The sequence below is a fragment of the Genypterus blacodes genome, unplaced genomic scaffold (genome assembly GCF_046128005.1).
Source record: "Genypterus blacodes isolate CSIRO-AG114 ecotype Tasmania unplaced genomic scaffold, CSIRO-AGI_Gbla_v1 ptg000199l_1, whole genome shotgun sequence".
In the NCBI taxonomy this organism is placed as follows: Eukaryota; Metazoa; Chordata; class Actinopteri; order Ophidiiformes; family Ophidiidae; genus Genypterus; species Genypterus blacodes.
The window spans coordinates 247784-319872 of NW_027466998.1; the positions used below are offsets into that span (position 1 = coordinate 247784).

At 40.0% G+C, this 72089-nt stretch overlaps 7 non-coding genes and 1 pseudogene across 7 annotated transcripts; all 8 read right to left on the bottom strand.

Moving 5' to 3' along the window:
• Positions 1-6493: 6493 nt before the first annotated feature.
• On the bottom strand, positions 6494-6612 carry LOC143015400 (5S ribosomal RNA). The gene has a single exon (XR_012965423.1). It is a non-coding gene; the product is annotated as a 5S ribosomal RNA (ribosomal RNA).
• A 245-nt stretch (positions 6613-6857) lies between these two features.
• LOC143015393 (5S ribosomal RNA) lies at positions 6858-6976 on the bottom strand. The gene has a single exon (XR_012965417.1). It is a non-coding gene; the product is annotated as a 5S ribosomal RNA (ribosomal RNA).
• A 6417-nt stretch (positions 6977-13393) lies between these two features.
• Positions 13394-13512, bottom strand: LOC143015394 (5S ribosomal RNA). Its single transcript, XR_012965418.1, has one exon. It is a non-coding gene; the product is annotated as a 5S ribosomal RNA (ribosomal RNA).
• A 463-nt stretch (positions 13513-13975) lies between these two features.
• Positions 13976-14094, bottom strand: LOC143015399 (5S ribosomal RNA). The gene has a single exon (XR_012965422.1). It is a non-coding gene; the product is annotated as a 5S ribosomal RNA (ribosomal RNA).
• A 243-nt stretch (positions 14095-14337) lies between these two features.
• On the bottom strand, positions 14338-14456 carry LOC143015397 (5S ribosomal RNA). Its single transcript, XR_012965420.1, has one exon. It is a non-coding gene; the product is annotated as a 5S ribosomal RNA (ribosomal RNA).
• Positions 14457-14699: 243 nt separating this feature from the next.
• LOC143015398 (5S ribosomal RNA) lies at positions 14700-14818 on the bottom strand. The gene has a single exon (XR_012965421.1). It is a non-coding gene; the product is annotated as a 5S ribosomal RNA (ribosomal RNA).
• A 445-nt stretch (positions 14819-15263) lies between these two features.
• LOC143015396 (5S ribosomal RNA) lies at positions 15264-15382 on the bottom strand (annotated as a pseudogene).
• A 245-nt stretch (positions 15383-15627) lies between these two features.
• LOC143015395 (5S ribosomal RNA) lies at positions 15628-15746 on the bottom strand. The gene has a single exon (XR_012965419.1). It is a non-coding gene; the product is annotated as a 5S ribosomal RNA (ribosomal RNA).
• Positions 15747-72089: the final 56343 nt, after the last annotated feature.

Below are 72089 nucleotides of genomic sequence, written 5' to 3' on the forward strand. Positions count from 1 at the left end.
TTTCTCCAGTTTCAAAAATCGATTACCCGGGGGTCAACTTTTTTCCAAAATTATCAATATTCCCCAATTTGCCCCAAATTTACACACATTGATGGCATTTCTGCCTGGATGCTGCGTCTGAAATTGTAGCTCTCTATCTCCTTCCTTGTCACAGATATAGGCTTTTAAAGTTTTCTCCAGTTTCAAAAGTCGATGACCCGGGGGTCATCTTTTTTCCAAAATTTTCAATATTCCCCAATTTGCCCCAAATTTACACACATTGATGGCATTTCTGCCTGGATGCTGCGTCTGAAATTTGAGCTCTCTATCTCCTTCCTTGTTACAGATATGGGCTTTTCAAGTTTTCTCCAGTTTCAAAAATTTATGACCCGGGTCAACATTTTTAGAAAATTTTCAATATTCCCCAATTTGTCCCAAATTTACACACATTGATGGCATTTCTGCCTGGATGCTGCGTCTGAAATTTAAGCTCTCTATCTCCTTCCTTGTCACAGATATGGGCTTTTCAAGTTTTCTCTAGTTTCAAAAATCGATCACCGGGGGTCAACTTTTTTCCAAAATTTTCAATATTCCCCAATTTGCCCCAAATTTACACACATTGATGGCATTTCTGCCTGGATGCTGCGTCTGAAAATTAAGCTCTCTATCTCCTTCCTTGTCACAGATATGGGCTTTTAAAGTTTTCTCTAGTTTCAAAAATCGATCAGCGGGGGTCAACTTTTTTCCAAAATTTTCAATATTCCCCAATTTGTCCCAAATTTACACAGATTGATGGCATTTCTGCCTGGATGCTGCGTCTGAAATTGTAGCTCTCTATCTCCTTCCTTGTCACAGATATTGGCTTTTAAAGTTTTCTCCAGTTTCAAAAATTGATGACCCGGGTCAACATTTTTAGAAAATTTTCAATATTCCCCAATTTGTCCCAAATTTACACACATTGATGGCATTTCTGTTTGGATGCTGCGTCTGAAATTTTAGCTCTCTATCTCCTTCCTTGTCACAGATATGGGCTTTTCAAGTTTTCTCCAGTTTCAAAAATTGATGACCCGGGTCAACATTTTTACAAAATTTTCAATATTCCCCAATTTGCCCCAAATTTACACAGATTGATGGCATTTCTGCCTGGATGCTGCACCTGAAATTTTAGCTCTCTATCTCCTTCCTTGTCACAGATAGAAAATTTTCAATATTCCCCAATTTGCCCAAATTTACACACATTGATGGCATTTCTGCCTGGATGCTGCGTCTGAAATTGTAGCTCTCTATCTCCTTCCTTGTCACAGATATGGGCTTTTCACGTTTTCTCCAGTTTCAAAAATCGATGACCCGGGGGTCAACTTTTTTAGAAAATTTTCAATATTCCCCAATTTACCCCAAATTCACACACATTGATGGCATTTCTGTTTGGATGCTGCGTCTGAAATTTTAGCTCTCTATCTCCTTCCTTGTCACAGATATGGGCTTTTCAAGTTTTCTCTAGTTTCAAGAATCGATGACCCGCGGGTCAACATTTTTAGAAAATTTTCAATATTCCCCAATTTGTCCCAAATTTACACAGATTGATGGCATTTCTGCCTGGATGCTGCACCTGAAATTTTAGCTCTCTATCTCCTTCCTTGTCACAGATAGAAAATTTTCAATATTCCCCAATTTGCCCAAATTTACACACATTGATGGCATTTCTGTTTGGATGCTGCGTCTGAAATTTTAGCTCTCTATCTCCTTCCTTGTCACAGATATGGGCTTTTCAAGTTTTCCCAAGTTTCAAAAATTGATGAGCCGGGTCAACATTTTTAGAAAATTTTCAATATTCCCCAATTTGCCCCAAATTTACACACATTGATGGCATTTCTGCATGGATGCTGCGTCTGAAATTGTAGCTCTCTATCTCCTTCCTTGTCACAGATATGGGCTTTTCAAGTTTTCTCCAGTTTCAAAAATCGATTACCCGGGGGTCAACTTTTTTCCAAAATTTTCAATATTCCCCAATTTGCCCCAAATTTACACACATTGATGGCATTTCTGCCTGGATGCTGCGTCTGAAATTTTAGCTCTCTATCTCCTTCCTTGTCACAGATATGGGCTTTTCAAGTTTTCTCTAGTTTCAAGAATCGATGAATTGCGGGTCAACATTTTTAGAAAATTTTCAATATTCCCCAATTTGTCCCAAATTTACACAAATTGATGGCATTTCTGCCTGGATGCTGCGTCTGAAATTTTAGCTCTCTATCTCCTTCCTTGTCACAGATATGGGCTTTTCAAGTTTTCTCCAGTTTCAAAAATCGATCAGCGGGGGTCAACTCTTTTCCAAAATTTTCAATATTACCCAATTTGCCCCAAATTTACACACATTGATGGCATTTCTGCCTGGATGCTGCGTCTGAAATTTTAGCTCTCTATCTCCTTCCTTGTCACAGATATGGGCTTTTCAAGTTTTCTCCATTTTCAAAAATTGATGACCCGGGTCAACATTTTTACAAAATTTTCAATATTCCCCAATTTGCCCCAAATTTACACAGATTGATGGCATTTCTGCCTGGATGCTGCACCTGAAATTTTAGCTCTCTATCTCCTTCCTTGTCACAGATAGAACATTTTCAATATTCCCCAATTTGCCCAAATTTACACACATTGATGGCATTTCTGCCTGGATGCTGCGTCTGAAATTGTAGCTCTCTATCTCCTTCCTTGTCACAGATATGGGCTTTTAAAGTTTTCTCCAGTTTCAAAAATCGATGACCCGGAGGTCAACTTCTTTAGAAAATTTTCAATATTCCCCAATTTACCCCAAATTCACACACATTGATGGCATTTCTGTTTGGATGCTGCGTCTGAAATTTTAGCTCTCTATCTCCTTCCTTGTCACAGATATGGGCTTTTCAAGTTTTCTCTAGTTTCAAGAATCGATGACCCGCGGGTCAACATTTTTGAAAATTTTCAATATTCCCCAATTTGTCCCAAATTTACACACATTGATGGCATTTCTGCCTGGATGCTGCATCTGAAATAGTAGCTCTCTATCTCCTTCCTTGTCACAGATATGGGCTTTTAAAGTTTTCTCCAGTTTCAAGAGTCGATGACCCGCGGGTCAACATTTTTAGAAAATTTTCAATATTCCCCAATTTGTCCCAAATTTACAAAAATTGATGGCATTTCTGTCTGGATGCTGCGTCTGAAATTTTAGCTCTCTATCTCCTTCCTTGTCACAGATATGGGCTTTTCAAGTTTTCTCCAGTTTCAAAAATTGATGACCCGGGTCAACATTTTTAGAAAATGTTCATTATTCCCCAATTTGCCCCAAATTTACACACATTGATGGCCTTTCTGCCTGGATGCTGCGTCTGAAATTGTAGCTCTCTATCTCCTTCCTTGTCACAGATATTGGCTTTTAAAGTTTTCTCCAGTTTCAAATATTGATGACCCGGGTCAACATTTTTAGAAAATTTTCAATATTCCCCAATTTGCCCCAAATTTACACACATTGATGGCATTTCTGCCTGGATGCTGCGTCTGAAATTGTAGCTCTCTATCTCCTTCCTTGTCACAGATATGGGCTTTTAAAGTTTTCTCCAGTTTCAAAAATCGATGACCCGGGGGTCATCTTTTTTCCAAAATTTTCAATATTCCCCAATTTGCCCCAAATTTACACACATTGATGGCATTTCTGCCTGGATGCTGTGTCTGAAATTGTAGCTCTCTATCTCCTTCCTTGTCACAGATATGGGCTTTTCAAGTTTTCTCCAGTTTCAAAAATTGATGACCCTGGTCAACATTTTTAGAAAATTTTCAATATTCCCCAATTTGCCCCAAATTTACACACATTGATGGCATTTCTGTCTGGATGCTGCGTCTGAAATTTGAGCTCTCTATCTCCTTCCTTGTTACAGATATGGGCTTTTCAAGTTTTCTCCAGTTTCAAAAATTGATGACCCGGGTCAACATTTTTCGAAAATTTTCAATATTCCCCAATTTGTCCCAAATTTACACACATTGATGGCATTTCTGCCTGGATGCTGCGTCTGAAATTTGAGCTCTCTATCTCCTTCCTTGTTACAGATATGGGCTTTTCACGTTTTCTCCAGTTTCAAAAATTGATGACCCGGGTCAACTTTTTTCCAAAATTTTCAATATTCCCCAATTTGCCCCAAATTCACACACATTGATGGCATTTCTGCCTGGATGCTGCGTCTGAAATTTAAGCTCTCTATCTCCTTCCTTGTCACAGATATGGGCTTTTAAAGTTTTCTCCAGTTTTGAAAAACGATGACCCGGGGGTCAACCTTTTTACAAAATTTTCAATATTCCCCAATTTGCCCCAAATTTACACACATTGATGGCATTTCTGCCTGGATGCTGCGTCTGAAATTGTAGCTCTCTATCTCCTTCCTTGTCACAGTTATGGGCTTTTAAAGTTTTCTCCCGTTTCAAAAATTGATGACCCGGGTCAACATTTTTAGAAAATTTTCAATATTCCCCAATTTGTCCCAAATTTATACACATTGATGGCATTTCTGCCTGGATGCTGCGTCTGAAATTGTAGCTCTTTATCTCCTTCCTTGTCACAGATATGGGCTTTTCAAGTTTTCTCTAGTTTCAAGAATCGATGACCCGCGGGTCAACATTTTTAGAAAATTTTCAATATTCCCCAATTTGTCCCAAATTTACACAAATTGATGGCATTTCTGCCTGGATGCTGCGTCTGAAATTGTAGCTCTCTATCTCCTTCCTTGTCACAGATATGGGCTTTTCAAGTTTTCTCCAGTTTCAAAATCGATGACCCGGGGCTCAACTTTTTTCCAAAATTTTCAACATTCCCCAATTTGCCCCAAATTTACACACATTGATGGCATTTCTGCCTGGATGCTGCGTCTGAAATTGAAGCTCTCTATCTCCTTCCTTGTCACAGATATGGGCTTTGAAAGTTTTCTCCAGTTTTAAAAAAGATGACCCGGGGGTCAACCTTTTTACAAAATTTTCAATATTCCCCAATTTGCCCCAAATTTACACACATTGATGGCATTTCTGCCTGGATGCTGCGTCTGAAATTTTAGCTCTCTATCTCCTTCCTTGTCACAGATATGGGCTTTTCAAGTTTTCTCTAGTTTCAAGAATCGATAACCCGCGGGTCAACATTTTTAGAAAATTTTCAATATTCCCCAATTTGTCCCAAATTTACACAAATTGATGGCATTTCTGTCTGGATGCTGCGTCTGAAATTTTAGCTCTCTATCTCCTTCCTTGTCACAGATATGGGCTTTTCAAGTTTTTTCCAGTTTCAGAAATCGATGACCCGCGGGTCAACATTTTTAGAAAATCTTCAATATTCCCCAATTTGCCCCAAATTTACACACATTGATGGCATTTCTGCCTGGATGCTGCGTCTAAAATTGTAGCTCTCTATCCCCTTCCTTGTCACAGATATTGGCTTTTAAAGTTTTCTCCAGTTTCAAAAATTGATGACCCGGGTCAACATTTTTAGAAAATTTTCAATATTCCCCAATTTGCCCCAAATTTACACACATTGATGGCATTTCTGCCTGGATGCTGCGTCTGAAATTTTAGCTCTCTATCTCATTCCTTGTCACAGATATGGGCTTTTCAAGTTTTCTCCAGTTTCAAAAATTGATGACCCGGGTCAACATTTTTAGAAAATTTTCAATATTCCCCAATTTGCCCCAAGTTTACACACATTGATGGCATTTCTGCCTGGATGCTGCGCACTTTCATCATCATCATCATCATCATCATCATCATCGTCACACAGTGGCTCGTGTACTTCACTTCTCATGTGCATTCAATCTTCTCATATTATGTCCATGTGCAATACTCATTTTCTGAATGTATGCTTTCATATAAGATAAGATAAGATGCAACTTTATTCTCCTGAGGGAAATTGGGTGTTGACAGAGGAAGTGAAACATGAGGGAGGAGGACCAGGTGAGGCCTTCTGCTCAGAGTCTCCCATCCAAGTACTAACCTGGCCCGACGCTGCTTAGCTTCCGAGATCAGACGAGATCAGGCGTGTTCAGAGTGGTATGGCCGTAAACGAGGAGAGCAGCCACACAGAGACACTTTATAGGTGAGACAGACCAGGTTCAAGTCACCTTGTACACATGACTACACTCACGTTCATGTATATCACAATTTACATGATGCCTTCATCAGAAACACACATTTCTGGATAATGAAGTCTTACCTTAATGAAACTGATAATCATCACATAGAACATACAGAGGGACCACTTACATCTCTGACGCTCACTTTCATCCTCATCATCATCATTGTCACACAGTGGCTCGTGTACTTCACTCCTCATGTGCATTCAATCTTCTCATATTATGCCCATGTGCAATACTCATTTTCTGAATGTATGCTTTCATATAAGATAAGATAAGATACAACTTTATTCCTCCAAGGGAACTTGCGTGTTCACAGAGGGAGTTAAACATGAGGGAGGAGGACCAGGTGAGGCCTGCTGCTCAGAGGGCCAAAATGCTTACGGCACCGGGTATTCCTAGGCGGTCTCCCATCCAAGTACTAACCTGGCCCGACGCTGCTTAGCTTCTGAGATCAGAAGAGATCGGGCGTGTTCAGAGTGGTATGGCCGTAAACGAGGAGAGCAGCCACACAGAGGCTCTTTATAGGTGAGACAGACCCAGTTCAAGTCACCGTGTACGCATGACTACACTCAAGTTCATGTATATCACAGTTTACATGATGCCTTCATCAGAAGAACACTAACATTTCAGATAAGATAAGATACAACTTTATTCTCCCTAGGGAAATTGCGTGTTGACAGAGGGAGTGAAACATGAGGGAGGAAGACCAGGTGAGGACTGCTGCTCAGAGGGCCAAAATGCTTACGGCACCGGGTATTCCCAGGAGGTCTCCCATCCAAGTACTAACCTGGCCCGACGCTGCTTAGCTTCCGAGATCAGACGAGATCGGGCGTGTTCAGAGTGGTATGGCCGTAAACGAGGACAGCAGCCACACAGAGGCTCTTCATAGGTGAGACAGACCCAGTTCAAGTCACCGTGTACACATGACTACACTCAAGTTCATGTATATCACAATTTACATGATGCCTTCATCAGAAACACACATTTCTGGATAATGAAGTCTTACCTAATGAAACTGATAATCATCACATAGAACATAAAGAGGGACCACTAACATCTCTGACGCTCACTTTCATCATCATCATCATCATCATCATCATCATCATCATCATCATCGTCACACAGTGGCTCGTGTACTTCACTTCTCATGTGCATTCAATCTTCTCATATTTTGCCCATGTGCAATACTCATTTTCTGAATGTATGCTTTCATATAAGATAAGATAAGATACAACTTTATTCTCCCGAGGGAACTTGCATGTTCACAGAGTGAGTGAAACATGAGGGAGGAGGACCAGGTGAGGCCTGCTGCTCACAGGGCCAAAATGCTTACGGCACCGGGTATTCCTAGGCGGTCTCCCATCCAAGTACTAACCGTGCCCGACGCTGCTTAGCTTCTGAGATCAGACGAGATAGGGCGTGTTTTTTTTTTTCTCTTTTATTATCAAAAAATAAATATTTTTACAAATACATTTTACACAAGTAAATACAAGTCATTTCAAATCAAATCAAATTATTTCCAACAATCCATAACACCATTCATCACATCTTTTTTTTTTCTTTTTTTTTTTTTTTCCTTCACCCATCACCCCTCACCCTTGACCTATTGACATTTGCACCCCACCCTGATTTCCACACACAAATAGACAGTTATCTTCCAGCACCTTTTGTTTGAAATTCTTGTCCCCACCATCCCAAAGCAGACTCACATTCCTTTTTATAAAGTTACAGAAAAATCTCCAGATGTTCACTTTTTTGTCCTCGAAATGTGAATAGTTTCTCCGAAGTCTGATGACATGTTTGGCATAACTCAGAATGTAATTGATAAGCCATTTGTTCACCCCTGCTTTCCTTTCCTTATACCCAAATAGAAAAAACCTCTCCCATTTTTCCTTTTCCGTGATTGTGACTCTACATTTTTGAAAGCATTGGTCCAGTTTCTCAAAAAACACTTTTAACTCCTTACATTCAAAAATAAAGTGCCTAAATGTCTCCACTTCCACCTCACATATATCACAAACCTTGCTGTTGAGTCTATTTATCTGGTTTAGCACCAAATTGACAAATATTCTATTGTGTCTGAGCCTGAAATTTGTATCAAAGCACTCTGATGAAATGAACTTCACATTTAGATCTGACCAAATGTGCTCCCTCTTAAGCCCATAGAACTGCCTTAGCCATACTTCCTCAGCTGCCGCTTTCTTCTTTTCCTTTCCCAAAAACACTCTATATAGTATCTTGGAGTTAACTGATCGTATATCATGCTCTTTCCCTCCTTGGATGAGGGAGAAACTGACCAACTCCAGAGCCTTCTCTGCCCTCCTCCCCTTCACCAGCGCCACCCAGCTACGAGGTAACCCCTCTAAAATTCTCTTGCATAGTCTTTTGATCTCTATTGGTCTCACTTTCCCTAATCTTCCCCTGACCTCCTGGATTACTTCCTCCTGCAGAAATCCACCACCTCTTTGGATAAAGTGCTTCACCTGATTTAAACCTAGTTCCTCCAAGTACCTCCCTGAAAATACCTTCCCCTGACACCTTATTGCCGGATTTCTGAAAACTGGTTGGTGTAACACCTGCTCCGCAGTCTCACATCTAAACTTTAAATCCCCCAGTAAAATATTCCACGCTTCAAGTATTTCCCCTGTAAATGCATTAACCTGTGCTCTTTCCCTTTGCTCCGTTTCCCTACATAGATTAAACACTCCTCTATTATCCCACCCCTGTAGGCAAGAGTCGAGGCACTTCTGCCACGCGTAAATCTTTGCGTTTCCCATAAATTTCCCTAACAGTCGAATCCGTGCACTAAGCTTTTTACTTTTCAGGTCCACCAATTTCAAATCGCCCTCCTTCTGCCCATTGATGAGCACCTTCCTGGCTATCAAATGCTGTTTTTTATTCCAGATGAAAGCACTCATCATGTCATTCAGCTTTCCTATTACCCTGTCCGGCATTTCACAGACTCTTAGCGCATACTGACACTTGGACAGGAGGAGGGCGTTAGTTACTATCACTTTACCCCTTAGATTCAATTTCCTCCCGGACCAGAAATCCAATCGCATTTTGATTTCTCCCTCTATTTCACCCCACGTTTGTTTTGTTGCTGCATCTCGATTCTTACCTACGTATACACCCAAAACCTTCACCATTTCATTTCTCTTTACAAAATTCCATTTATTTACACAATCGAAACCATCACCAAAGCCCATTAGCTCGGTTTTTTCCCCATTGATTTTGGCCCCAGATGCCCTCTCATAGCACTCTACATGCTGCAGCACCCTGTCTACACTCCTCTCATCCCTAACCGTAATACTTATGTCATCTGCGTACTGGTAGATTTTCGTGTCCGTTTTATCTTCCATTTCAATCCCCAAAATCCCTGGGTCCCTCCTAATGAGGGCAGACAAGGGTTCTGCCGCTATGGAGTATAACATAGCTGAAAGCGGGCATCCTTGCCTGATTGACCTCTCCAGAGCGAAGCTCTCAGTTAACCTCCCGTTTATTTTTACCCTACTGATGGCATTCCTATATATTAACCTAATCCATTTAGTGAAACCTTCCCCGAAACCCATCTTTTCCAGTGTTTAAAACAAAAAATCATGATCCACCCTATCAAAAGCCTTCTCTAAATCAACCCCTATGTACAGCCCTCCCTTCTGATTCATTTTGTCAAAGATGTCCTGGATCGATAAGATGATGTCACTAATGTCTCTCCCTACCACACCATAACACTGACAGGGATTCACCACTGTGCCTATCACCTCCTTCAATCTGTTTGCCAGGATTTTAGCCAGTATTTTATAATCTGTATTTAGCAGACTAATTGGCCTATAATTCCCCAAATCACCTTTGTCACCCTTATTCTTATACACCACTCGGATTAGCCCCGTGAAGAAGTCCCCAGATGCTTTCCCCTCCCGCTCCATGCATTGAAAGATTCTCAGGAGAATTGGCTTCATCACCTGTTTAAAGGTGATGTAAAATTCCCCCGATAACCCATCCAGCCCTGGACTTTTGTTCTTATTCAAACCATTTATTGCTCTTTCCAATTCTTCCTCTGTTATGTTTTTATCACAGTCTGCTCTGTCATCTTCCCCTAATTTTTTTTCTATCCCTTCAAAAACACTGTGGTCTGTAGAGTTTACCTCCATCTTTGAAAAAAGTGTTTTAAAATGTTTATGAGCCACCTCCAGCATTTCCTCTGTCTTCTCCATTGTCTTACCCTCTTCATTTTTCAGGTTTTGCAGATGAGCTTTCTTTTGCTGTCTTTTTTCAAGCCCTAAAAAGAAACTTGTATTCTTTTCCCCTTCTAAAATATCCTTCATCCTCGATCTGATAGCTGCCCCTCTGCTCCGTTTCTTCTCAAGCTCATCTAATTGTTTTCTCAGCATGAGATATTTAAGATTGTTGAAGTTTTCCTCTGCAATCGACCTTTCCAGCTCTTTATTAATCTGGTCTCTTAAACTATACTCAGTTCTTCTTTCCTTCTCCATTTTATTTTTACAATAGTTTATTGTCACTTTTTTGATGTGCAATTTCACCTCCTCCCACCACTCCCCCATATTTATACAACCCTCACCCTGCAGTTCTCTTTTTCTTTCTTTCAGTAGATTTTCAACTTTCTCCCTATATTTTCCATCCAGCAAAACACTGTTATTTAAACACCATAACCCTCCACCTTTGTGCTCTTTCTCCCCCAGCTCCACCCATAACCTTGCATGATCGCTAAACCCTGTGAACTCATACCAGCATTTTGAAATCTTTTTTTCCAGCCCAGATGCTAATAGACATAAGTCAATCCTGGACTGTTTAAGTTTCCCCAGAACCGTCTGTCGTCTGGAAAAGCCCCTTTCTCCCATATTGCGCACCCTCCACAGATCTACCAGGTTGAAATAGTCAAAAAGCTCATTTAGCGATTTTTACTTATATCACTTTTGTATGTATTGTTGCTTGATATATCCAATCTCGTAAGTGCACAGTTAAAATCCCCCACTACACAAATGTTCCCTCCCAAATGCGGTTTTAGTTGATCAAAGAAAATTCCACGCTTGTTGTCCTCATTCGGTGCATAAATATTCAAAAGTTTGTAAAGCACATTCCTGTAAATAAATTCAATACCGATCACCCTTCCCTCATCATCCTTCACTATTTCCTTAACATTTTTGATCTTATCTCCTTTAGCAAAAATAGCGACTCCGGCTCGTCCATTTACACCGTTGTTTGCCCACACTTTTCCAGCCCATGTATCCCTCAGATAGCTTCTCCACTCCCTTGTCCACTTAGTCTCTTGTACACAGAGGATGTCAAAAGTATCCACCCTTAAAACATCTCGCATCTTGTTAATACATCTTAAGCCGTTTGTGTTTTGCGATAGTATTTTTAACATTGTAAATACATAGAGATAAATCAGGCCCATCATCTTTATGCTACAGTTCACGTCTTACTTTTTCCTCTTTTTGATCCCCTTGTCTTCAGCATCCATTGCAGTCTTCTCTTCCCCAGCTCCTGGCTGTTTCCGAGGTCCATATCAGACTCCGAGTTCCCCGACTCTTGAGACCCCGTCAAGCATATCTCTGAGTCTGATTCTGGCGGCCGCTGAAGTTGAACAATTTTCACCTTCCTCTCCTTTCTCTCCGATGTATTCACACTCTGCCCCTCTGCTGCATCTCCATGTCCCGGCACCTCAGCTGTCGATCCTCTCACCTCCATTCCTTGCTCTCCGTCCGACTCCAGTATGTCTCTTCCTTTCTCCGCTTGCCCCTCCGCACAATCCTTCTCGGTCTCCTCCCTCTCAGAGATATTCTCTCTCGATTCTTCCTGCTCCTCACGTTGCTTTCCTCCCGTCCCTGGAGCATGATCAACGTCCTCACAAACACATCTGCTGCTCTCCTTTTTGCAGCTCTGGCATTTGTTCCCTCTGCCCATGCACTCCCTTGCATAGTGCCCCTGCTCTCCACATTTTCTACAAAGGAAATCTGGACAGTCCCTCAGGATATGACCAGTCTGTATGCACTGTCTGCACACTTTCACCTGTTTGTCGTGCAAAACTCTGAAGAACTCTGCTCCAAAAGCCGTCTCAAACTTGGTCGAATATGGAAGTGATTGGACCGTCTCCGTGAATTTAACTTTCACGTATCTTGTTCCGTCAGCAATCCTAGTTCCCGGCCACATTCTCCTGATGATCGGGGATACTGCACTCACTCCCCAGCTGTTCAGCTTGCCCAGAATGACGCTGTCCGTGATATACGCCGGCAGCCCCAGAAACGAGACCACCAGCTCATCATTACATAACTCCTTGGACATGATCGCGGTCTGTCCAATTTTTATGCCGTCCAATAGTCTTTCTTTCCCCTTCGGGTGATTCATTGTGATCTCATATTTATTTCTGCCCGTGTACCGGCAGGCGATGATTTTCCCACAAGTGTCTTGTATTGCCTGGATCAGCTCCATTGCGGTCACTTTATCTTCTCCAATCAGCTCCAGCGCGAGCGTTAAATTTTGCTGAAACTCTTCAGCTTTATCCTTAATAATCCGTATCTCTTCCTCTCTGATGATTTCTCTCTCCTGCCCTCTTCCTCCTTCCGCATTTTCGGCTACGTCAGGAGCTGTCACCGCACGTGTGTCCTCCATTTCTCCCGTCATATTCTGACCGTCCACGGTCCTGTACGCCCGATCGTCTTTCACCATCGGCTCGCTTGCCTCGGCCGTCCGGTCCGGGCCCGGTGCAGCGACTCTGGCTCCCTTTCCTCTGGTTCTCACCATACTTGGAGCACAGTATAAACTATTTTCCATCAGGAAAACACAAACCAAACAAACAAATAACTTAAAGTGTCCCCCAGACAGTCAAAACTGCTGGGGGTGGCTCCAAAAACCGAGCTATCAAAGAAACGAAAAATCTGGGCTTAAAGAAACGCCACAGTTCAAACTCAAAATCAAAATTGCCGCACAGGATCAGTCAAAATACACGCACGCCTGGAGCTCACACACACCTCCTCTTACTTCCGTGTTCAGAGTGGTATGGCCGTAAACAAGAAGAGCAGCCACACAGAGGCTCTTTATAGGTGAGACAGACCCAGTTCAAGTCACCGTGTACACATGACTACACTCAAGTTCATGTATATCACAATTTACATGATGGCTTCATCAGAAGAACACTAACATTTCAAATAAGATAAGACACAACTTTATTCTCCCGAGGGAAATTGCGTGTTGACAGAGGGAGTGAAACATGAGGGAGGAGGACCAGGTGAGGCCTGCTGCTCAGAGGGCCAAAATGCTTACGGCACCGGGTATTCCCAGGCGGTCTCCCATCCAAGTACTAACCTGGCCGGACGCTGATTAGCTTCCGAGATCAGACGAGATCGGGCGTGTTCAGAGTGGTATGGCCGTAAACGAGGAGAGCAGCCACACAGAGGCTCTTTATAGGTGAGACAGACCCAGTTCAAGTCACCGTGTACACATGACTACACTCAAGTTCATGTATATCACAATTTACATGATGCGTTCATCAGAAACACACGTTTCTGGATAATGAAGTCTTACCTAATGAAACTGATAATCATCACATAGAACATTAAGAGGGACCACTAACATCTCTGACGCTCACTTTCATCATCATCATCATCATAATCATCATCATCATCATCGTCACACAGTGGCTCGTGTACTTCACTTCTCATGTGCATTCAATCTTCTCATATTATGCCCATGTGCAATACTCATGTTCTGAATGTATGCTTTCATACAAGATAAGATAAGATACAACTTTATTCTCCCGAGGGAACTTGCGTGTTCACAGAGGGAGTGAAACATGAGGGAGGATGACCAGGTAAGGCCTGCTGCTCAGAGGGCCAAAATGCTTACGGCACCGGGTATTCCCATGCGGCCTCCCATCCAAGTACTAACCTGGCCCGACGCTGCTTAGCTTCTGAGATCAGACGAGATCGGGCGTGTTCAGAGTGGTATGGCCGTAAACCAGGAGAGCAGCCACACAGAGGCTCTTTATAGGTGAGACAGACCCAGTTCAAGTCACCGTGTACGCATGACTACACTCAAGTTCATGTATATCACAATTTACATGATGCCTTCATCAGAAACACTAACATTTCAGATAAGGTAAGATAAAACTTTATTCTCCCGAGGGAAATTGCGTGTTGACAGAGGGAGTGAAACATGAGGGAGGAGGACCATGAGAGGCCTGCTGCTCAGAGGGCCAAAATGCTTACGGCACCGGGTATTCCCAGGCGGTCTCCCATCCAAGTACTAACCTGGCCCGACGCTGCTTAGCTTCCGAGATCAGACGAGATCAGGCGTGTTCAGAGTGGTATGGCCGTAAACGAGGAGAGCAGCCACACAGAGGCTCTTTATAGGTGAGACAGACCCAGTTCAAGTCACCGTGTACGCATGACTACACTCAAGTTCATGTATATCACAATTTACATGATGCCTTCATCAGAAACACTAACATTTCAGATAAGGTAAGATAAAACTTTATTCTCCCGAGGGAAATTGCGTGTTCACAGAGGGAGTGAAACATGAGGGAGGAGGACCATGAGAGGCCTGCTGCTCAGAGGGCCAAAATGCTTACGGCACCGGGTATTCCCAGGCGGTCTCCCATCCAAGTACTAACCTGGCCCGACGCTGATTAGCTTCCGAGATCAGAGGAGATCGGGCGTGTTCAGAGTGGTATGGCCGTAAACGAGGAGAGCAGCCACACAGAGGCTCTTTATAGGTGAGACAGACCCAGTTCAAGTCACCGTGTACACATGACTACACTCAAGTTCATGTATATCACAATTTACATGATGCCTTCATCAGAAACACACATTTCTGGATAATGAAGTCTTACCTAATGAAACTGATAATCATCACATAGAACATACAGAGGGACCACTTACATCTCTGACGCTCACTTTCATCCTCATCATCATCATTGTCACACAGTGGCTCGTGTTCTTCACTTCTCATGTGCATTCAATCTTCTCATATTATGACCATGTGCAATACTCATTTTCTGAATGTATGCTTTCATATAAGATAAGATAAGATACAACTTTATTCTCCCGAGGGAACTTGCGTATTAGCAGAGGGAGTGAAACATGAGGGAGGAGGACCAGGTGAGGCCTGCTGCTCAGAGGGCCAAAATGCTTACGGCACCGGGTATTCCTAGGCGGTCTACCATCCAAGTACTAACCTGGCCTGACGCTGCTTAGCTTCCGAGATCAGACGAGATCAGGCGTGTTCAGAGTGGTATGGCCATAAACGAGGAGAGCAGCCACACAGAGGCTCTTTATAGGTGAGACAGACCCAGTTCAAGTCACCGTGTACGCATGACTACACTCAAGTTCATGTATATCACAATTTACATGATACCTTCATCAGAAGAACACTAACATTTTAGATAAGATAAGATACAACTTTATTCTCCCGAGGGAAATTGCGTGTTTACAGAGGGAGTGAAACATGAGGGAGGAGGACCAGGTGAGGCCTGCTGCTCAGAGGGCCAAAATGCTAACGGCACCGGGTATTCCCAGGCGGTCTCCCATCCAAGTACAAACCTGGCCCAACGCTGCTTAGCTTCTGAGATCAGACGAGATCGGGCGTGTTCAGAGTGGTATGGCCGTAAAATAGGAGAGCAGCCAAACAGAGGCTCTTTATAGGTGAGACAGACCCAGTTCAAGTCACCGTGTACACATGACTACACTCAAGTTCATGTATATCACAATTTACATGATGCCTTCATCAGAAGGACACAGAAGCCTCTATCTCCTTCCTTGTCACAGATATGGGCTTTTAAAGTTTTCTCCAGTTTCAAAAATCGATGACCCAGGGGTCAACATTTTTCCAAAATTTTCAATATTCCCCAATTTGCCCCAAATTTACACACATTGATGGCATTTCTGCCTGGATGCTGTGTCTGAAATTGTAGCTCTCTATCTCCTTCCTTGTCACAGACATGGGCTTTTCAAGTTTTCTCTAGTTACAAGAATCGATGACCCGCAGGTCAACATTTTTAGAAAATTTTCAATATTCCCCAATTTGTCCCAAATTTACACAAATTGATGGCATCTCTGTCTGGATGCTGCGTCCTAAATTTTAGCTCTCTATCTCCTTTCTTGTCACAGATATGGGCTTTTCAAGTTTTCTCTTGTTTCAAGAATCGATGACCCGCGGGTCAACATTTTTAGAAAATTTTCAATATTCCCCAATTTGCCCCAAATTTACACTCATTGATGGCATTTCTGCCTGGATGCTGCGTCTGAAATTTTAGCTCTCTATCTCCTTCCTTGTCACAGATATGGGCTTTTCAAGTTTTCTCTAGTTTCAAGAATCGATGACCCGCGGGTCAACATTTTTAGAAAATTTTCAATATTCCCCAATTTGTCTCAAATTTACACAAATTGATGGCATTTGTGTCTGGATGCTGCGTCTGAAATTTTAGCTCTCTATCTCCTTCCTTGTCACAGATATGGGCTTTTCAAGTTTTCTCCAGTTGCAAAAGTTGATGACCCGGGTCAACATTTTTGGAAAATTTTCAATATTCCCCAATTTGTCCAAAATTTACACAAATTGATGGCATTTCTGTCTGGATGCTGCCTCTGAAATTTTAGCTCTCTATCTCCTTCATTGTCACAGACATGGGCTTTTCAAGTTTTCTCCAGTTACAAAAATCGATGACCCGCGGGTCAACATTTTTAGAAAATTTTCAATATTCCCCAATTTGCCCCAAATTTACACAAATTGATGGCATTTCTGTCTGGATGCTGCGTCTGAAATTTTAGCTCTCTATCTCCTTCCTTGTCACAGATATGGGCTTTTCAAGTTTTCTCTAGTTTCAAGAATCGATGACCCGCGGGTCAACATTTTTAGAAAATGTTCAATATTCCCCACTTTGTCTAAAATTTACACAAATTGATGGCATTTCTGTATGGATGCTGCGTCTGAAATTGTAGCTCTCTATCTCCTTCCTTGTCACAGATATGGGCTTTTAAAGTTTTCTCCAGTTTCAAAAATCGATGACCCGGGGGTCAACATTTTTCCAAAATTTTCAATATTCCCCAATTTGCCCCAAATTTACACACATTGATGGCATTTCTGCCTGGATGCTGTGTCTGAAATTGTAGCTCTCTATCTCCTTCCTTGTCACAGACATGGGCTTTTCAAGTTTTCTCTAGTTACAAGAATCGATGACCCGCGGGTCAACATTTTTAGAAAATTTTCAATATTCCCAAATTTGTCTCAAATTTACACAAATTGATGGCATTTCTGCCTGGATGCTGCGTCTGAAATTGTAGCTCTCTATCTCCTTCCTTGTCACAGATATGGGCTTTTCAAGTTTTCTCCAGTTTCAAGAATCGATGAATTGCGGGTCAACATTTTTAGAAAATGTTCAATATTCCCCAATTTGTCTCAAATTTACACAAATTGATGGCATTTCTGTCTGGATGCTGCGTCTGAAATTTTAGCTCTCTATCTCCTTCCTTGTCACAGATATGGGCTTTTCAAGTTTTCTCCAGTTTCAAAAATTGATGACCCTGGTCACCATTTTTAGAAAATTTTCAATATTCCCCAATTTGCCCCAAATTTACACACATTGATGGCATTTCTGCCTGGATGCTGCGTCTGAAATTGTAGCTCTCTATCTCCTTCCTTGTCACAGACATGGGCTTTTCAAGTTTTCTCTAGTTACAAGAATCGATGACCCGCGGGTCAACATTTTTAGAAAATTTTCAATATTCCCCAATTTGTCCCAAATTTACACAAATTGATGGCATTTCTGCCTGGATGCTGCGTCTGAAATTGTAGCTCTCTATCTCCTTCCTTGTCACAGATATGGGCTTTTCAAGTTTTCTCTAGTTTCAAGAATGGATGACCCGCGGGTCAACGTTTTTAGAAAATTTTCAATATTCCCCAATTTGTCCCAAATTTACCAAATTGATGGCATTTGTGTCTGGATGCTGTGTCTGAAATTTTAGCTCTCTATCTCCTTCCTTGTCACAGATATGGGCTTTTAAAGTTTTCTCCAGTTTCAAAAATCGATGACCCGCGGGGCAACATTTTTAGAAAATTTTCAATATTCCCCAATTTGTCCCAAATTTACACAAATTGATGGCATCTCTGTCTGGATGCTGCGTCTGAAATTTTAGCTCTCTATCTCCTTCCTTGTCACAGATATGGGCTTTTCAAGTTTTCTCCAGTTTCAAAAATTGATGACCCTGGTCACCATTTTTAGAAAATTTTCAATATTCCCCAATTTGCCCCAAATTTACACACATTGATGGCATTTCTGCCTGGATGCTGCGTCTGAAATTGTAGCTCTCTATCTCCTTCCTTGTCACAGACATGGGCTTTTCAAGTTTTCTCTAGTTACAAGAATCGATGACCCGCGGGTCAACATTTTTAGAAAATTTTCAATATTCCCCAATTTGTCCCAAATTTACACAAATTGATGGCATTTGTGTCTGGATGCTGTGTCTGAAATTTTAGCTCTCTATCTCCTTCCTTGTCACAGATATGGGCTTTTCAAGTTTTCTCCAGTTTCAAAAATTGATGACCCGGGTCAACATTTTTAGAAAATGTTCAATATTCCCCAATTTGTCTCAAATTTACACAAATTGATGGCATTTCTGTCTGGATGCTGCGTCTGAAATTTTAGCTCTCTATCTCCTTCCTTGTCACAGATATGGGCTTTTTAAGTTTTCTCCAGTTTCAAAAATCGATGACCCGGGGGTCAACATTTTTCCAAAATTTTCAATATTCCCCAATTTGCCCCAAATTTACACACATTGATGGCATTTCTGCCTGGATGCTGTGTCTGAAATTGTAGCTCTCTATCTCCTTCCTTGTCACAGACATGGGCTTTTCAAGTTTTCTCTAGTTACAAGAATCGATGACCCGCGGGTCAACATTTTTAGAAAATTTTCAATATTCCCAAATTTGTCCCAAATTTACACAAATTGATGGCATTTCTGCCTGGATGCTGCGTCTGAAATTGTAGCTCTCTATCTCCTTCCTTGTCACAGATATGGGCTTTTCAAGTTTTCTCTAGTTTCAAGAATCGATGACCCGCGGGTCAACATTTTTAGAAAAAGTTCAATATTCCCCAATTTGTCTCAAATTTACACAAATTGATGGCATTTCTGTCTGGATGCTGCGTCTGAAATTTTAGCTCTCTATCTCCTTCCTTGTCACAGATATGGGCTTTTCAAGTTTTCTCCAGTTTCAAAAATCGATGACCCAGGGGTCAACTTTTTTCCAAAATGTTCAATATTCCCCAATTTGTCCCAAATTTACACAAATTGATGGCATTTGTGTCTGGATGCTGTGTCTGAAATTGTAGCTCTCTATCTCCTTCCTTGTCACAGATATGGGCTTTTCAAGTTTTCTCTAGTTTCAAGAATTGATGACCCGCGGGTCAACATTTTTAGAAAATTTTCAATATTCCCCAATTTGCCCCAAATTTACACACATTGATGGCATTTCTGCCTGGATGCTGCGTCTGAAATTGTAGCTCTCTATCTCCTTCCTTGTGACAGATATGGGCTTTTCAAGTTTTCTCTAGTTTCAAGAATCGATGAATTGCGGGTCAACATTTTTAGAAAATGTTCAATATTCCCCAATTTGTCTCAAATTTACACAAATTGATGGCATTTCTGTCTGGATGCTGCGTCTGAAATTTTAGCTCTCTATCTCCTTCCTTGTCACAGATATGGGCTTTTAAAGTTTTCTCCAGTTTCAAAAATCGATGACCCGGGGGTCAACTTTTTTCCAAAATGTTCAATATTCCCCAATTTGTCCCAAATTTACACAAATTGATGGCATTTGTGTCTGGATGCTGTGTCTGAAATTGTAGCTCTCTATCTCCTTCCTTGTCACAGACATGGGCTTTTCAAGTTTTCTCTAGTTACAAGAATCGATGACCCGCGGGTCAACATTTTTAGAAAATTTTCAATATTCCCCAATTTGTCCCAAATTTACACAAATTGATGGCATCTCTGTCTGGATGCTGCGTCTGAAATTGTAGCTCTCTATCTCCTTCCTTGTCACAGATATGGGCTTTTCAAGTTTTCTCCAGTTTCAAAAATTGATGACCCTGGTCACCATTTTTAGAAAATTTTCAATATTCCCCAATTTGCCCCAAATTTACACACATTGATGGCATTTCTGCCTGGATGCTGCGTCTGAAATTGTAGCTCTCTATCTCCTTCCTTGTCACAGACATGGGCTTTTCAAGTTTTCTCTAGTTACAAAAATCGATGACCCGCGGGTCAACATTTTTAGAAAATTTTCAATATTCCCCAATTTGTCCCAAATTTACACAAATTGATGGCATTTCTGCCTGGATGCTGAGTCTGAAATTGTAGCTCTCTATCTCCTTCCTTGTCACAGATATGGGCTTTTCAAATTTTCTCTAGTTTCAAGAATCGATGACCCGCGGGTCAACATTTTTAGAAAATTTTCAATATTCCCCAAATTTGCCCCAAATTTACACACATTGATGGCATTTCTGCCTGGATGCTGCGTCTGAAATTGTAGCTCTCTATCTCCTTCCTTGTCACAGACATGGGCTTTTCAAGTTTTCTCTAGTTACAAGAATCGATGACCCGCGGGTCAACATTTTTAGAAAATTTTCAATATTCCCCAATTTGTCCCAAATTTACACAAATTGATGGCATTTGTGTCTGGATGCTGTGTCTGAAATTTTAGCTCTCTATCTCCTTCCTTGTCACAGATATGGGCTTTTCAAGTTTTCTCCAGTTTCAAAAATTGATGACCCGGGTCAACATTTTTAGAAAATGTTCAATATTCCCCAATTTGTCTCAAATTTACACAAATTGATGGCATTTCTGTCTGGATGCGGCGTCTGAAATTTTAGCTCTCTATCTCCTTCCTTGTCACAGATATGGGCTTTTTAAGTTTTCTCCAGTTTCAAAAATCGATGACCCGGGGGTCAACTTTTTTCCAAAATGTTCAATATTCCCCAATTTGTCCCAAATTTACACAAATTGATGGCATTTGTGTCTGGATGCTGTGTCTGAAATTGTAGCTCTCTATCTCCTTACTTGTCACAGACATGGGCTTTTCAAGTTTTCTCTAGTTACAAAAATCGATGACCCGCGGGTCAACATTTTTAGAAAATTTTCAATATTCCCCAATTTGTCCCAAATTTACGCACATTGATGGCATCTCTGTCTGGATGCTGCGTCTGAAATTTTAGCTCTCTATCTCCTTCCTTGTCACAGATATGGGCTTTTCAAGTTTTCTCCAGTTCCAAAAAATGATGACCCGGGTCAACATTTTTAGAAAATTTTCAATATTCCCCAATTTGTCCCAAATTTACACAAATTGATGGCATTTGTGTCTGGATGCTGTGTCTGAAATTGTAGCTCTCTATCTCCTTCCTTGTCACAGACATGGGCTTTTCAAGTTTTCTCTAGTTACAAGAATCGATGACCTGCGGGTCAACATTTTTAGAAAATTTTCAATATTCCCCAATTTGCCCCAAATTTACACACATTGATGGCATTTCTGCCTGGATGTTGCTTCTGAAATTGTAGCTCTCTATCTCCTTCCTTGTCACAGACATGGGCTTTTCAAGTTTTCTCTAGTTTCAAGAATCGATGACCCGCGGGTCAACGTTTTTAGAAAATTTTCAATATTCCCCAATTTGTCCCAAATTTACACAAATTGATGGCATTTCTGCCTGGATGCTGCGTCTGAAATTGTAGCTCTCTATCTCCTTCCTTGTCACAGATATGGGCTTTTCAAGTTTTCTCTAGTTTCAAGAATCGATGACCCGCGGGTCAACATTTTTAGAAAATTTTCAATATTCCCCAATTTGTCCCAAATTTACACAAATTGATGGCATTTGTGTCTGGATGCTGTGTCTGAAATTGTAGCTCTCTATCTCCTTCCTTGTCACAGACATGGGCTTTTAAAGTTTTCTCTAGTTACAAGAATCGATGACCCGCGGGTCAACATTTTTAGAAAATTTTCAATATTCCCCAATTTGTCCCAAATTTACGCACATTGATGGCATCTCTGTCTGGATGCTGCGTCTGAAATTTTAGCTCTCTATCTCCTTCCTTGTCACAGATATGGGCTTTTCAAGTTTTCTCCAGTTTCAAAAAATGATGACTCGGGTCAACATTTTTAGAAAATTTTCAATATTCCCCAATTTGCCCCAAATTTACACACATTGATGGCATTTCTGCCTGGATTCTGCGTCTGAAATTGTAGCTCTCTATCTCCTTCCTTGTCACAGATATGGGCTTTTCAAGTTTTCTCTAGTTTCAAGAATCGATGACCCGCGGGTCAACGTTTTTAGAAAATTTTCAATATTCCCCAATTTGTCCCAAATTTACACAAATTGATGGCAGCTCTGTCTGGATGCTGCGTCTGAAATTGTAGCTCTCTATCTCCTTCCTTGTCACAGACATGGGCTTTTCAAGTTTTCTCTAGTTACAAGAATCGATGACCCGCGGGTCAACATTTTTAGAAAATTTTCAATATTCCCCAATTTGTCCCAAATTTACACAAATTGATGGCATTTGTGTCTGAATGCTGTGTCTGATATTGTAGCTCTCTATCTCCTTCCTTGTCACAGATATGGGCTTTTCAAGTTTTCCCCAGTTTCAAAAATTGATGACCCGGGTCAACATTTTTAGAAAATTTTCAATATTCCCCAATTTGTCCCAAATTTACACAAATTGATGGCATTTGTGTCTGGATGCTGTGTCTGAAATTGTAGCTCTCTATCTCCTTCCTTGTCACAGACATGGGCTTTTCAAGTTTTCTCTAGTTACAAGAATCGATGACCCGCGGGTCAACATTTTTAGAAAATTTTCAATATTCCCCAATTTGTCCCAAATTTACACAAATTGATGGCATCTCTGTCTGGATGCTGCGTCTGAAATTGTAGCTCTCTATCTCCTTCCTTGTCACAGACATGGGCTTTTCAAGTTTTCTCTAGTTACAAGAATCGATGACCCGCGGGTCAACATTTTTAGAAAATTTTCAATATTCCCCAATTTGTCCCAAATTTACACAAATTGATGGCATTTGTGTCTGAATGCTGTGTCTGATATTGTATCTCTCTATCTCCTTCCTTGTCACAGATATGGGCTTTTCAAGTTTTCTCCAGTTTCAAAAATTGATGACCCGGGTCAACATTTTTAGAAAATTTTCAATATTCCCCAATTTGTCCCAAATTTACACAAATTGATGGCATTTGTGTCTGGATGCTGTGTCTGAAATTGTAGCTCTCTATCTCCTTCCTTGTCACAGGCATGGGCTTTTCAAGTTTTCTCTAGTTACAAGAATCGATGACCCGCGGGTCAACATTTTTAGAAAATTTTCAATATTCCCCAATTTGTCCCAAATTTACACAAATTGATGGCATCTCTGTCTGGATGCTGCGTCCGAAATTTTAGCTCTCTATCTCCTTCCTTGTCACAGATATGGGCTTTTCAAGTTTTCTCCAGTTTCAAAAATTGATGACCCGGGTCAACATTTTTAGAAAATTTTCAATATTCCCCAATTTGCCCCAAATTTACACACATTGATGGCATTTCTGCCTGGATGCTGCGTCTGAAATTGTAGCTCTCTATCTCCTTCCTTGTCACAGATATGGGCTTTTCAAGTTTTCTCTAGTTTCAAGAATCGATGACCCGCGGGTCAACATTTTTAGAAAATTTTCAATATTCCCCAAATTTGCCCCAAATTTACACACATTGATGGCATTTGTGTCTGGATGCTGTGTCTGAAATTGTAGCTCTCTATCTCCTTCCTTGTCACAGACATGGGCTTTTCAAGTTTTCTCTAGTCACAAGAATCGATGACCTGCGGGTCAACATTTTTAGAAAATTTTCAATATTCCCCAATTTGTCCCAAATTTACACAAATTGATGGCATCTCTGTCTGGATGCTGCGTCTGAAATTTTAGCTCTCTATCTCCTTCCTTGTCACAGATATGGGCTTTTCAAGTTTTCTCCAGTTTCAAAAATTGATGACCCGGGTCAACATTTTTCGAAAATTTCCAATATTCCCCAATTTGCCCCAAATTTACACAAATTGATGGCATCTCTGTCTGGATGCTGCGTCTGAAATTTTAGCTCTCTATCTCCTTCCTTGTCACAGATATGGGCTTTTCAAGTTTTCTCCAGTTTCAAAAATTGATGACCCGGGTCAACATTTTTAGAAAATTTTCAATATTCCCCAATTTGCCCCAAATTTACACACATTGATGGCATTTCTGCCTGGATGCTGCGTCTGAAATTGTAGCTCTCTATCTCCTTCCTTGTCACAGACATGGGCTTTTCAAGTTTTCTCTAGTTTCAAGAATCGATGACCCGCGGGTCAACGTTTTTCCAAAATGTTCAATATTCCCCAATTTGTCCCAAATTTACACAAATTGATGGCATTTGTGTCTGGATGCTGTGTCTGAAATTGTAGCTCTCTATCTCCTTCCTTGTCACAGACATGGGCTTTTCAAGTTTTCTCTAGTTACAAGAATCGATGACCCGGGGGTCAACATTTTTAGAAAATTTTCAATATTCCCCAATTTGTCCCAAATTTACACAAATTGATGGCATCTCTGTCTGGATGCTGCGTCTGAAATTTTAGCTCTCTATCTCCTTCCTTGTCACAGATATGGGCTTTTCAAGTTTTCTCCAGTTTCAAAAATCGATGACCCGGGGGTCAACTTTTTTCCAAAATGTTCAATATTCCCCAATTTGCCCCAAATTTACACACATTGATGGCATTTCTGCCTGGATGCTGCGTCTGAAATGTTAGCCCTCTATCTCCTTCCTTGTCACAGATAAGGGCTTTTCAAGTTTTCTCCAGGTTCAAAAATTGATGACCCGGGTCAACATTTTTAGAAAATTTTCAATATTCCCCAATTTGCCCCAAATTTACATACATCGATGGCATTTCTGTCTGGATGCAACGTCTGAAATTTTAGCTCTCTATCTCCTTCCTTGTCACAGATATGGGCTTTTCAAGTTTTCTTTAGTTTCAAGAATCGATGACCCGCGGGTCAACATTTTTAGAAAATTTTCAATATTCCCCAATTTGCCCCAAATGTACACACATTGATGGCATTTCTGCCTGGATGCTGCGTCTGAAATTTTAGCTCTCTATCTCCTTCCTTGTCACAGATATGGGCTTTTCAAGTTTTCTCCAGTTGCAAAAATTGATGACCCGGGTCAACATTTTTGGAAAATTTTCAATATTCCCCAATTTGTCCAAAATTTACACAAATTGATGGCATTTCTGTCTGGATGCTGCTTCTGAAATTTTAGCTGTCTATCTCCTTCCTTGTCACAGATATGGGCTTTTCAAGTTTTCTCCAGTTTCAAAAATTGATGACCCGGGTCAACATTTTTAGAAAATTTTCAATATTCCCCAATTTGCCCCAAATTTACACACATTGATGGCATTTCTGCCTGGATGCTGCGTCTGAAATTGTAGCTCTCTATCTCCTTCCTTGTCACAGACATGGGCTTTTCAAGTTTTCTCTAGTTACAAGAATCGATGACCCACGGGTCAACATCTTTAGAAAATTTTCAATATTCCCCAATTTGTCCCAAATTTACACAAATTGATGGCATTTCTGCCTGGATGCTGCGTCTGAAATTGTAGCTCTCTATCTCCTTCCTTGTCACAGATATGGGCTTTTCAAGTGTCCTCTAGTTTCAAGAATCGATGACCCGCGGGTCAACATTTTTAGAAAATTTTCAATATTCCCCAAATTTGCCCCAAATTTACACAAATTGATGGCATTTCTGCCTGGATGCTGCGTCTGAAATTGTAGCTCTCTATCTCCTTCCTTGTCACAGACATGGGCTTTTCAAGTTTTCTCTAGTTACAAGAATCGATGACCCGCGGGTCAACATTTTTAGAAAATTTTCAATATTCCCCAATTTGTCCCAAATTTACACAAATTGATGGCATTTCTGCCTGGATGCTGCGTCTGAAATTGTAGCTCTCTATCTCCTTCCTTGTCACAGACATGGGCTTTTCAAGTTTTCTCTAGTTACAAGAATCGATGACCCGCGGGTCAACATTTTTAGAAAATTTTCAATATTCCCCAATTTGTCCCAAATTTACACAAATTGATGGCATTTCTGCCTGGATGCTGCGTCTGAAATTGTAGCTCTCTATCTCCTTCCTTGTCACAGACATGGGCTTTTCAAGTTTTCTCTAGTTACAAGAATCGATGACCCGCGGGTCAACATTTTTAGAAAATTTTCAATATTCCCCAATTTGTCCCAAATTTACACAAATTGATGGCATTTGTGTCTGGATGCTGTGTCTGAAATTGTAGCTCTCTATCTCCTTCCTTGTCACAGATATGGGCTTTTCAAGTTTTCTCCAGTTTCAAAAATTGATGACCCGGGTCAACATTTTTAGAAAATGTTCAATATTCCCCAATTTGTCTCAAATTTACACAAATTGATGGCATTTCTGTCTGGATGCTGCGTCTGAAATTTTAGCTCTCTATCTCCTTCCTTGTCACAGATATGGGCTTTTTAAGTTTTCTCCAGTTTCAAAAATCGATGACCCGGGGGTCAACTTTTTTCCAAAATGGTCAATATTCCCCAATTTGTCCAAAATTTACACAAATTGATGGCATTTGTGTCTGGATGCTGTGTCTGAAATTGTAGCTCTCTATCTCCTTCCTTGTCACAGACATGGGCTTTTCAAGTTTTCTCTAGTTACAAGAATCGATGACCCGCGGGTAAACATTTTTAGAAAAAGTTCAATATTCCCCAATTTGTCCCAAATTTACACAAATTGATGGCATCTCTGTCTGGATGCTGCGTCTGAAATTTTAGCTCTCTATCTCCTTCCTTGTCACAGACATGGGCTTTTCAAGTTTTCTCTAGTTTCAAGAATCGATGACCCGCGGGTCAACGTTTTTAGAAAATTTTCAATATTCCCCAATTTGTCCCAAATTTACACAAATTGATGGCATTTCTGTCTGGATGCTGCGTCTGAAATTTTAGCTCTCTATCTCCTTCCTTGTCACAGATATGGGCTTTTAAAGTTTTCTCCAGTTTCAAAAATCGATGACCCGGGGGTCAACATTTTTCCAAAATTATCAATATTCCCCAATTTGCCCCAAATTTACACAAATTGATGGCATCTCTGTCTGGATGCTGCGTCTGAAATTTTAGCTCTCTATCTCCTTCCTTGTCACAGATATGGGCTTTTAAAGTTTTCTCCAGTTTCAAAAATCGATGACCCGGGGGTCAACATTTTTAGAAAATTTTCAATATTCCCCAATTTGCCCCAAATTTACACACATTGATGGCATTTCTGCCTGGATGCTGCGTCTGAAATTTTAGCTCTCTATCCCCTTCCTTGTCACAGATATGGGCTTTTCAAGTTTTCTCCAGTTTCAAAAATTGATGACCCGGGTCAACATTTTTAGAAAATTTTCAATATTCCCCAATTTGCCCCAAATTTACACACATTGATGGCATTTCTGCCTGGATGCTGCGTCTGAAATTGTAGCTCTCTATCTCCTTCCTTGTCACAGATATGGGCTTTTCAAGTTTTCTCTAGTTACAAGAATCGATGACCCGGGGGTCAACATTTTTAGAAAATTTTCAATATTCCCCAATTTGTCCCAAATTTACACAAATTGATGGCATCTCTGTCTGGATGCTGCGTCTGAAATTTTAGCTCTCTATCTCCTTCCTTGTCACAGATATGGGCTTTTCAAGTTTTCTCCAGTTTCAAGAATCGATGACCCGCGAGTCAACGTTTTTCCAAAATGTTCAATATTCCCCAATTTGTCCCAAATTTACACAAATTGATGGCATTTGTGTCTGGATGCTGTGTCTGAAATTGTAGCTCTCTATCTCCTTCCTTGTCACAGACATGGGCTTTTCAAGTTTTCTCTAGTTACAAGAATCGATGACCCGGGGGTCAACATTTTTAGAAAATTTTCAATATTCCCCAATTTGTCCCAAATTTACACAAATTGATGGCATCTCTGTCTGGATGCTGCGTCTGAAATTTTAGCTCTCTATCTCCTTCCTTGTCACAGATATGGGCTTTTCAAGTTTTCTCCAGTTTCAAAAATTGATGACCCGGGTCAACATTTTTCGAAAATTTCCAATATTCCCCAATTTGCCCCAAATTTACACAAATTGATGGCATCTCTGTCTGGATGCTGCGTCGAAATTTTAGCTCTCTATCTCCTTCCTTGTCACAGATATGGGCTTTTCAAGTTTTATTTACTTTCAAGAATCGATGACCCGCGGGTCAACATTTTTGGAAAATTTTCAATATTCCCCAATTTGCCCCAAATTTACACACATTGATGGCATTTCTGCCTGGATGCTGCGTCTGAAATTTTAGCTCTCTATCTCCTTCCTTGTCACAGATATGGGCTTTTCAAGTTTTCTCCAGTTTCAAAAATCGATGACCCGGGGGTCAACTTTTTTCCAAAATGTTCAATATTCCCCAATTTGCCCCAAATTTACACACATTGATGGCATTTCTGCCTGGATGCTGCGTCTGAAATGTTAGCCCTCTATCTCCTTCCTTGTCACAGATATGGGCTTTTCAAGTTTTCTCCAGGTTCAAAAATTGATGACCCGGGTCAACATTTTTAGAAAATTTTTCAATATTCCCCAATTTGCCCCAAATTTACATACATCGATGGCATTTCTGTCTGGATGCAACGTCTGAAATTTTAGCTCTCTATCTCCTTCCTTGTCACAGATATGGGCTTTTCAAGTTTTCTTTAGTTTCAAGAATCGATGACCCGCGGGTCAACATTTTTAGAAAATTTTCAATATTCCCCAATTTGCCCCAAATGTACACACATTGATGGCATTTCTGCCTGGATGCTGCGTCTGAAATTTTAGCTCTCTATCTCCTTCTTTGTCACAGATATGGGCTTTTCAAGTTTTCTCCAGTTTCAAAAATCGATGACCCGGGTCAAAATTTTTTGAAAATTTTCAATATTCCCCAATTTGCCCCAAATTTACACACATTGATGGCATTTCTGTCTGGATGCTGCGTCTGAAATTTTAGCTCTCTATCTCCTTCCTTGTCACAGATATGGGCTTTTCAAGTTTTCTCCAGTTGCAAAAATTGATGACCCGGGTCAACATTTTTGGAAAATTTTCAATATTCCCCAATTTGTCCAAAATTTACACAAATTGATGGCATTTCTGTCTGGATGCTGCTTCTGAAATTTTAGCTGTCTATCTCCTTCCTTGTCACAGATATGGGCTTTTCAAGTTTTCTCCAGTTTCAAAAATTGATGACCCGGGTCAACATTTTTAGAAAATTTTCAATATTCCCCAATTTGCCCCAAATTTACACACATTGATGGCATTTCTGCCTGGATGCTGCGTCTGAAATTGTAGCTCTCTATCTCCTTCCTTGTCACAGACATGGGCTTTTCAAGTTTTCTCTAGTTACAAGAATCGATGACCCACGGGTCAACATCTTTAGAAAATTTTCAATATTCCCCAATTTGTCCCAAATTTACACAAATTGATGGCATTTCTGCCTGGATGCTGCGTCTGAAATTGTAGCTCTCTATCTCCTTCCTTGTCACAGATATGGGCTTTTCAAGTGTCCTCTAGTTTCAAGAATCGATGACCCGCGGGTCAACATTTTTAGAAAATTTTCAATATTCCCCAAATTTGCCCCAAATTTACACAAATTGATGGCATTTCTGCCTGGATGCTGCGTCTGAAATTGTAGCTCTCTATCTCCTTCCTTGTCACAGACATGGGCTTTTCAAGTTTTCTCTAGTTACAAGAATCGATGACCCGCGGGTCAACATTTTTAGAAAATTTTCAATATTCCCCAATTTGTCCCAAATTTACACAAATTGATGGCATTTCTGCCTGGATGCTGCGTCTGAAATTGTAGCTCTCTATCTCCTTCCTTGTCACAGACATGGGCTTTTCAAATTTTCTCTAGTTACAAGAATCGATGACCCGCGGGTCAACATTTTTAGAAAATTTTCAATATTCCCCAATTTGTCCCAAATTTACACAAATTGATGGCATTTGTGTCTGGATGCTGTGTCTGAAATTTTAGCTCTCTATCTCCTTCCTTGTCACAGATATGGGCTTTTCAAGTTCTCTCCAGTTTCAAAAATTGATGACCCGGGTCAACATTTTTAGAAAATGTTCAATTTTCCCCAATTTGTCTCAAATTTACACAAATTGATGGCATTTCTGTCTGGATGCTGCGTCTGAAATTTTAGCTCTCTATCTCCTTCCTTGTCACAGATATGGGCTTTTTAAGTTTTCTCCAGTTTCAAAAATCGATGACCCGGGGGTCAACTTTTTTCCAAAATGGTCAATATTCCCCAATTTGTCCAAAATTTACACAAATTGATGGCATTTGTGTCTGGATGCTGTGTCTGAAATTGTAGCTCTCTATCTCCTTCCTTGTCACAGACATGGGCTTTTCAAGTTTTCTCTAGTTACAAGAATTGATGACCCGCGGGTCAACATTTTTAGAAAATTTTCAATATTCCCCAATTTGTCCCAAATTTACACAAATTGATGGCATCTCTGTCTGGATGCTGCGTCTGAAATTTTAGCTCTCTATCTCCTTCCTTGTCACAGACATGGGCTTTTCAAGTTTTCTCTAGTTTCAAGAATCGATGACCCGCGGGTCAACGTTTTTAGAAAATTTTCAATATTCCCCAATTTGTCCCAAATTTACACAAATTGATGGCATTTCTGTCTGGATGCTGCGTCTGAAATTTTAGCTCTCTATCTCCTTCCTTGTCACAGATATGGGCTTTTAAAGTTTTCTCCAGTTTCAAAAATCGATGACCCGGGGGTCAACATTTTTCCAAAATTATCAATATTCCCCAATTTGCCCCAAATTTACACAAATTGATGGCATCTCTGTCTGGATGCTGCGTCTGAAATTTTAGCTCTCTATCTCCTTCCTTGTCACAGATATGGGCTTTTAAAGTTTTCTCCAGTTTCAAAAATCGATGACCCGGGGGTCAACATTTTTAGAAAATTTTCAATATTCCCCAATTTGCCCCAAATTTACACACATTGATGGCATTTCTGCCTGGATGCTGCGTCTGAAATTTTAGCTCTCTATCCCCTTCCTTGTCACAGATATGGGCTTTTCAAGTTTTCTCCAGTTTCAAAAATTGATGACCCGGGTCAACATTTTTAGAAAATTTTCAATATTCCCCAATTTGCCCCAAATTTACACACATTGATGGCATTTCTGCCTGGATGCTGCGTCTGAAATTGTAGCTCTCTATCTCCTTCCTTGTCACAGATATGGGCTTTTCAAGTTTTCTCCAGTTTCAAAAATTGATGACCCGGGTCAACATTTTTAGAAAATTTTCAATATTCCCCAATTTGTCCCAAATTTACACAAATTGATGGCATTTCTGTCTGGATGCTGCGTCTGAAATTTTAGCTCTCTATCTCCTTCCTTGTCACAGACATGGGCTTTTCAAGTTTTCTCTAGTTACAAGAATCGATGACCCGGGGGTCAACATTTTTAGAAAATTTTCAATATTCCCCAATTTGTCCCAAATTTACACAAATTGATGGCATCTCTGTCTGGATGCTGCGTCTGAAATTTTAGCTCTCTATCTCCTTCCTTGTCACAGATATGGGCTTTTCAAGTTTTCTCCAGTTTCAAAAATTGATGACCCGGGTCAACATTTTTCGAAAATTTCCAATATTCCCCAATTTGCCCCAAATTTACACAAATTGATGGCATCTCTGTCTGGATGCTGCGTCTGAAATTTTAGCTCTCTATCTCCTTCCTTGTCACAGATATGGGCTTTTCAAGTTTTCTCCAGTTTCAAAAATTGATGACCCGGGTCAACATTTTTCGAAAATTTCCAATATTCCCCAATTTGCCCCAAATTTACACAAATTGATGGCATCTCTGTCTGGATGCTGCGTCGAAATTTTAGCTCTCTATCTCCTTCCTTGTCACAGATATGGGCTTTTCAAGTTTTATTTACTTTCAAGAATCGATGACCCGCGGGTCAACATTTTTGGAAAATTTTCAATATTCCCCAATTTGCCCCAAATTTACACACATTGATGGCATTTCTGCCTGGATGCTGCGTCTGAAATTTTAGCTCTCTATCTCCTTCCTTGTCACAGATATGGGCTTTTCAAGTTTTCTCCAGTTTCAAAAATTGATGACCCGGGTCAACATTTTTCGAAAATTTCCAATATTCCCCAATTTGCCCCAAATTTACACAAATTGATGGCATCTCTGTCTGGATGCTGCGTCTGAAATTTTAGCTCTCTATCTCCTTCCTTGTCACAGATATGGGCTTTTCAAGTTTTCTCCAGTTTCAAAAATTGATGACCCGGGTCAACATTTTTAGAAAATTTTCAATATTCCCCAATTTGCCCCAAATTTACACACATTGATGGCATTTCTGCCTGGATGCTGCGTCTGAAATTGTAGCTCTCTATCTCCTTCCTTGTCACAGACATGGGCTTTTCAAGTTTTCTCTAGTTTCAAGAATCGATGACCCGCGGGTCAACGTTTTTCCAAAATGTTCAATATTCCCCAATTTGTCCCAAATTTACACAAATTGATGGCATTTGTGTCTGGATGCTGTGTCTGAAATTGTAGCTCTCTATCTCCTTCCTTGTCACAGACATGGGCTTTTCAAGTTTTCTCTAGTTACAAGAATCGATGACCCGGGGGTCAACATTTTTAGAAAATTTTCAATATTCCCCAATTTGTCCCAAATTTACACAAATTGATGGCATCTCTGTCTGGATGCTGCGTCTGAAATTTTAGCTCTCTATCTCCTTCCTTGTCACAGATATGGGCTTTTCAAGTTTTCTCCAGTTTCAAAAATCGATGACCCGGGGGTCAACTTTTTTCCAAAATGTTCAATATTCCCCAATTTGCCCCAAATTTACACACATTGATGGCATTTCTGCCTGGATGCTGCGTCTGAAATGTTAGCCCTCTATCTCCTTCCTTGTCACAGATAAGGGCTTTTCAAGTTTTCTCCAGGTTCAAAAATTGATGACCCGGGTCAACATTTTTAGAAAATTTTCAATATTCCCCAATTTGCCCCAAATTTACATACATCGATGGCATTTCTGTCTGGATGCAACGTCTGAAATTTTAGCTCTCTATCTCCTTCCTTGTCACAGATATGGGCTTTTCAAGTTTTCTTTAGTTTCAAGAATCGATGACCCGCGGGTCAACATTTTTAGAAAATTTTCAATATTCCCCAATTTGCCCCAAATGTACACACATTGATGGCATTTCTGCCTGGATGCTGCGTCTGAAATTTTAGCTCTCTATCTCCTTCTTTGTCACAGATATGGGCTTTTCAAGTTTTCTCCAGTTTCAAAAATCGATGACCCGGGTCAACATTTTTAGAAAATTTTCAATATTCCCCAATTTGCCCCAAATTTACACACATTGATGGCATTTCTGCCTGGATGCTGCGTCTGAAATTGTAGCTCTCTATCTCCTTCCTTGTCACAGACATGGGCTTTTCAAGTTTTCTCTAGTTACAAGAATCGATGACCCACGGGTCAACATCTTTAGAAAATTTTCAATATTCCCCAATTTGTCCCAAATTTACACAAATTGATGGCATTTCTGCCTGGATGCTGCGTCTGAAATTGTAGCTCTCTATCTCCTTCCTTGTCACAGATATGGGCTTTTCAAGTGTCCTCTAGTTTCAAGAATCGATGACCCGCGGGTCAACATTTTTAGAAAATTTTCAATATTCCCCAAATTTGCCCCAAATTTACACAAATTGATGGCATTTCTGCCTGGATGCTGCGTCTGAAATTGTAGCTCTCTATCTCCTTCCTTGTCACAGACATGGGCTTTTCAAGTTTTCTCTAGTTACAAGAATCGATGACCCGCGGGTCAACATTTTTAGAAAATTTTCAATATTCCCCAATTTGTCCCAAATTTACACAAATTGATGGCATTTCTGCCTGGATGCTGCGTCTGAAATTGTAGCTCTCTATCTCCTTCCTTGTCACAGACATGGGCTTTTCAAGTTTTCTCTAGTTACAAGAATCGATGACCCGCGGGTCAACATTTTTAGAAAATTTTCAATATTCCCCAATTTGTCCCAAATTTACACAAATTGATGGCATTTGTGTCTGGATGCTGTGTCTGAAATTGTAGCTCTCTATCTCCTTCCTTGTCACAGATATGGGCTTTTCAAGTTTTCTCCAGTTTCAAAAATTGATGACCCGGGTCAACATTTTTAGAAAATGTTCAATATTCCCCAATTTGTCTCAAATTTACACAAATTGATGGCATTTCTGTCTGGATGCTGCGTCTGAAATTTTAGCTCTCTATCTCCTTCCTTGTCACAGATATGGGCTTTTTAAGTTTTCTCCAGTTTCAAAAATCGATGACCCGGGGGTCAACTTTTTTCCAAAATGGTCAATATTCCCCAATTTGTCCAAAATTTACACAAATTGATGGCATTTGTGTCTGGATGCTGTGTCTGAAATTGTAGCTCTCTATCTCCTTCCTTGTCACAGACATGGGCTTTTCAAGTTTTCTCTAGTTACAAGAATCGATGACCCGCGGGTCAACATTTTTAGAAAAAGTTCAATATTCCCCAATTTGTCCCAAATTTACACAAATTGATGGCATCTCTGTCTGGATGCTGCGTCTGAAATTTTAGCTCTCTATCTCCTTCCTTGTCACAGACATGGGCTTTTCAAGTTTTCTCTAGTTTCAAGAATCGATGACCCGCGGGTCAACGTTTTTAGAAAATTTTCAATATTCCCCAATTTGTCCCAAATTTACACAAATTGATGGCATTTCTGTCTGGATGCTGCGTCTGAAATTTTAGCTCTCTATCTCCTTCCTTGTCACAGATATGGGCTTTTAAAGTTTTCTCCAGTTTCAAAAATCGATGACCCGGGGGTCAACATTTTTCCAAAATTATCAATATTCCCCAATTTGCCCCAAATTTACACAAATTGATGGCATCTCTGTCTGGATGCTGCGTCTGAAATTTTAGCTCTCTATCTCCTTCCTTGTCACAGATATGGGCTTTTAAAGTTTTCTCCAGTTTCAAAAATCGATGACCCGGGGGTCAACATTTTTAGAAAATTTTCAATATTCCCCAATTTGCCCCAAATTTACACACATTGATGGCATTTCTGCCTGGATGCTGCGTCTGAAATTTTAGCTCTCTATCCCCTTCCTTGTCACAGATATGGGCTTTTCAAGTTTTCTCCAGTTTCAAAAATTGATGACCCGGGTCAACATTTTTAGAAAATTTTCAATATTCCCCAATTTGCCCCAAATTTACACACATTGATGGCATTTCTGCCTGGATGCTGCGTCTGAAATTGTAGCTCTCTATCTCCTTCCTTGTCACAGATATGGGCTTTTCAAGTTTTCTCTAGTTACAAGAATCGATGACCCGGGGGTCAACATTTTTAGAAAATTTTCAATATTCCCCAATTTGTCCCAAATTTACACAAATTGATGGCATCTCTGTCTGGATGCTGCGTCTGAAATTTTAGCTCTCTATCTCCTTCCTTGTCACAGATATGGGCTTTTCAAGTTTTCTCCAGTTTCAAGAATCGATGACCCGCGAGTCAACGTTTTTCCAAAATGTTCAATATTCCCCAATTTGTCCCAAATTTACACAAATTGATGGCATTTGTGTCTGGATGCTGTGTCTGAAATTGTAGCTCTCTATCTCCTTCCTTGTCACAGACATGGGCTTTTCAAGTTTTCTCTAGTTACAAGAATCGATGACCCGGGGGTCAACATTTTTAGAAAATTTTCAATATTCCCCAATTTGTCCCAAATTTACACAAATTGATGGCATCTCTGTCTGGATGCTGCGTCTGAAATTTTAGCTCTCTATCTCCTTCCTTGTCACAGATATGGGCTTTTCAAGTTTTCTCCAGTTTCAAAAATTGATGACCCGGGTCAACATTTTTCGAAAATTTCCAATATTCCCCAATTTGCCCCAAATTTACACAAATTGATGGCATCTCTGTCTGGATGCTGCGTCGAAATTTTAGCTCTCTATCTCCTTCCTTGTCACAGATATGGGCTTTTCAAGTTTTATTTACTTTCAAGAATCGATGACCCGCGGGTCAACATTTTTGGAAAATTTTCAATATTCCCCAATTTGCCCCAAATTTACACACATTGATGGCATTTCTGCCTGGATGCTGCGTCTGAAATTTTAGCTCTCTATCTCCTTCCTTGTCACAGATATGGGCTTTTCAAGTTTTCTCCAGTTTCAAAAATCGATGACCCGGGGGTCAACTTTTTTCCAAAATGTTCAATATTCCCCAATTTGCCCCAAATTTACACACATTGATGGCATTTCTGCCTGGATGCTGCGTCTGAAATGTTAGCCCTCTAACTCCTTCCTTGTCACAGATATGGGCTTTTCAAGTTTTCTCCAGGTTCAAAAATTGATGACCCGGGTCAACATTTTTAGAAAATTTTTCAATATTCCCCAATTTGCCCCAAATTTACATACATCGATGGCATTTCTGTCTGGATGCAACGTCTGAAATTTTAGCTCTCTATCTCCTTCCTTGTCACAGATATGGGCTTTTCAAGTTTTCTTTAGTTTCAAGAATCGATGACCCGCGGGTCAACATTTTTAGAAAATTTTCAATATTCCCCAATTTGCCCCAAATGTACACACATTGATGGCATTTCTGCCTGGATGCTGCGTCTGAAATTTTAGCTCTCTATCTCCTTCTTTGTCACAGATATGGGCTTTTCAAGTTTTCTCCAGTTTCAAAAATCGATGACCCGGGTCAACATTTTTTGAAAATTTTCAATATTCCCCAATTTGCCCCAAATTTACACACATTGATGGCATTTCTGTCTGGATGCTGCGTCTGAAATTTTAGCTCTCTATCTCCTTCCTTGTCACAGATATGGGCTTTTCAAGTTTTCTCCAGTTGCAAAAATTGATGACCCGGGTCAACATTTTTGGAAAATTTTCAATATTCCCCAATTTGTCCAAAATTTACACAAATTGATGGCATTTCTGTCTGGATGCTGCTTCTGAAATTTTAGCTGTCTATCTCCTTCCTTGTCACAGATATGGGCTTTTCAAGTTTTCTCCAGTTTCAAAAATTGATGACCCGGGTCAACATTTTTAGAAAATTTTCAATATTCCCCAATTTGCCCCAAATTTACACACATTGATGGCATTTCTGCCTGGATGCTGCGTCTGAAATTGTAGCTCTCTATCTCCTTCCTTGTCACAGACATGGGCTTTTCAAGTTTTCTCTAGTTACAAGAATCGATGACCCACGGGTCAACATCTTTAGAAAATTTTCAATATTCCCCAATTTGTCCCAAATTTACACAAATTGATGGCATTTCTGCCTGGATGCTGCGTCTGAAATTGTAGCTCTCTATCTCCTTCCTTGTCACAGATATGGGCTTTTCAAGTGTCCTCTAGTTTCAAGAATCGATGACCCGCGGGTCAACATTTTTAGAAAATTTTCAATATTCCCCAAATTTGCCCCAAATTTACACAAATTGATGGCATTTCTGCCTGGATGCTGCGTCTGAAATTGTAGCTCTCTATCTCCTTCCTTGTCACAGACATGGGCTTTTCAAGTTTTCTCTAGTTACAAGAATCGATGACCCGCGGGTCAACATTTTTAGAAAATTTTCAATATTCCCCAATTTGTCCCAAATTTACACAAATTGATGGCATTTCTGCCTGGATGCTGCGTCTGAAATTGTAGCTCTCTATCTCCTTCCTTGTCACAGACATGGGCTTTTCAAATTTTCTCTAGTTACAAGAATCGATGACCCGCGGGTCAACATTTTTAGAAAATTTTCAATATTCCCCAATTTGTCCCAAATTTACACAAATTGATGGCATTTGTGTCTGGATGCTGTGTCTGAAATTGTAGCTCTCTATCTCCTTCCTTGTCACAGATATGGGCTTTTCAAGTTTTCTCCAGTTTCAAAAATTGATGACCCGGGTCATTATTTTTAGAAAATTTTCAATATTCCCCAATTTGCCCCAAATTTACACACATTGATGGCATTTCTGCGTGGATGCTGCGTCTGAAATTGTAGCTCTCTATCTCCTTCCTTGTCACAGACATGGGCTTTTCAAGTTTTGTCTAGTTACAAGAATCGATGACCCGCGGGTCAACATTTTTAGAAAATTTTCAATATTCCCCAATTTGTCCCAAATTTACACAAATTGATGGCATTTGTGTCTGGATGCTGTGTCTGAAATTTTAGCTCTCTATCTCCTTCCTTGTCACAGATATGGGCTTTTCAAGTTCTCTCCAGTTTCAAAAATTGATGACCCGGGTCAACATTTTTAGAAAATGTTCAATTTTCCCCAATTTGTCTCAAATTTACACAAATTGATGGCATTTCTGTCTGGATGCTGCGTCTGAAATTTTAGCTCTCTATCTCCTTCCTTGTCACAGATATGGGCTTTTTAAGTTTTCTCCAGTTTCAAAAATCGATGACCCGGGGGTCAACTTTTTTCCAAAATGGTCAATATTCCCCAATTTGTCCAAAATTTACACAAATTGATGGCATTTGTGTCTGGATGCTGTGTCTGAAATTGTAGCTCTCTATCTCCTTCCTTGTCACAGACATGGGCTTTTCAAGTTTTCTCTAGTTACAAGAATTGATGACCCGCGGGTCAACATTTTTAGAAAATTTTCAATATTCCCCAATTTGTCCCAAATTTACACAAATTGATGGCATCTCTGTCTGGATGCTGCGTCTGAAATTTTAGCTCTCTATCTCCTTCCTTGTCACAGACATGGGCTTTTCAAGTTTTCTCTAGTTTCAAGAATCGATGACCCGCGGGTCAACGTTTTTAGAAAATTTTCAATATTCCCCAATTTGTCCCAAATTTACACAAATTGATGGCATTTCTGTCTGGATGCTGCGTCTGAAATTTTAGCTCTCTATCTCCTTCCTTGTCACAGATATGGGCTTTTAAAGTTTTCTCCAGTTTCAAAAATCGATGACCCGGGGGTCAACATTTTTCCAAAATTATCAATATTCCCCAATTTGCCCCAAATTTACACAAATTGATGGCATCTCTGTCTGGATGCTGCGTCTGAAATTTTAGCTCTCTATCTCCTTCCTTGTCACAGATATGGGCTTTTAAAGTTTTCTCCAGTTTCAAAAATCGATGACCCGGGGGTCAACATTTTTAGAAAATTTTCAATATTCCCCAATTTGCCCCAAATTTACACACATTGATGGCATTTCTGCCTGGATGCTGCGTCTGAAATTGTAGCTCTCTATCTCCTTCCTTGTCACAGATATGGGCTTTTCAAGTTTTCTCCAGTTTCAAAAATTGATGACCCGGGTCAACATTTTTAGAAAATTTTCAATATTCCCCAATTTGTCCCAAATTTACACAAATTGATGGCATTTCTGTCTGGATGCTGCGTCTGAAATTTTAGCTCTCTATCTCCTTCCTTGTCACAGACATGGGCTTTTCAAGTTTTCTCTAGTTACAAGAATCGATGACCCGGGGGTCAACATTTTTAGAAAATTTTCAATATTCCCCAATTTGTCCCAAATTTACACAAATTGATGGCATCTCTGTCTGGATGCTGCGTCTGAAATTTTAGCTCTCTATCTCCTTCCTTGTCACAGATATGGGCTTTTCAAGTTTTCTCCAGTTTCAAAAATTGATGACCCGGGTCAACATTTTTCGAAAATTTCCAATATTCCCCAATTTGCCCCAAATTTACACAAATTGATGGCATCTCTGTCTGGATGCTGCGTCTGAAATTTTAGCTCTCTATCTCCTTCCTTGTCACAGATATGGGCTTTTCAAGTTTTCTCCAGTTTCAAAAATTGATGACCCGGGTCAACATTTTTCGAAAATTTCCAATATTCCCCAATTTGCCCCAAATTTACACAAATTGATGGCATCTCTGTCTGGATGCTGCGTCGAAATTTTAGCTCTCTATCTCCTTCCTTGTCACAGATATGGGCTTTTCAAGTTTTATTTACTTTCAAGAATCGATGACCCGCGGGTCAACTTTTTTGGAAAATTTTCAATATTCCCCAATTTGCCCCAAATTTACACACATTGATGGCATTTCTGCCTGGATGCTGCGTCTGAAATGTTAGCCCTCTATCTCCTTCCTTGTCACAGATATGGGCTTTTCAAGTTTTCTCCAGGTTCAAAAATTGATGACCCGGGTCAACATTTTTAGAAAATTTTTCAATATTCCCCAATTTGCCCCAAATTTACATACATCGATGGCATTTCTGTCTGGATGCAACGTCTGAAATTTTAGCTCTCTATCTCCTTCCTTGTCACAGATATGGGCTTTTCAAGTTTTCTTTAGTTTCAAGAATCGATGACCCGCGGGTCAACATTTTTAGAAAATTTTCAATATTCCCCAATTTGCCCCAAATGTACACACATTGATGGCATTTCTGCCTGGATGCTGCGTCTGAAATTTTAGCTCTCTATCTCCTTCTTTGTCACAGATATGGGCTTTTCAAGTTTTCTCCAGTTTCAAAAATCGATGACCCGGGTCAACATTTTTTGAAAATTTTCAATATTCCCCAATTTGCCCCAAATTTACACACATTGATGGCATTTCTGTCTGGATGCTGCGTCTGAAATTTTAGCTCTCTATCTCCTTCCTTGTCACAGATATGGGCTTTTCAAGTTTTCTCCAGTTGCAAAAATTGATGACCCGGGTCAACATTTTTGGAAAATTTTCAATATTCCCCAATTTGTCCAAAATTTACACAAATTGATGGCATTTCTGTCTGGATGCTGCGTCTGAAATTTTAGCTGTCTATCTCCTTCCTTGTCACAGATATGGGCTTTTCAAGTTTTCTCCAGTTTCAAAAATTGATGACCCGGGTCAACATTTTTAGAAAATTTTCAATATTCCCCAATTTGCCCCAAATTTACACACATTGATGGCATTTCTGCCTGGATGCTGCGTCTGAAATTGTAGCTCTCTATCTCCTTCCTTGTCACAGACATGGGCTTTTCAAGTTTTCTCTAGTTACAAGAATCGATGACCCACGGGTCAACATCTTTAGAAAATTTTCAATATTCCCCAATTTGTCCCAAATTTACACAAATTGATGGCATTTCTGCCTGGATGCTGCGTCTGAAATTGTAGCTCTCTATCTCCTTCCTTGTCACAGATATGGGCTTTTCAAGTGTCCTCTAGTTTCAAGAATCGATGACCCGCGGGTCAACATTTTTAGAAAATTTTCAATATTCCCCAAATTTGCCCCAAATTTACACAAATTGATGGCATTTCTGCCTGGATGCTGCGTCTGAAATTGTAGCTCTCTATCTCCTTCCTTGTCACAGACATGGGCTTTTCAAGTTTTCTCTAGTTACAAGAATCGATGACCCGCGGGTCAACATTTTTAGAAAATTTTCAATATTCCCCAATTTGTCCCAAATTTACACAAATTGATGGCATTTCTGCCTGGATGCTGCGTCTGAAATTGTAGCTCTCTATCTCCTTCCTTGTCACAGACATGGGCTTTTCAAATTTTCTCTAGTTACAAGAATCGATGACCCGCGGGTCAACATTTTTAGAAAATTTTCAATATTCCCCAATTTGTCCCAAATTTACACAAATTGATGGCATTTGTGTCTGGATGCTGTGTCTGAAATTGTAGCTCTCTATCTCCTTCCTTGTCACAGATATGGGCTTTTCAAGTTTTCTCCAGTTTCAAAAATTGATGACCCGGGTCATTATTTTTAGAAAATTTTCAATATTCCCCAATTTGCCCCAAATTTACACACATTGATGGCATTTCTGCGTGGATGCTGCGTCTGAAATTGTAGCTCTCTATCTCCTTCCTTGTCACAGACATGGGCTTTTCAAGTTTTGTCTAGTTACAAGAATCGATGACCCGCGGGTCAACATTTTTAGAAAATTTTCAATATTCCCCAATTTGTCCCAAATTTACACAAATTGATGGCATTTGTGTCTGGATGCTGTGTCTGAAATTTTAGCTCTCTATCTCCTTCCTTGTCACAGATATGGGCTTTTCAAGTTCTCTCCAGTTTCAAAAATTGATGACCCGGGTCAACATTTTTAGAAAATGTTCAATTTTCCCCAATTTGTCTCAAATTTACACAAATTGATGGCATTTCTGTCTGGATGCTGCGTCTGAAATTTTAGCTCTCTATCTCCTTCCTTGTCACAGATATGGGCTTTTTAAGTTTTCTCCAGTTTCAAAAATCGATGACCCGGGGGTCAACTTTTTTCCAAAATGGTCAATATTCCCCAATTTGTCCAAAATTTACACAAATTGATGGCATTTGTGTCTGGATGCTGTGTCTGAAATTGTAGCTCTCTATCTCCTTCCTTGTCACAGATATGGGCTTTTCAAGTTTTCTCCAGTGCAAAAATTGATGACCCGGGTCAACATTTTTGGAAAATTTTCAAAATTCCCCAATTTGTCCAAAATTTACATTACATTACATTACATTACATTACGATCATTTGGCAGACGCTTTTATCCAAAGCGACTTACATTACATTACCACCCTTCGCAGAGGGGGGAGCAATTGAGGGTCCGGTGCTTTGCTCAGGGGCACCTCGGCAGGGGCTCGAACCGGCGACCCTCCGGATCCCAAGCGGAAGCACTACCCACTGAGCCACTGCCTCCCCCAATATTCCCCAATTTGCCCCAAATTTACACACATTGATGGCATTTCTGCCTGGATGCTGCGTCTGAAATTTTAGCTCTCTATCTCCTTCCTTGTCACAGATATGGGCTTTTCAAGTTTTCTCTAGTTTCAAGAATCGATGACCCGCGGGTCAACATTTTTAGAAAATTTTCAATATTCCCCAATTTGCCCCAAATTTACACACATTGATGGCATTTCTGCCTGGATGCTGCGTCTGAAATTGTAGCTCTCTATCTCCTTCCTTGTGATAGATATGGGCTTTTCAAGTTTTCTCTAGTTTCAAGAATCGATGAATTGCGGGTCAACATTTTTAGAAAATGTTCAATATTCCCAAATTTGTCTCAAATTTACACAAATTGATGGCATTTCTGTCTGGATGCTGCGTCTGAAATTTTAGCTCTCTATCTCCTTCCTTGTCACAGATATGGGCTTTTAAAGTTTTCTCCAGTTTCAAAAATCGATGACCCGGGGGTCAACTTTTTTCCAAAATGTTCAATATTCCCCAATTTGTCCCAAATTTACACAAATTGATGGCATTTGTGTCTGGATGCTGTGTCTGAAATTGTAGCTCTCTATCTCCTTCCTTGTCACAGACATGGGCTTTTCAAGTTTTCTCTAGTTACAAGAATCGATGACCCGCGGGTCAACATTTTTAGAAAATTTTCAATATTCCCCAATTTGTCCCAAATTTACACAAATTGATGGCATTTCTGCCTGGATGCTGCGTCTGAAATTGTAGCACTCTATCTCCTTCCTTGTCACAGATATGGGCTTTTAAAGTTTTCTCCAGTTTCAAAAATCGATGACCCGCGGGTCAACATTTTTAGAAAATTTTCAATATTCCCCAATTTGCCCCAAATTTACACAAATGGATGGCATCTCTGTCTGGATGCTGCGTCGAAATTTTAGCTCTCTATCTCCTTCCTTGTCACAGATATGGGCTTTCCAAGTTTTATTAAGTTTCAAGAATCGATGACCCGCGGGTCAACATTTTTGGAAAATTTTCAATATTCCCCAATTTGCCCCAAATTTACACACATTGATGGCATTTCTGCCTGGATGCTGCGTCTGAAATGTTAGCTCTCTATCTCCTTCCTTGTCACAGATATGGGCTTTTCAAGTTTTCTCCAGGTTCAAAAATTGATGACCCGGGTCAACATTTTTAGAAAATTTTCAATATTCCCCAATTTGCCCCAAATTTACACACATTGATGGCATTTCTGTCTGGATGCAACGTCTGAAATTTTAGCTCTCTATCTCCTTCCTTGTCACAGATATGGGCTTTTCAAGTTTTCTCCAGTTTCAAAAATCGATGACCCGGGTCAACATTTTTAGAAAATTTTCAATATTCCCCAATTTGCCCCAAATTTACACAAATTGATGGCATTTCTGCCTGGATGCTGCGTCTGAAATTTTAGCTCTCTATCTCCTTCTTTGTCACAGATATGGGCTTTTCAAGTTTTCTCCAGTTTCAAAAATCGATGACCCGGGGGTCAACTTTTTTACAAAATGTTCAATATTTCCCAATTTGTCTCAAATTTACACAAATTGATGGCATTTCTGTCTGGATGCTGCGTCTGAAATTTTAGCTCTCTATCTCCTTCCTTGTCACAGATATGGGCTTTTCAAGTTTTCTCCAGTTGCAAAAATTGATGACCCGGGTCAACATTTTTGGAAAATTTTCAATATTCCCCAATTTGTCCAAAATTTACATTACATTACATTACATTACATTACGATCATTTGGCAGACGCTTTTATCCAAAGCGACTTACATTACAATACCACCCTTCGCAGAGGGGGGAGCAATTGAGGGTCCGGTGCCTTGCTCAGGGGCACCTCGGCAGGGGCTCGAACCGGCGACCCTCCGGTTCCCAAGCGGAAGCACTACCCACTGAGCCACTGCCTCCCCCAATATTCCCCAATTTGCCCCAAATTTACACACATTGATGGCATTTCTGCCTGGATGCTGCGTCTGAAATTTTAGCTCTCTATCTCCTTCCTTGTCACAGATATGGGCTTTTCAAGTTTTCTCTAGTTTCAAGAATCGATGACCCGCTTGTCAACATTTTTTGAAAATTTTCAATATTCCCCAATTTGTCTCAAATTTACACAAATTGATGGCATTTCTGTCTGGATGCTGCGTCTGAAATTTTAGCTCTCTATCTCCTTCCTTGTCACAGATATGGGCTTTTTAAGTTTTCTCCAGTTTCAAAAATCGATGACCCGGGGGTCAACTTTTTTCCAAAATGTTCAATATTCCCCAATTTGTCCCAAATTTACACAAATTGATGGCATTTGTGTCTGGATACTGTGTCTGAAATTGTAGCTCTCTATCTCCTTCCTTGTCACAGATATGGGCTTTTCAAGTTTTCTCTAGTTTCAAGAATCGATGACCCGCGGGTCAACATTCTCAGAAAATTTTCAATATTCCCCAATTTGCCCCAAATTTACACACATTGATGGCATTTCTGCCTGGATGCTGCGTCTGAAATTGTAGCTCTCTATCTCCTTCCTTGTGATAGATATGGGCTTTTCAAGTTTTCTCTAGTTTCAAGAATCGATGAATTGCGGGTCAACATTTTTAGAAAATGTTCAATATTCCCAAATTTGTCTCAAATTTACACAAATTGATGGCATTTCTGTCTGGATGCTGCGTCTGAAATTTTAGCTCTCTATCTCCTTCCTTGTCACAGATATGGGCTTTTAAAGTTTTCTCCAGTTTCAAAAATCGATGACCCGGGGGTCAACTTTTTTCCAAAATGTTCAATATTCCCCAATTTGTCCAAAATTTACACAAATGGATGGCATCTCTGTCTGGATGCTGCGTCGAAATTTTAGCTCTCTATCTCCTTCCTTGTCACAGATATGGGCTTTTCAAGTTTTATTTAGTTTCAAGAATCGATGACCCGCGGGTCAACATTTTTGGAAAATTTTCAATATTCCCCAATTTGCCCCAAATTTACACACATTGATGGCATTTCTGCCTGGATGCTGCGTCTGAAATGTTAGCTCTCTATCTCCTTCCTTGTCACAGATATGGGCTTTTCAAGTTTTCCCAAGTTTCAAAAAATGATGACCATGGTAAACATTTTTAGAAAATTTTCAATATTCCCCAATTTGCCCCAAATTTACACACATTGATGGCATTTCTGCCTGGATGCTGCGTCTGAAATTGTAGCTCTCTATCTCCTTCCTTGTCACAGATATGGGCTTTTCAAGTTTTCTCCAGTTTCAAAAATTGATGACCCGGGTCAACATTTTTAGAAAATTTTCAATATTCCCCAATTTGTCCCAAATTTACACAAATTGATGGCATTTCTGTCTGGATGCTGCTTCTGAAATTTTAGCTCTCTATCTCCTTCCTTGTCACAGATATGGGCTTTTCAAGTTTTCTCTAGTTTCAAGAATCGATGACCCGCGGGTCAACATTTTTAGAAAATTTTCAATATTCCCCAATTTGTCCCAAAATTACACAAATTGATGGCATCTCTGTCTGGATGCTGCCTCTGAAATTTTAGCTCTCTATCTCCTTCCTTGTCACAGATATGGGCTTTTCAAGTTTTCTCCAGTTTCAAAAATTGATGACCCGGGTCAACATTTTTAGAAAATTTTCAATATTCCCCAATTTGCCCCAAATTTACACACATCGATGGCATTTCTGCCTGGATGCTGTGTCTGAAATTGTAGCTCTCTATCTCCTTCCTTGTCACAGACATGGGCTTTTCAAGTTTTCTCTAGTTACAAGAATCGATGACCCGCGGGTCAACATTTTTAGAAAATTTTCAATATTCCCCAATTTGTCCCAAATTTACACAAATTGATGGCATCTCTGTCTGGATGCTGCGTCTGAAATTTTAGCTCTCTATCTCCTTCCTTGTCACAGACATGGGCTTTTCAAGTTTTCTCTAGTTTCAAGAATCGATGAGCCGCGGGTCAACGTTTTTAGAAAATTTTCAATATTCCCCAATTTGTCCCAAATTTACACAAATTGATGGCATTTCTGTCTGGATGCTGCGTCTGAAATTTTAGCTCTCTATCTCCTTCCTTGTCACAGATATGGGCTTTTAAAGTTTTCTCCAGTTTCAAAAATCGATGACCCGGGGGTCAACATTTTTAGAAAATTTTCAATATTCCCCAATTTGCCCCAAATTTACACACATTGATGGCATTTCTGCCTGGATGCTGCGTCTGAAATTTTAGCTCTCTATCTCCTTCCTTGTCACAGATATGGGCTTTTCAAGTTTTCTCCAGTTTCAAAAATTGATGACCCGGGTCAACATTTTTAGAAAATTTTCAATATTCCCCAATTTGCCCCAAATTTACACACATTGATGGCATTTCTGCCTGGATGCTGCGTCTGAAATTGTAGCTCTCTATCTCCTTCCTTGTCACAGATATGGGCTTTTCAAGTTTTCTCCAGTTTCAAAAATTGATGACCCGGGTCAACATTTTTAGAAAATTTTCAATATTCCCCAATTTGTCCCAAATTTACACAAATTGATGGCATTTCTGTCTGGATGCTGCGTCTGAAATTTTAGCTCTCTATCTCCTTCCTTGTCACAGATATGGGCTTTTCAAGTTTTCTCTAGTTTCAAGAATCGATGACCCGCGGGTCAACATTTTTAGAAAATTTTCAATATTCCCCAATTAGTCCCAAATTTACACAAATTGATGGCATCTCTGTCTGGATGCTGCCTCTGAAATTTTAGCTCTCTATCTCCTTCCTTGTCACAGATATGGGCTTTTCAAGTTTTCTCCAGTTTCAAAAATTGATGACCCGGGTCAACATTTTTAGAAAATTTTCAATATTCCCCAATTTGTCCCAAATTTACACAAATTGATGGCATTTCTGCCTGGATGCTGCGTCTGAAATTGTAGCTCTCTATCTCCTTCCTTGTCACAGACATGGGCTTTTCAAGTTTTCTCTAGTTACAAGAATGGATGACCCGCGGGTCAACATTTTTAGAAAATTTTCAATATTCCCCAATTTGTCCCAAATTTACACAAATTGATGGCATTTGTGTCTGGATGCTGCGTCTGAAATTTTAGCTCTCTATCTCCTTCCTTGTCACAGACATGGGCTTTTCAAGTTTTCTCTAGTTACAAGAATGGATGACCCGCGGGTCAACATTTTTAGAAAATTTTCAATATTCCCCAAATTTGCCCCAAATTTACACACATTGATGGCATTTCTGCCTGGATGCTGCGTCTGAAATTGTAGCTCTCTATCTCCTTCCTTGTCACAGACATGGGCTTTTCAAGTTTTCTCTAGTTTCAAGAATCGATGACCCGCGGGTCAACGTTTTTAGAAAATTTTCAATATTCCCCAATTTGTCCCAAATTTACACAAATTGATGGCATTTCTGTCTGGATGCTGCGTCTGAAATTTTAGCTCTCTATCTCCTTCCTTGTCACAGATATGGGCTTTTAAAGTTTTCTCCAGTTTCAAAAATCGATGACCCGGGGGTCAACATTTTTCCAAAATTATCAATATTCCCCAATTTGCCCCAAATTTACACAAATTGATGGCATCTCTGTCTGGATGCTGCGTCTGAAATTTTAGCTCTCTATCTCCTTCCTTGTCACAGATATGGGCTTTTAAAGTTTTCTCCAGTTTCAAAAATCGATGACCCGGGGGTCAACATTTTTAGAAAATTTTCAATATTCCCCAATTTGCCCCAAATTTACACACATTGATGGCATTTCTGCCTGGATGCTGCGTCTGAAATTGTAGCTCTCTATCTCCTTCCTTGTCACAGATATGGGCTTTTCAAGTTTTCTCCAGTTTCAAAAATTGATGACCCGGGTCAACATTTTTAGAAAATTTTCAATATTCCCCAATTTGTCCCAAATTTACACAAATTGATGGCATTTCTGTCTGGATGCTGCGTCTGAAATTTTAGCTCTCTATCTCCTTCCTTGTCACAGACATGGGCTTTTCAAGTTTTCTCTAGTTACAAGAATCGATGACCCGGGGGTCAACATTTTTAGAAAATTTTCAATATTCCCCAATTTGTCCCAAATTTACACAAATTGATGGCATCTCTGTCTGGATGCTGCGTCTGAAATTTTAGCTCTCTATCTCCTTCCTTGTCACAGATATGGGCTTTTCAAGTTTTCTCCAGTTTCAAAAATTGATGACCCGGGTCAACATTTTTCGAAAATTTCCAATATTCCCCAATTTGCCCCAAATTTACACAAATTGATGGCATCTCTGTCTGGATGCTGCGTCTGAAATTGTAGCTCTCTATCTCCTTCCTTGTCACAGACATGGGCTTTTCAAGTTTTCTCTAGTTACAAGAATGGATGACCCGCGGGTCAACATTTTTAGAAAATTTTCAATATTCCCCAATTTGTCCCAAATTTACACAAATTGATGGCATTTGTGTCTGGATGCTGCGTCTGAAATTTTAGCTCTCTATCTCCTTCCTTGTCACAGACATGGGCTTTTCAAGTTTTCTCTAGTTACAAGAATGGATGACCCGCGGGTCAACATTTTTAGAAAATTTTCAATATTCCCCAAATTTGCCCCAAATTTACACACATTGATGGCATTTCTGCCTGGATGCTGCGTCTGAAATTGTAGCTCTCTATCTCCTTCCTTGTCACAGACATGGGCTTTTCAAGTTTTCTCTAGTTTCAAGAATCGATGACCCGCGGGTCAACGTTTTTAGAAAATTTTCAATATTCCCCAATTTGTCCCAAATTTACACAAATTGATGGCATTTCTGTCTGGATGCTGCGTCTGAAATTTTAGCTCTCTATCTCCTTCCTTGTCACAGATATGGGCTTTTAAAGTTTTCTCCAGTTTCAAAAATCGATGACCCGGGGGTCAACATTTTTCCAAAATTATCAATATTCCCCAATTTGCCCCAAATTTACACAAATTGATGGCATCTCTGTCTGGATGCTGCGTCTGAAATTTTAGCTCTCTATCTCCTTCCTTGTCACAGATATGGGCTTTTAAAGTTTTCTCCAGTTTCAAAAATCGATGACCCGGGGGTCAACATTTTTAGAAAATTTTCAATATTCCCCAATTTGCCCCAAATTTACACACATTGATGGCATTTCTGCCTGGATGCTGCGTCTGAAATTGTAGCTCTCTATCTCCTTCCTTGTCACAGATATGGGCTTTTCAAGTTTTCTCCAGTTTCAAAAATTGATGACCCGGGTCAACATTTTTAGAAAATTTTCAATATTCCCCAATTTGTCCCAAATTTACACAAATTGATGGCATTTCTGTCTGGATGCTGCGTCTGAAATTTTAGCTCTCTATCTCCTTCCTTGTCACAGACATGGGCTTTTCAAGTTTTCTCTAGTTACAAGAATCGATGACCCGGGGGTCAACATTTTTAGAAAATTTTCAATATTCCCCAATTTGTCCCAAATTTACACAAATTGATGGCATTTCTGTCTGGATGCTGCTTCTGAAATTTTAGCTGTCTATCTCCTTCCTTGTCACAGATATGGGCTTTTCAAGTTTTCTCCAGTTTCAAAAATTGATGACCCGGGTCAACATTTTTAGAAAATTTTCAATATTCCCCAATTTGCCCCAAATTTACACACATTGATGGCATTTCTGCCTGGATGCTGCGTCTGAAATTGTAGCTCTCTATCTCCTTCCTTGTCACAGACATGGGCTTTTCAAGTTTTCTCTAGTTACAAGAATCGATGACCCACGGGTCAACATCTTTAGAAAATTTTCAATATTCCCCAATTTGTCCCAAATTTACACAAATTGATGGCATTTCTGCCTGGATGCTGCGTCTGAAATTGTAGCTCTCTATCTCCTTCCTTGTCACAGATATGGGCTTTTCAAGTGTCCTCTAGTTTCAAGAATCGATGACCCGCGGGTCAACATTTTTAGAAAATTTTCAATATTCCCCAAATTTGCCCCAAATTTACACAAATTGATGGCATTTCTGCCTGGATGCTGCGTCTGAAATTGTAGCTCTCTATCTCCTTCCTTGTCACAGACATGGGCTTTTCAAGTTTTCTCTAGTTACAAGAATCGATGACCCGCGGGTCAACATTTTTAGAAAATTTTCAATATTCCCCAATTTGTCCCAAATTTACACAAATTGATGGCATTTCTGCCTGGATGCTGCGTCTGAAATTGTAGCTCTCTATCTCCTTCCTTGTCACAGACATGGGCTTTTCAAATTTTCTCTAGTTACAAGAATCGATGACCCGCGGGTCAACATTTTTAGAAAATTTTCAATATTCCCCAATTTGTCCCAAATTTACACAAATTGATGGCATTTGTGTCTGGATGCTGTGTCTGAAATTGTAGCTCTCTATCTCCTTCCTTGTCACAGATATGGGCTTTTCAAGTTTTCTCCAGTTTCAAAAATTGATGACCCGGGTCATTATTTTTAGAAAATTTTCAATATTCCCCAATTTGCCCCAAATTTACACACATTGATGGCATTTCTGCGTGGATGCTGCGTCTGAAATTGTAGCTCTCTATCTCCTTCCTTGTCACAGACATGGGCTTTTCAAGTTTTGTCTAGTTACAAGAATCGATGACCCGCGGGTCAACATTTTTAGAAAATTTTCAATATTCCCCAATTTGTCCCAAATTTACACAAATTGATGGCATTTGTGTCTGGATGCTGTGTCTGAAATTTTAGCTCTCTATCTCCTTCCTTGTCACAGATATGGGCTTTTCAAGTTCTCTCCAGTTTCAAAAATTGATGACCCGGGTCAACATTTTTAGAAAATGTTCAATTTTCCCCAATTTGTCTCAAATTTACACAAATTGATGGCATTTCTGTCTGGATGCTGCGTCTGAAATTTTAGCTCTCTATCTCCTTCCTTGTCACAGATATGGGCTTTTTAAGTTTTCTCCAGTTTCAAAAATCGATGACCCGGGGGTCAACTTTTTTCCAAAATGGTCAATATTCCCCAATTTGTCCAAAATTTACACAAATTGATGGCATTTGTGTCTGGATGCTGTGTCTGAAATTGTAGCTCTCTATCTCCTTCCTTGTCACAGATATGGGCTTTTCAAGTTTTCTCCAGTGCAAAAATTGATGACCCGGGTCAACATTTTTGGAAAATTTTCAAAATTCCCCAATTTGTCCAAAATTTACATTACATTACATTACATTACATTACGATCATTTGGCAGACGCTTTTATCCAAAGCGACTTACATTACATTACCACCCTTCGCAGAGGGGGGAGCAATTGAGGGTCCGGTGCTTTGCTCAGGGGCACCTCGGCAGGGGCTCGAACCGGCGACCCTCCGGATCCCAAGCGGAAGCACTACCCACTGAGCCACTGCCTCCCCCAATATTCCCCAATTTGCCCCAAATTTACACACATTGATGGCATTTCTGCCTGGATGCTGCGTCTGAAATTTTAGCTCTCTATCTCCTTCCTTGTCACAGATATGGGCTTTTCAAGTTTTCTCTAGTTTCAAGAATCGATGACCCGCGGGTCAACATTTTTAGAAAATTTTCAATATTCCCCAATTTGCCCCAAATTTACACACATTGATGGCATTTCTGCCTGGATGCTGCGTCTGAAATTGTAGCTCTCTATCTCCTTCCTTGTGATAGATATGGGCTTTTCAAGTTTTCTCTAGTTTCAAGAATCGATGAATTGCGGGTCAACATTTTTAGAAAATGTTCAATATTCCCAAATTTGTCTCAAATTTACACAAATTGATGGCATTTCTGTCTGGATGCTGCGTCTGAAATTTTAGCTCTCTATCTCCTTCCTTGTCACAGATATGGGCTTTTAAAGTTTTCTCCAGTTTCAAAAATCGATGACCCGGGGGTCAACTTTTTTCCAAAATGTTCAATATTCCCCAATTTGTCCCAAATTTACACAAATTGATGGCATTTGTGTCTGGATGCTGTGTCTGAAATTGTAGCTCTCTATCTCCTTCCTTGTCACAGACATGGGCTTTTCAAGTTTTCTCTAGTTACAAGAATCGATGACCCGCGGGTCAACATTTTTAGAAAATTTTCAATATTCCCCAATTTGTCCCAAATTTACACAAATTGATGGCATTTCTGCCTGGATGCTGCGTCTGAAATTGTAGCACTCTATCTCCTTCCTTGTCACAGATATGGGCTTTTAAAGTTTTCTCCAGTTTCAAAAATCGATGACCCGCGGGTCAACATTTTTAGAAAATTTTCAATATTCCCCAATTTGCCCCAAATTTACACAAATGGATGGCATCTCTGTCTGGATGCTGCGTCGAAATTTTAGCTCTCTATCTCCTTCCTTGTCACAGATATGGGCTTTCCAAGTTTTATTAAGTTTCAAGAATCGATGACCCGCGGGTCAACATTTTTGGAAAATTTTCAATATTCCCCAATTTGCCCCAAATTTACACACATTGATGGCATTTCTGCCTGGATGCTGCGTCTGAAATGTTAGCTCTCTATCTCCTTCCTTGTCACAGATATGGGCTTTTCAAGTTTTCTCCAGGTTCAAAAATTGATGACCCGGGTCAACATTTTTAGAAAATTTTCAATATTCCCCAATTTGCCCCAAATTTACACACATTGATGGCATTTCTGTCTGGATGCAACGTCTGAAATTTTAGCTCTCTATCTCCTTCCTTGTCACAGATATGGGCTTTTCAAGTTTTCTCCAGTTTCAAAAATCGATGACCCGGGTCAACATTTTTAGAAAATTTTCAATATTCCCCAATTTGCCCCAAATTTACACAAATTGATGGCATTTCTGCCTGGATGCTGCGTCTGAAATTTTAGCTCTCTATCTCCTTCTTTGTCACAGATATGGGCTTTTCAAGTTTTCTCCAGTTTCAAAAATCGATGACCCGGGGGTCAACTTTTTTACAAAATGTTCAATATTCCCCAATTTGTCTCAAATTTACACAAATTGATGGCATTTCTGTCTGGATGCTGCGTCTGAAATTTTAGCTCTCTATCTCCTTCCTTGTCACAGATATGGGCTTTTCAAGTTTTCTCCAGTTGCAAAAATTGATGACCCGGGTCAACATTTTTGGAAAATTTTCAATATTCCCCAATTTGTCCAAAATTTACATTACATTACATTACATTACATTACGATCATTTGGCAGACGCTTTTATCCAAAGCGACTTACATTACAATACCACCCTTCGCAGAGGGGGGAGCAATTGAGGGTCCGGTGCCTTGCTCAGGGGCACCTCGGCAGGGGCTCGAACCGGCGACCCTCCGGTTCCCAAGCGGAAGCACTACCCACTGAGCCACTGCCTCCCCCAATATTCCCCAATTTGCCCCAAATTTACACACATTGATGGCATTTCTGCCTGGATGCTGCGTCTGAAATTTTAGCTCTCTATCTCCTTCCTTGTCACAGATATGGGCTTTTCAAGTTTTCTCTAGTTTCAAGAATCGATGACCCGCTTGTCAACATTTTTTGAAAATTTTCAATATTCCCCAATTTGTCTCAAATTTACACAAATTGATGGCATTTCTGTCTGGATGCTGCGTCTGAAATTTTAGCTCTCTATCTCCTTCCTTGTCACAGATATGGGCTTTTTAAGTTTTCTCCAGTTTCAAAAATCGATGACCCGGGGGTCAACTTTTTTCCAAAATGTTCAATATTCCCCAATTTGTCCCAAATTTACACAAATTGATGGCATTTGTGTCTGGATACTGTGTCTGAAATTGTAGCTCTCTATCTCCTTCCTTGTCACAGATATGGGCTTTTCAAGTTTTCTCTAGTTTCAAGAATCGATGACCCGCGGGTCAACATTCTTAGAAAATTTTCAATATTCCCCAATTTGCCCCAAATTTACACACATTGATGGCATTTCTGCCTGGATGCTGCGTCTGAAATTGTAGCTCTCTATCTCCTTCCTTGTGATAGATATGGGCTTTTCAAGTTTTCTCTAGTTTCAAGAATCGATGAATTGCGGGTCAACATTTTTAGAAAATGTTCAATATTCCCAAATTTGTCTCAAATTTACACAAATTGATGGCATTTCTGTCTGGATGCTGCGTCTGAAATTTTAGCTCTCTATCTCCTTCCTTGTCACAGATATGGGCTTTTAAAGTTTTCTCCAGTTTCAAAAATCGATGACCCGGGGGTCAACTTTTTTCCAAAATGTTCAATATTCCCCAATTTGTCCCAAATTTACACAAATGGATGGCATCTCTGTCTGGATGCTGCGTCGAAATTTTAGCTCTCTATCTCCTTCCTTGTCACAGATATGGGCTTTTCAAGTTTTATTTAGTTTCAAGAATCGATGACCCGCGGGTCAACATTTTTGGAAAATTTTCAATATTCCCCAATTTGCCCCAAATTTACACACATTGATGGCATTTCTGCCTGGATGCTGCGTCTGAAATGTTAGCTCTCTATCTCCTTCCTTGTCACAGATATGGGCTTTTCAAGTTTTCCCAAGTTTCAAAAAATGATGACCATGGTAAACATTTTTAGAAAATTTTCAATATTCCCCAATTTGCCCCAAATTTACACACATTGATGGCATTTCTGTCTGGATGCTGCTTCTGAAATTTTAGCTCTCTATCTCCTTCCTTGTCACAGATATGGGCTTTTCAAGTTTTCTCTAGTTTCAAGAATCGATGACCCGCGGGTCAACATTTTTAGAAAATTTTCAATATTCCCCAATTTGTCCCAAATTTACACAAATTGATGGCATTTCTGTCTGGATGCTGCTTCTGAAATTTTAGCTCTCTATCTCCTTCCTTGTCACAGATATGGGCTTTTCAAGTTTTCTCCAGTTTCAAAAATTGATGACCCGGGTCAACATTTTTAGAAAATTTTCAATATTCCCCAATTTGTCCCAAATTTACACAAATTGATGGCATTTCTGTCTGGATGCTGCTTCTGAAATTTTAGCTCTCTATCTCCTTCCTTGTCACAGATATGGGCTTTTCAAGTTTTCTCTAGTTTCAAGAATCGATGACCCGCGGGTCAACATTTTTAGAAAATTTTCAATATTCCCCAATTTGTCCCAAATTTACACAAATTGATGGCATCTCTGTCTGGATGCTGCCTCTGAAATTTTAGCTCTCTATCTCCTTCCTTGTCACAGATATGGGCTTTTCAAGTTTTCTCCAGTTTCAAAAATTGATGACCCGGGTCAACATTTTTAGAAAATTTTCAATATTCCCCAATTTGCCCCAAATTTACACACATCGATGGCATTTCTGCCTGGATGCTGTGTCTGAAATTGTAGCTCTCTATCTCCTTCCTTGTCACAGACATGGGCTTTTCAAGTTTTCTCTAGTTACAAGAATCGATGACCCGCGGGTCAACATTTTTAGAAAATTTTCAATATTCCCCAATTTGTCCCAAATTTACACAAATTGATGGCATCTCTGTCTGGATGCTGCGTCTGAAATTTTAGCTCTCTATCTCCTTCCTTGTCACAGACATGGGCTTTTCAAGTTTTCTCTAGTTTCAAGAATCGATGAGCCGCGGGTCAACGTTTTTAGAAAATTTTCAATATTCCCCAATTTGTCCCAAATTTACACAAATTGATGGCATTTCTGTCTGGATGCTGCGTCTGAAATTTTAGCTCTCTATCTCCTTCCTTGTCACAGATATGGGCTTTTAAAGTTTTCTCCAGTTTCAAAAATCGATGACCCGGGGGTCAACATTTTTAGAAAATTTTCAATATTCCCCAATTTGCCCCAAATTTACACACATTGATGGCATTTCTGCCTGGATGCTGCGTCTGAAATTTTAGCTCTCTATCTCCTTCCTTGTCACAGATATGGGCTTTTCAAGTTTTCTCCAGTTTCAAAAATTGATGACCCGGGTCAACATTTTTAGAAAATTTTCAATATTCCCCAATTTGCCCCAAATTTACACACATTGATGGCATTTCTGCCTGGATGCTGCGTCTGAAATTGTAGCTCTCTATCTCCTTCCTTGTCACAGATATGGGCTTTTCAAGTTTTCTCTAGTTTCAAGAATCGATGACCCGCGGGTCAACATTTTTAGAAAATTTTCAATATTCCCCAATTAGTCCCAAATTTACACAAATTGATGGCATCTCTGTCTGGATGCTGCCTCTGAAATTTTAGCTCTCTATCTCCTTCCTTGTCACAGATATGGGCTTTTCAAGTTTTCTCCAGTTTCAAAAATTGATGACCCGGGTCAACATTTTTAGAAAATTTTCAATATTCCCCAATTTGCCCCAAATTTACACACATTGATGGCATTTCTGCCTGGATGCTGCGTCTGAAATTGTAGCTCTCTATCTCCTTCCTTGTCACAGATATGGGCTTTTCAAGTTTTCTCTAGTTTCAAGAATCGATGACCCGCGGGTCAACATTTTTAGAAAATTTTCAATATTCCCCAATTAGTCCCAAATTTACACAAATTGATGGCATCTCTGTCTGGATGCTGCCTCTGAAATTTTAGCTCTCTATCTCCTTCCTTGTCACAGATATGGGCTTTTCAAGTTTTCTCCAGTTTCAAAAATTGATGACCCGGGTCAACATTTTTAGAAAATTTTCAATATTCCCCAATTTGTCCCAAATTTACACAAATTGATGGCATTTCTGCCTGGATGCTGCGTCTGAAATTGTAGCTCTCTATCTCCTTCCTTGTCACAGACATGGGCTTTTCAAGTTTTCTCTAGTTACAAGAATGGATGACCCGCGGGTCAACATTTTTAGAAAATTTTCAATATTCCCCAATTTGTCCCAAATTTACACAAATTGATGGCATTTGTGTCTGGATGCTGCGTCTGAAATTTTAGCTCTCTATCTCCTTCCTTGTCACAGACATGGGCTTTTCAAGTTTTCTCTAGTTACAAGAATGGATGACCCGCGGGTCAACATTTTTAGAAAATTTTCAATATTCCCCAAATTTGCCCCAAATTTACACACATTGATGGCATTTCTGCCTGGATGCTGCGTCTGAAATTGTAGCTCTCTATCTCCTTCCTTGTCACAGACATGGGCTTTTCAAGTTTTCTCTAGTTACAAGAATCGATGACCCGCGGGTCAACATTTTTAGAAAATTTTCAATATTCCCCAATTTGTCCCAAATTTACACAAATTGATGGTATTTCTGCCTGGATGCTGCGTCTGAAATTGTAGCTCTCTATCTCCTTCCTTGTCACAGATATGGGCTTTTCAAGTTTTCTCCAGTTTCAAAAATTGATGACCCGGGTCAACATTTTTAGAAAATGTTCAATATTCCCCAATTTGTCTCAAATTTACACACATTGATGGCATTTCTGCCTGGATGCTGCGTCTGAAATTTTAGCTCTCTATCTCCTTCCTTGTCACAGTTATGGGCTTTTCAAGTTTTCTCTACTTTCAAGAATCGATGACCCGTGGGTCAACATTTTTAGAAAATTTTCAATATTCCCCAATTTGTCTCAAATTTACACAAATTGATGGCATTTCTGTCTGGATGCTGCGTCTAAAATTGTAGCTCTCTATTTCCTTCCTTGTCACAGACATGGGCTTTTCAAGTTTACTCTAGTTACAAGAATTGATGACCCGCGGGTCAACATTTTTGGAAAATGTTCAAAATTCCCCAATTTGTCCAAAATTTACATTACATTACATTACATTACATTACGATCATTTGGCAGACGCTTTTATCCAAAGCGACTTTCATTACATTACCACCCTTCGCAGAGGGGGGAGCAATTGAGGGTCCGGTGCTTTGCTCAGGGGCACCTCGGCAGGGGCTCGAACCGGCGACCCTCCGGATCCCAAGCGGAAGCACTACCCACTGAGCCACTGCCTCCCCCAATATTCCCCAATTTGCCCCAAATTTACACACATTGATGGCATTTCTGCCTGGATGCTGCGTCTGAAATTTTAGCTCTCTATCTCCTTCCTTGTCACAGATATGGGCTTTTCAAGTTTTCTCTAGTTTCAAGAATCGATGACCCGCGGGTCAACATTTTTTGAAAATTTTCAATATTCCCCAATTTGTACCAAATTTACACAAATTGATGGCATTTCTGTCTGGATGCTGCGTCTGAAATTTTAGCTCTCTATCTCCTTCCTTGTCACAGATATGGGCTTTTTAAGTTTTCTCCAGTTTCAAGAATCGATGACCCGCGGGTCAACATTTTTAGAAAATTTTCAATATTCCCCAATTTGCCCCAAATTTACACACATTGATGGCATTTCTGCCTGGATGCTGCGTCTGAAATTGTAGCTCTCTATCTCCTTCCTTGTGATAGATATGGGCTTTTCAAGTTTTCTCTAGTTTCAAGAATCGATGAATTGCGGGTCAACATTTTTAGAAAATGTTCAATATTCCCAAATTTGTCTCAAATTTACACAAATTGATGGCATTTCTGTCTGGATGCTGCGTCTGAAATTTTAGCTCTCTATCTCCTTCCTTGTCACAGATATGGGCTTTTAAAGTTTTCTCCAGTTTCAAAAATCGATGACCCGGGGGTCAACTTTTTTCCAAAATGTTCAATATTCCCCAATTTGTCCCAAATTTACACAAATTGATGGCATTTGTGTCTGGATGCTGTGTCTGAAATTGTAGCTCTCTATCTCCTTCCTTGTCACAGACATGGGCTTTTCAAGTTTTCTCTAGTTACAAGAATCGATGACCCGCGGGTCAACATTTTTAGAAAATTTTCAATATTCCCCAATTTGCCCCAAATTTACACACATTGATGGCATTTCTGTCTGGATGCAACGTCTGAAATTTTAGCTCTCTATCTCCTTCCTTGTCACAGATATGGGCTTTTCAAGTTTTATTTAGTTTCAAGAATCGATGACCCGCGGGTCAACATTTTTGGAAAATTTTCAATATTCCCCAATTTGCCCCAAATTTACACACATTGATGGCATTTCTGCCTGGATGCTGCGTCTGAAATTGTAGCTCTCTATCTCCTTCTTTGTCACAGATATGGGCTTTTCAAGTTTTCTCCAGTTTCAAAAATCGATGACCCGGGGGTCAACTTTTTTACAAAATGTTCAATATTCCCCAATTTGTCTCAAATTTACACAAATTGATGGCATTTCTGTCTGGATGCTGCGTCTGAAATTTTAGCTCTCTATCTCCTTCCTTGTCACAGATATGGGCTTTTCAAGTTTTCTCCAGTTGCAAAAATTGATGACCCGGGTCAACATTTTTGGAAAATTTTCAATATTCCCCAATTTGTCCAAAATTTACATTACATTACATTACATTACATTACGATCATTTGGCAGACGCTTTTATCCAAAGCGACTTACATTACAATACCACCCTTCGCAGAGGGGGGAGCAATTGAGGGTCCGGTGCCTTGCTCAGGGGCACCTCGGCAGGGGCTCGAACCGGCGACCCTCCGGTTCCCAAGCGGAAGCACTACCCACTGAGCCACTGCCTCCCCCAATATTCCCCAATTTGCCCCAAATTTACACACATTGATGGCATTTCTGCCTGGATGCTGCGTCTGAAATTTTAGCTCTCTATCTCCTTCCTTGTCACAGATATGGGCTTTTCAAGTTTTCTCTAGTTTCAAGAATCGATGACCCGCTTGTCAACATTTTTTGAAAATTTTCAATATTCCCCAATTTGTCTCAAATTTACACAAATTGATGGCATTTCTGTCTGGATGCTGCGTCTGAAATTTTAGCTCTCTATCTCCTTCCTTGTCACAGATATGGGCTTTTTAAGTTTTCTCCAGTTTCAAAAATCGATGACCCGGGGGTCAACTTTTTCCAAAATGTTCAATATTCCCCAATTTGTCCCAAATTTACACAAATTGATGGCATTTGTGTCTGGATGCTGTGTCTGAAATTGTAGCTCTCTATCTCCTTCCTTGTGACAGATATGGGCTTTTCAAGTTTTCTCTAGTTTCAAGAATCGATGAATTGCGGGTCAACATTTTTCGAAAATTTCCAATATTCCCCAATTTGCCCCAAATTTACACAAATTGATGGCATCTCTGTCCGGATGCTGCGTCTGAAATTTTAGCTCTCTATCTCCTTCCTTGTCACAGATATGGGCTTTTCAAGTTTTCTCCAGTTTCAAAAATCGCTGACCCGGGGGTCAACTTTTTTCCAAAATTTTCAATATTCCCCAATATGCCCCAAATTTACACACATTGATGGCATTTCTGCCTGGATGCTGCGTCTGAAATTGTAGCTCTCTATCTCCTTCCTTGTCACAGATATGGGCTTTTCAAGTTTTCTCCAGTTTCAAAAATCGCTGACCCGGGGGTCAACTTTTTTCCAAAATTTTCAATATTCCCCAATATGCCCCAAATTTACACACATTGATGGCATTTCTGCCTGGATGCTGCGTCTGAAATTTTAGCTCTCTATCTCCTTCCTTGTCACAGATATGGGCTTTTCAAGTTCTCTCCAGTTTCAAAAATTGATGACCCGGGTCAACATTTTTAGAAAATTTCCAATATTCCCCAATTTGCCCCAAATTTACACACATTGATGGCATTTCTGCCTGGATGCTGCGTCTGAAATTTTAGCTCTCTATCTCATTCCTTGTCACAGATATGAGCTTTTCAAGTTCTCTCCAGTTTCAAAAATTGATGGCCCAGGTCAACACTTTTAGAAAATTTTCAATATTCCCCAATTTGCCCCAAATTTACACACATTGATGGCATTTCTGCCTGGATGCTGCGTCTGAAATGTTAGCTCTCTATCTCCTTCCTTGTCACAGATATGGGCTTTTCAAGTTTCTGAAATGTTAGCTCTCTATCTCCTTCCTTGTCACAGATATGGGCTTTTCAAGTTTTCTGATGGCCCGGGTCAACATTTTTAGAAAATTTTCAATATTCCCCAATTTGCCCCAAATTTACACCCATTGATGGCATTTCTGCCTGGATGCTGCGTGGGCTTTTCAAGTTTTCTCCAGTTTCAAAAATTGATGACCCGGGTCAACATTTTTAGAAAATTTTCAATATTCCCCAATTTGCCCCAAAGTTACACACATTGATTGCATTTCTGCCTGGATGCTGTGCCTGAAATTTTAGCTCTCTATCTCCTTCCTTGTCACAGATATGGGCTTTTCAAGTTTTATTTAGTTTCAAGAATCGATGACCCGCGGGTCAACATTTTTGGAAAATTTTCAATATTCCCCAATTTGCCCCAAATTTACACAAATTGATGGCATTTCTGTCTGGATGCAACGTCTGAAATTTTAGCTCTCTATCTCCTTCCTTGTCACAGATATGGGCTTTTAAAGTTTTCTCCAGTTTCAAAAATCAATGACCCGGGGGTCAACTTTTTTCCAAAATTTTCAATATTCCCCAATTTGCCCCAAATTTACACACATTGATGGCATTTCTGCCTGGATGCTGCGTCTGAAATGTTAGCTCTCTATCTCCTTCCTTGTCACAGATATGGGCTTTTCAAGTTTTCTCCAGTTTCAAAAATTTATGACCCGGGTCAACATTTTTCGATAATTTCCAATATTCCCCAATTTCCCCAAATTTACACAAATTGAAGGCATTTCTGTCTGGATGCAACGTCTGAAATTTTAGCTCTCTATCTCCTTCCTTGTCACAGCTGCCTGGATGCTGCGTCTGAAATGTTAGCTCTCTATCTCCTTCCTTGTCACAGATATGGGCTTTTCAAGTTTATTTAGTTTCAAGAATCGATGACCGGCGGGTCAACATTTTTGGAAAATTTTCAATATTCCCCAATTTGCCCCAAATTTACACACATTGATGGCATTTCTGCTTGGATGCTGCGTCTGAAATTTTAGCTCTCTATCTCCTTCCTTGTCACAGATATGGGCTTTTCAAGTTTTCTCCAGTTTCAAAAATTTATGACCCGGGTCAACATTTTTCGATAATTTCCAATATTCCCCAATTTCCCCAAATTTACACAAATTGAAGGCATTTCTGTCTGGATGCAACGTCTGAAATTTTAGCTCTCTATCTCCTTCCTTGTCACAGCTGCCTGGATGCTGCGTCTGAAATGTTAGCTCTCTATCTCCTTCCTTGTCACAGATATGGGCTTTTCAAGTTTTATTTAGTTTCAAGAATCGATGACCGGCGGGTCAACATTTTTGGAAAATTTTCAATATTCCCCAATTTGCCCCAAATTTACACACATTGATGGCATTTCTGCTTGGATGCTGCGTCTGAAATTTTAGCTCTCTATCTCCTTCCTTGTCACAGATATGGGCTTTTAAAGTTTTCTCTAGTTTCAAAAATCGATCACCGGGGGTCAACTTTTTTCCAAAATTTTCAATATTCCCCAATTTGCCCCAAATTTACACACATTGATGGCATTTCTGCCTGGATGCTGCGTCTGAAATTGTAGCTCTCTATCTCCTTCCTTGTCACAGATATGGGCTTTTCAAGTTCTCTCCAGTTTCAAAAATTGATGACCCGGGGGTCAACATTTTTGCAAAATTTTCAATATTCCCCAATTTGCCCCAAATTTACACACATTGATGGCATTTCTGCCTGGATGCTGCGTCTGAAATTGTAGCTCTCTATCTCCTTCCTTGTCACAGATATGGGCTTTTCAAGTTCTCTCCAGTTTCAAAAATTGATGACCCGGGTCAACATTTTTAGAAAATTTCCAATATTCCCCAATTTGCCCCAAATTTACACAAATTGATGGCATCTCTGTCTGGATGCTGCGTCTGAAATGTTAGCTCTCTATCTCCTTCCTTGTCACAGATATGGGCTTTTCAAGTTTTCTCCAGTTTCAAAAATCGATGACCCGGGGGTCAACTTTTTTCCAAAATGTTCAATTTTCCCCAATTTGCCCCAAATTTACACACATTGATGGCATTTCTGCCTGGATGCTGCGTCTGAAATTTTAGCTCTCTATCTCCTTCCTTGTCACAGATATGGGCTTTTCAAGTTCTCTCCAGTTTCAAAAATTGATGACCCGGGTCAACATTTTTAGAAAATTTTCAATATTCCCCAATATGCCCCAAATTTACACACATTGATGGCATTTCTGCCTGGATGCTGCGTCTGAAATTGTAGCTCTCTATCTCCTGCCTTGTCAAAGATATGGGCTTTTCAAGTTCTCTCTAGTTTCAAGAATCGATGACCCGTGGGTCAACATTTTTAGAAAATTTTCAATATTCCCCAATTTGCCCCAAATTTACACAAATTGATGGCATTTCTGTCTGGATGCAACGTCTGAAATTTTAGCTCTCTATCTCCTTCCTTGTCACAGATATGGGCTTTTAAAGTTTTCTCCAGTTTCAAAAATCAATGACCCGGGGGTCAACTTTTTTCCAAAATTTTCAATATTCCCCAATTTGCCCCAAATTTACACACATTGATGGCATTTCTGCCTGGATGCTGCGTCTGAGATTTTAGCTCTCTATCTCCTTCCTTGTCACAGATATGGGCTTTTCAAGTTTTCTCCAGTTTCAAAAATCGCTGACCCGGGGGTCAACTTTTTTCCAAAATTTTCAATATTCCCAATTTGTCCCAAATTTACACAAATTGATGGCATTTCTGTCTGGATGCTGCGTCTGAAATGTTAGCTCTCTATCTCCTTCCTTGTCACAGATATGGGCTTTTCAAGTTTTCTCCAGTTTCAAAAATTGATGACCCGGGTCAACATTTTTAGAAAATTTTCAATATTCCCCAATTTGCCCCAAATTTACACCCATTGATGGCATTTCTGCCTGGATGCTGCGTCTGAAATTGTAGCTCTCTATCTCCTTCCTTGTCACAGATATGGGCTTTTCAAGTTTTCTCCAGTTTCAAAAATCGATGACCCGGGTCAACATTTTTAGAAAATTTTCAAAATTTGCCCCGAATTTTCACACATTGATGGCATTTCTGCCTGGATGCTGCGTCTGAAATTGAAGCTCTCTATCTCCTTCCTTGTCACAGATATGGGCTTTTAAAGTTTTCTCCAGTTTCAAAAATCGATGACCCGGGGGTCAACTTTTTTCCAAAATGTTCAATATTCCCCAATTTGCCCCAAATTTACACACATTGATGGCATTTCTGCCTGGATGCTGCGTCTGAAATTTTAGCTCTCTATCTCCTTCCTTGTCACAGATATGGGCTTTTCAAGTTTTCTCCAGTTTCAAAAATCGCTGACCCGGGGGTCAACTTTTTTCCAAAATTTTCAATATTCCCCAATTTGCCCCAAATTTACACAAATTGATGGCATTTCTGTCTGGATGCTGCGTCTGAAATTTTAGCTCTCTATTTCCTTCCTTGTCACAGATATGGGCTTTTCAAGTTCTGTCTAGTTTCAAGAATCGATGACCCGCGGGTCAACATTTTTAGAAAATTTTCAATATTCCCCAATTTGCCCCAATTTTACACACATTGATGGCATTTCTGCCTGGATGGTGCGTCTGAAATTTTAGATCTCTATCTCCTTCTTTGTCACAGATATGGGCTTTTCAAGTTTTCTCCAGTTTCAAAAATTGATGACCCGGGTCAACATTTTTAGAAAATTTTCAATATTACCCAATTTGCCCCAAATTTACACACATTGATGGCATTTCTGCCTGGATGCTGCGTCTGAAATTGTAGCTCTCTATCTCCTTCCTTGTCACAGATATGGGCTTTTCAATTTTTCTCTAGTTTGAAGAATCGATGACCCGCGGGTCAACATTTTAGAAAATTTTCAATATTCCCCAATTTGCCCCAAATTTACACACATTGATGGCATTTCTGCCTGGATGCTGCGTCTGAAATTGTAGCTCTCTATCTCCTTCCTTGTCACAGATATGGGCTTTTCAAGTTCTCTCCAGTTTCAAAAATTGATGACCCGGGTAAACATTTTTCGAAAATTTCCAATATTCCCCAATTTGCCCCAAATTTACACAAATTGATGGCATCTCTGTCTGGATGCTGCGTCTGAAATTTTAGCTCTCTATCTCCTTCCTTGTCACAGATATGGGCTTTTCAAGTTTTATTAAAATTCAAGAATCGATGACCCGCGGGTCAACATTTTTGGAAAATTTTCAATATTCCCCAATTTGCCCCAAATTTACACACATTGATGGCATTTCTGCCTGGATGCTGCGTCTGAAATTTTAGCTCTCTATCTCCTTCCTTGTCACAGATATGGGCTTTTCAAGTTTTCTCTAGTTTCAAGAATCGATGACCCGCGGGTCAACGTTTTTAGAAAATTTTCAATATTCCCCAATTTGCCCCAAATTTACACACATTGATGGCATTTCTGCCTGGATGCTGCGTCTGAAATGGTAGCTCTCTATCTCCTTCCTTGTCACAGACATGGGCTTTTCAAGTTTTCTCTAGTTTCAAAAATTGATGACCCGGGTCAACATTTTTAGAAAATTTTCAATATTCCCCAATTTGCCCCAAATTTACACACATTGATGGCATTTCTGCCTGGATGCTGCGTCTGAAATTGTAGCTCTCTATCTCCTTCCTTGTCACAGATATGGGCTTTTCAAGTTCTCTCCAGTTTCAAAAATTGATGACCCGGGTCAACATTTTTAGAAAATTTCCAATATTCCCCAATTTGCCCCAAATTTACACAAATTGATGGCATCTCTGTCTGGATGCTGCGTCTGAAATGTTAGCTCTCTATCTCCTTCCTTGTCACAGATATGGGCTTTTCAAGTTTTCTCCAGTTTCAAAAATCGATGACCCGGGGGTCAACTTTTTTCCAAAATGTTCAATTTTCCCCAATTTGCCCCAAATTTACACACATTGATGGCATTTCTGCCTGGATGCTGCGTCTGAAATTTTAGCTCTCTATCTCCTTCCTTGTCACAGATATGGGCTTTTCAAGTTCTCTCCAGTTTCAAAAATTGATGACCCGGGTCAACATTTTTAGAAAATTTTCAATATTCCCCAATATGCCCCAAATTTACACACATTGATGGCATTTCTGCCTGGATGCTGCGTCTGAAATTGTAGCTCTCTATCTCCTGCCTTGTCAAAGATATGGGCTTTTCAAGTTCTCTCTAGTTTCAAGAATCGATGACCCGTGGGTCAACATTTTTAGAAAATTTTCAATATTCCCCAATTTGCCCCAAATTTACACAAATTGATGGCATTTCTGTCTGGATGCAACGTCTGAAATTTTAGCTCTCTATCTCCTTCCTTGTCACAGATATGGGCTTTTAAAGTTTTCTCCAGTTTCAAAAATCAATGACCCGGGGGTCAACTTTTTTCCAAAATTTTCAATATTCCCCAATTTGCCCCAAATTTACACACATTGATGGCATTTCTGCCTGGATGCTGCGTCTGAGATTTTAGCTCTCTATCTCCTTCCTTGTCACAGATATGGGCTTTTCAAGTTTTCTCCAGTTTCAAAAATCGCTGACCCGGGGGTCAACTTTTTTCCAAAATTTTCAATATTCCCAATTTGTCCCAAATTTACACAAATTGATGGCATTTCTGTCTGGATGCTGCGTCTGAAATGTTAGCTCTCTATCTCCTTCCTTGTCACAGATATGGGCTTTTCAAGTTTTCTCCAGTTTCAAAAATTGATGACCCGGGTCAACATTTTTAGAAAATTTTCAATATTCCCCAATTTGCCCCAAATTTACACCCATTGATGGCATTTCTGCCTGGATGCTGCGTCTGAAATTGTAGCTCTCTATCTCCTTCCTTGTCACAGATATGGGCTTTTCAAGTTTTCTCCAGTTTCAAAAATCGATGACCCGGGTCAACATTTTTAGAAAATTTTCAAAATTTGCCCCGAATTTTCACACATTGATGGCATTTCTGCCTGGATGCTGCGTCTGAAATTGAAGCTCTCTATCTCCTTCCTTGTCACAGATATGGGCTTTTAAAGTTTTCTCCAGTTTCAAAAATCGATGACCCGGGGGTCAACTTTTTTCCAAAATGTTCAATATTCCCCAATTTGCCCCAAATTTACACACATTGATGGCATTTCTGCCTGGATGCTGCGTCTGAAATTTTAGCTCTCTATCTCCTTCCTTGTCACAGATATGGGCTTTTCAAGTTTTCTCCAGTTTCAAAAATCGCTGACCCGGGGGTCAACTTTTTTCCAAAATTTTCAATATTCCCCAATTTGCCCCAAATTTACACAAATTGATGGCATTTCTGTCTGGATGCTGCGTCTGAAATTTTAGCTCTCTATTTCCTTCCTTGTCACAGATATGGGCTTTTCAAGTTCTGTCTAGTTTCAAGAATCGATGACCCGCGGGTCAACATTTTTAGAAAATTTTCAATATTCCCCAATTTGCCCCAAATTTACACACATTGATGGCATTTCTGCCTGGATGGTGCGTCTGAAATTTTAGATCTCTATCTCCTTCTTTGTCACAGATATGGGCTTTTCAAGTTTTCTCCAGTTTCAAAAATTGATGACCCGGGTCAACATTTTTAGAAAATTTTCAATATTACCCAATTTGCCCCAAATTTACACACATTGATGGCATTTCTGCCTGGATGCTGCGTCTGAAATTGTAGCTCTCTATCTCCTTCCTTGTCACAGATATGGGCTTTTCAATTTTTCTCTAGTTTGAAGAATCGATGACCCGCGGGTCAACATTTTTAGAAAATTTTCAATATTCCCCAATTTGCCCCAAATTTACACACATTGATGGCATTTCTGCCTGGATGCTGCGTCTGAAATTGTAGCTCTCTATCTCCTTCCTTGTCACAGATATGGGCTTTTCAAGTTCTCTCCAGTTTCAAAAATTGATGACCCGGGTCAACATTTTTCGAAAATTTCCAATATTCCCCAATTTGCCCCAAATTTACACAAATTGATGGCATCTCTGTCTGGATGCTGCGTCTGAAATTTTAGCTCTCTATCTCCTTCCTTGTCACAGATATGGGCTTTTCAAGTTTTATTAAAATTCAAGAATCGATGACCCGCGGGTCAACATTTTTGGAAAATTTTCAATATTCCCCAATTTGCCCCAAATTTACACACATTGATGGCATTTCTGCCTGGATGCTGCGTCTGAAATTTTAGCTCTCTATCTCCTTCCTTGTCACAGATATGGGCTTTTCAAGTTTTCTCTAGTTTCAAGAATCGATGACCCGCGGGTCAACGTTTTTAGAAAATTTTCAATATTCCCCAATTTGCCCCAAATTTACACACATTGATGGCATTTCTGCCTGGATGCTGCGTCTGAAATGGTAGCTCTCTATCTCCTTCCTTGTCACAGACATGGGCTTTTCAAGTTTTCTCTAGTTTCAAAAATTGATGACCCGGGTCAACATTTTTAGAAAATTTTCAATATTCCCCAATTTGCCCCAAATTTACACACATTGATGGCATTTCTGCCTGGATGCTGCGTCTGAAATGGTAGCTCTCTATCTCCTTCCTTGTCACAGACATGGGCTTTTCAAGTTTTCTCCAGTTTCAAAAATTGATGACCCGGGTCAACATTTTTAGAAAATTTTCAATATTCCCCAATTTGCCCCAAATTTACACACATTGATGGCATTTCTGCCTGGATGCTGCGTCTGAAATGGTAGCTCTCTATCTCCTTCCTTGTCACAGACATGGGCTTTTCAAGTTTTCTCTAGTTACAAGAATCGATGACCGGCGGGTCAACATTTTTGGAAAATTTTCAATATTCCCCAATTTGCCCCAAATTTACACGCATTGATGGCATTTCTGCGTGGATGCTGCGTCTGAAATTGTAGCTCTCTATCTCCTTTTTTGTCACAGATATGGGCTTTTCAAGTTTTCTCTAGTTTGAAGAATCGATGACCCGCGGGTCAACATTTTTAGAAAATTTTCAATATTCCCCAATTTGCTCCAAATTTACACACATTGATGGCATTTCTGCCTGGATGCTGCGTCTGAAATTGAAGCTCTCTATCTCCTTCCTTGTCACAGATATGGGCTTTTCGAGTTCTCTCCAGTTTCAAAAATTGATGACCCGGGTCAACATTTTTCGAAAATTTCCAATATTCCCTTATTTGCCCCAAATTTACACAAATTGATGGCATCTCTGTCTGGATGCTGCGTCTGAAATTTTAGCTCTCTATCTCCTTCCTTGTCACAGATATGGGCTTTTCAAGTTTTATTAAAATTCAAGAATCGATGACCGGCGGGTCAACATTTTTGGAAAATGTTCAATATTCCCCAATTTGCCCCAAATTTACACACATTGATGGCATTTCTGCCTGGATGCTGCGTCTGAAATTGTAGCTCTCTATCTCCTTCCTTGTCACAGATATGGGCTTTTCAAGTTTTCTCTAGTTTGAAGAATCGATGACCCGCGGGTCAACATTTTTAGAAAATTTTCAATATTCCCCAATCAGCCCCAAATTTACACACATTGATGGCATTTCTGCCTGGATGCTGCGTCTGAAATTGTAGCTCTCTATCTCCTTCCTTGTCAAAGATATGGGCTTTTCAAGTTTTCTCTAGTTTCAAGAATCGATGACCCGCGGGTCAACATTTTTAGAAAATTTTCAATATTCCCCAATCTGCCCCAAATTTACACCCATTGATGGCATTTCTGTCTGGATGCTGCGTCTGAAATTTTAGCTCTCTATCTCCTTCCTTGTCACAGATATGGGCTTTTCAAGTTTTCTCTAGTTTCAAGAATCGATGACCCGGGGGTCAACATTTTTAGAAAATTTTCAATATTCCCCAAATTTGCCCCAAATTTACACACATTGATGGCATTTCTGTCTGGATGCTGCGTCTGAAATGTGGGCTCTCTATCTCCTTCCTTGTCACAGATATGGGCTTTTCAAGTTTTCTCCAGTTTCAAAAATCGATGACCCGGGGGTCAACTGTTTTCCAAAATGTTCAATATTCCCCAATTTGCCCCAAATTTACACACATTGATGGCATTTCTGCCTGGATGCTGAGTCTGAAATGTTAGCTCTCTATCTCCTTCCTTGTCACAGATATGGGCTTTTCAAGTTTTCTCCAGTTTCAAAAATTGATGACCCTGGTCAACATTTTTAGAAAATTTTCAATATTCCCCAATTTGCCCCAAATTTACACACATTGATGGCATTTCTGCCTGGATGCTGCGTCTGAAATGTGGGCTCTCTATCTCCTTCCTTGTCACAGATATGGGCTTTTCAAGTTTTCTCCAGTTTCAAAAATCGATGACCCGGGGGTCAACTGTTTTCCAAAATGTTCAATATTCCCCAATTTGCCCCAAATTTACACACATTGATGGCATTTCTGCCTGGATGCTGAGTCTGAAATGTTAGCTCTCTATCTCCTTCCTTGTCACAGATATGGGCTTTTCAAGTTTTCTCCAGTTTCAAAAATTGATGACCCGGGTCAACATTTTCGAAAATTTCCAATATTCCCCAATTTGCCCCAATTTACACAAATTGATGGCATCTCTGTCTGGATGCTGCGTCTGAAATTTTAGCTCTCTATCTCCTTCCTTGTCACAGATATGGGCTTTTCAAGTTTTATTAAAATTCAAGAATCGATGACCCGCGGGTCAACATTTTTGGAAAATTTTCAATATTCCCCAATTTGCCCCAAATTTACACACATTGATGGCATTTCTGCCTGGATGCTGCGTCTGAAATTTTAGCTCTCTATCTCCTTCCTTGTCACAGATATGGGCTTTTCAAGTTTTCTCCAGTTTCAAAAATTGATGACCCGGGTCAACATTTTTAGAAAATTTTCAATATTCCCCAATTTGCCCCAAATTTACACAAATTGATGGCATTTCTGTCTGGATGCAACGTCTGAAATTTTAGCTCTCTATCTCCTTCCTTGTCACAGATATGGGCTTTTCAAGTTTTCTCCAGTTTCAAAAATCAATGACCCGGGGGTCAACTTTTTTCCAAAATGTTCAATATTCCCCAATTTGCCCCAAATTTACACACATTGATGGCATTTCTGCCTGGATGCTGCGTCTGAAATGTTAGCTCTCTATCTCCTTCCTTGTCACAGATATGGGCTTTTCAAGGCCTCTCTAGTTTCAAGAATCGATGACCCGCGGGTCAACATTTTTAGAAAATGTTCAATATTCCCCAATTTGCCCCAAATTTACACACATTGATGGCATTTCTGCCTGGATGCTGCGTCTGAAATTTTAGCTCTCTATCTCCTTCTTTGTCACAGATATGGGCTTTTCAAGTTTTCTCTAGTTTCAAAAATTGATGACCTGGGTCAACATTTTTAGAAAATGTTCAATATTCCCCAATTTGCCCCAAATTTACACACATTGATGGCATTTCTGCCTGGATGCTGCGTCTGAAATTTTAGCTCTCTATCTCCTTCTTTGTCACAGATATGGGCTTTTCAAGTTTTCTCTAGTTACAAGAATCGATGACCCGCGGGTCAACATTTTTAGAAAATGTTCAATATTCCCCAATTTGTCCCAAATTTACACAAATTAATGGCATTTCTGTCTGGATGCTGCGTCTAAAATTTTAGCTCTCTATCTCCTTCCTTGTCACAGATATGGGCTTTTCAAGTTTTCTCTAGTTTCAAAAATCGATGACCCGGGGGT